This window comes from Wolffia australiana, chromosome 20 (assembly GCF_029677425.1).
Source record: "Wolffia australiana isolate 7733 chromosome 20, ASM2967742v1".
Classification (NCBI taxonomy): Eukaryota; Viridiplantae; Streptophyta; class Magnoliopsida; order Alismatales; family Araceae; genus Wolffia; species Wolffia australiana.
The window spans coordinates 4,619,583-4,690,919 of record NC_135854.1 but is presented as its reverse complement, the minus strand read 5'-3'; the positions used below and the strand labels follow the sequence as shown (position 1 = coordinate 4,690,919).

At 41.4% G+C, this 71,337-nt stretch overlaps 4 protein-coding genes, 1 long non-coding RNA gene and 1 pseudogene across 13 annotated transcripts; 2 read left to right on the top strand and 4 right to left on the bottom strand.

The window, feature by feature from the left end:
• Positions 1–20,034: 20,034 nt before the first annotated feature.
• On the bottom strand, positions 20,035–35,702 carry LOC144716139 (Histidine kinase-, DNA gyrase B-, and HSP90-like ATPase family protein). The gene is made up of 19 exons (XM_078591196.1): positions 35,290–35,702; positions 33,931–34,005; positions 31,102–31,136; positions 30,938–31,016; positions 30,337–30,429; positions 30,168–30,252; positions 27,380–27,455; positions 26,045–26,173; positions 23,703–23,801; positions 23,524–23,625; positions 22,951–23,112; positions 22,745–22,840; positions 22,486–22,537; positions 22,285–22,396; positions 21,477–21,843; positions 20,816–20,904; positions 20,701–20,743; positions 20,490–20,612; positions 20,035–20,397 (listed from the first exon to the last, which is right to left on the bottom strand). The coding sequence occupies exons 1-19, from the start codon at positions 35,666–35,668 to the stop codon at positions 20,341–20,343; spliced, it is 2,253 nt and encodes a 750-aa protein (XP_078447322.1). The 5' UTR covers positions 35,669–35,702; the 3' UTR covers positions 20,035–20,340.
• A 665-nt stretch (positions 35,703–36,367) lies between these two features.
• Positions 36,368–38,950, top strand: LOC144716258 (uncharacterized). Of its 2 annotated transcripts, none has more exons than XR_013584868.1 (3): positions 36,368–36,609; positions 37,932–38,005; positions 38,610–38,950. It is a non-coding gene; the product is annotated as an uncharacterized LOC144716258 (long non-coding RNA). The 2 variants fall into 2 exon arrangements; XR_013584869.1 differs by having other exon boundaries at positions 36,542–36,609; positions 37,917–38,005.
• An 11,515-nt stretch (positions 38,951–50,465) lies between these two features.
• On the top strand, positions 50,466–54,069 carry LOC144716173 (uncharacterized). The gene is made up of 4 exons (XM_078591246.1): positions 50,466–50,624; positions 51,410–51,502; positions 52,552–53,042; positions 53,930–54,069. Exons 3-4 carry the CDS (start codon positions 52,556–52,558, stop codon positions 53,953–53,955), a joined length of 513 nt encoding a protein of 170 aa, XP_078447372.1. The 5' UTR covers positions 50,466–50,624; positions 51,410–51,502; positions 52,552–52,555; the 3' UTR covers positions 53,956–54,069.
• Positions 54,070–59,420: 5,351 nt separating this feature from the next.
• On the bottom strand, positions 59,421–61,650 carry LOC144716185 (ACT domain-containing protein ACR6-like). Its single transcript, XM_078591259.1, has 6 exons — positions 61,320–61,650; positions 61,195–61,249; positions 60,985–61,099; positions 60,835–60,902; positions 60,221–60,766; positions 59,421–59,980 (listed from the first exon to the last, which is right to left on the bottom strand). Exons 1-6 carry the CDS (start codon positions 61,391–61,393, stop codon positions 59,516–59,518), a joined length of 1,323 nt encoding a protein of 440 aa, XP_078447385.1. The 5' UTR covers positions 61,394–61,650; the 3' UTR covers positions 59,421–59,515.
• Positions 60,047–60,168, bottom strand: LOC144716362 (5S ribosomal RNA; annotated as a pseudogene).
• Positions 61,651–65,839: 4,189 nt separating the features above from the next.
• On the bottom strand, positions 65,840–70,053 carry TCP20 (TEOSINTE BRANCHED 1, cycloidea, PCF (TCP)-domain family protein 20). Of its 8 annotated transcripts, none has more exons than XM_078591092.1 (4): positions 67,336–70,053; positions 67,166–67,244; positions 66,148–66,299; positions 65,840–66,027 (listed from the first exon to the last, which is right to left on the bottom strand). In XM_078591092.1, the coding sequence occupies exon 1, from the start codon at positions 68,155–68,157 to the stop codon at positions 67,435–67,437; it is 723 nt and encodes a 240-aa protein (XP_078447218.1). In that variant the 5' UTR covers positions 68,158–70,053; the 3' UTR covers positions 65,840–66,027; positions 66,148–66,299; positions 67,166–67,244; positions 67,336–67,434. The 8 variants fall into 8 exon arrangements, with proteins under 8 accessions (XP_078447218.1, XP_078447219.1, XP_078447220.1 ...); XM_078591093.1 differs by having other exon boundaries at positions 66,148–66,218; XM_078591094.1 differs by having other exon boundaries at positions 67,182–67,244.
• Between the last annotated feature and the right edge of the window lie 1,284 nt (positions 70,054–71,337).

Here is a 71,337-nt window from a genome sequence, read left to right as displayed (position 1 = left end):
AATAACATTCAGGGATTTATATTGATGAATTCAATAAACTATTTCTGCAAAAAGCACCTATAATCTATCTTTAGTCTCTCCACACTAACGGCTATTAGACATTGTCATTTTGTTCTGTTCGTTGAAAACAAACCGAAAATTCGCATAAACGAACCGCACAGGGGTCTGTTCATTTGTGCGAAAATTAGAACAAATGTTCAAAAAAGTCTCACAATTTGCACAAATTCGCACAAATAGAACAATTCACAGAGGAAACAAATTCGCACAAACCAAACAAATTCGCACAAACGAACAAATTCTCACAAAACGAACAAAATTCGCACGAAAATAACATAATTCGCACGTAGAGTACAAAATTGCATACAATTGTTCCTAAATTGCATAAAACTGCACAAAATTGCCAAAAATTGTTATGCATCTACCAAAGTATATTATACTAAAAATATTCTAATTTATTATACATTACACTAATTCACAACACACCATCTTCAGTAGAAATTTTATCAGTACAAATCTGACAGTCATTGAATCTAGTGATAATGTCATTTATAGTTTAATGGTACCTGATATGTCAGGGGTTTATGTCATTGTTGTAACTTAGATTTAAGAAAAAAGTTTGGATTATTTTAATGAATTCATTTGGTAATTTATTCAGCAGAGCGGATTATATTAAATTCGTTTTGGTAATTCATTTGAATTCATTTGGTGACTTAACTGAATTCATTCGGTATTAAAAGAAAGGAATTAATGGATTTAAAAGATTTTTGAGAATTAATTTCATTAAAATGACTTATATGAAGCCAAGTGTACTTCCATATTTTTCTAGAATTTAGTTAGAGTGTGGAATGATTAGATTTCAATAATAATAAATTAAGGTATTTGTTCTTAATTTTTGCAATTTTTAATCTCTATCTCTTCAATTGCTCCACTTTGTGACAGTTTGCCGCCGACAGATTTGCGATCAAAGATGTTTTCAAAAACAAATATCTAAGACCACTGAATCTGAAATCACCAAATATAATCTTGCCAATGCATCCCATAAATATCTAAGACCACTTTAGAGTCTTTTTTCTTGCTTGTTCTTACATAGAGAGAGAGAGAGTGATACCCTTCAAGAATTTGATCTACACATCATCATCATCTTCTCAGATTTTGAATAATGTATCTATCCATCTATCTTCCATGTATCCGGATGCCTTAGAAGCTCTGTTTCTTTGTTGTCTCATGAGAAGGTAAAATGTGACCTGATAAACGCAGAAATAAACTGTGAAAGAAATATCTCCACAGATAACATGGAAAATGAAACCAAAACAAGCCATAGAAAGTACACGATGATTGCACAAAAAACTTGTAGCAAAGTAAGGAAAAAATAAACAACAAACGTGTTAATAAATGAACGCAGTTATTTATCATTTCATGGCCCTCACGTGAAGATAACTTTTTTTAGTTCTCATACATAAAAGACCCTAAGACAGAAGGTATGATGGGTGTATCCAAACCGTAATGAATTCAAGATGCCGTTTTTGAAATTCAAATGTTAGGGTTCCTAGTTTTGTCAGGAGAGTGTTGTGAGTTCAAATCAGTATTTACCTTAGTTTGTGTTGAAAGATGCATCATAGACGAGTACAAAAAAAAGGAAGTGAAATGTCTCAAAAATAAATTAGAGTGCAAAAATTTATTAACAAATTAAGTGTGGGCACAGAACCTACCACGAGTACACAAATTTTATCAAAAATGGAAATCATATAATTGGACAAGCACAAGAAAATCATATATTTGGACAAGCACAAGAAAACCCATTGGGCTTGTACATCTACTGCGGCAGGAAAAATATTCAATTGAACAATCACCGGGGATCCTTTTTTTCCTTATTTTTTATCACCATGGAAGAAACTGATCATAATCTGTAAGTATTTTACAGCAGAACTTCTTCGATTTCCTTGTTTTTCACCCATAGATGATACACTAAAATCATCACCATCCAACGTCAAAGAGAAATACTAAATTCCAGGACTTAGTGTCTCAAGGCTAAACTCGCAAGGTCCAAAGTGCAGATCCCCGTGGCGCAAACCCAACATCCTGCTCATTATTATTCCTCCATTCCATGTTAAAGACCCACTTCACCAAGAACAAAACAGATTCCTGATTAAATTGCAGGCGGATTTGGCGCTGGTTTTCATAGATTAAAGGGAATTTATTTAGCTGAGTTCATGGCGAAAGCAGTTCTAGCAGAGAGGAAGGAAAACCCAATCAGATCAAACAGTGTATGAGGATTCGGAGATAGAGAGAGAAAAAATATTTCTGTCAGTCTCTATTTCCCCTCCCTCTATCCATGTCGAACTAGTAGAGAGAGAAACAGCTAGAGCAAGACACATTGGCCTGCCCCACAACAAGGGATCTTGGAGTTGGAATTTAATAGAGTAATGTAATTAAAGGCATCAACAGTTTCTGAAATAGAATTGGAATTTATTCATCAAATAGACTTAATTATCAAGTCACATTGTATTTATCAAGTCACATGCCATTAAAACAAATTCATCAAGTCATTTAGATTCAGTAGTCATAAAATAGACTTAATTAATAGAAATCTAGTTCTGAAGACAGAATTAGCAGGAAATAAGGCGAATCACGGCGAAAGATAATGCACATATCAAACTTTAAGGAGAAACAAAATAATAATTTTACTCTTACTTTGGCAAGTGTTTTTTCCCGCAAGAGTTGCCTTGTTCAGCTTAACATCAAATTTGTCAAAGAAATAATAGAGTTCTCTAATTTTAAAAAAAATTGATTGTACAATACACTGGTCAAGGAGCAGCGATTGAGTCTAACTGGTGGGTGCGTTCACACAAATGTCAAATGGCCCATCATCTTCATCATCGTCTTAGTCCTCATCTGCTCTCAAGTCATTGTTGTTGTACCATGACTTCAACATCATTAGGACTTCAAAGCTCTTTGCTGTGAGCCCAATCTCCTTTAGCTGATTATACGGAGACCTTCAGAGAATAGACGCTCACATGCCGCACTCGTCGCTTGAACAGCTAGGAATTTCTTTGCAACCAATGCTTACGCGGGGTAATAAAGCTGACTTGTTATGGGGGTAAAATTAATCAGATATGCAATCAGGAAAGCACCAGATTAGGAATATACAAAATGCAAATTATATGATACATGTAGTCTTCCACCAATGCAACACCTTTGTACCGAAAGCTGAGGGGGCCATCGCATATACATCAAGCTTTTCAATTGGATCAACTCTTTGTGGTTGTTCAGACGGATCTAGTAGTTCTTCGAGCTCCATTTGTATGAAATCACTCGTCGTTGATAGAGCAGATGATTCGGTGGGTCAACTCCCAACATTCCTGGATACTGAATGTGACTCCATGATATTGCGGATGGTAGATAGAACATCCTTCTTAGCATGTGGATCAATCAAGCGAAGCTTCATGGATGGTTCAAGTAGAGAGGCAATAGTGAAAGCCTCATTTCGTGTCAGTACCGCACATATTTTTCTAGCTTCACCCGCATAGCAGAATAAACATTGGATAAGGCATTCCTTTGCCTAGCGGACATAGCGTGTCCAACAGGAAGCATGGAAGAGTTTGTTACTCTCACTCTAATTCACTCAAGATGCCTCATCAATCCCTTAATAATGACTATACCCTCATTTGACGTCGGTGACTTGCTCCGAATAGCGACAGAGGTACCGTGCTGAAGTGGTTTGAGTTAGTAGATAATTTTTTCTTCTAGGTCCCATTCTGCGTCAAGTAAAGAACATTTATGAAGAGCGGTTGACATTATCAAATCGATAACAAATTTCTTCTCAAAGCATCCGCGTAGCATTTTGAAAGTTGAGCTCCACCTTGTAGGGTAATCTATCGAGATCCTCCTCGTATTTGACATATTTAAATATTGGCAGTAGGAAAAATATTTCGTCTCTTCCTTCTATGATCCTTGCATGGCAATGACCACCTCTCTTAGGCGCCCAACAATGTCCCCTAAGGAAATTGCCGAAGGATCCGACTCCTCCGTATCGAACACATTGTCAAGGTTTGTGATGTCGGACGTCGTCAAGACGTCGTCCGGTCGACACCGAGGGTAACGGCTCGGTATCGAATCAGGATCTCAATCGGACGACGACAGGCAGCTTCGTCCAAGAATGTTGATGGACAGGTAAATATAAAGACGATGAGGAGTGAAAAATCATACGTGTAGTACGATGCGAGTGCCGAGATGCAGGGTAGCCGTTCCAGAGATTGACGGGGTCGCTATACATGAGGTCAAACGGACCTCCCAAACCTCGCCCGAGAGGGTCGAGGGCGAGTACGTTGCCGAACGGGAATATCCCGCTAGTATGCTCACACTCGTCGGGCTCGACCGACTCATACCAGCCAGGTAAGACTCTCGAGAAGTCGTCGTCGTCATTTTCTCAACATGTCTCGCCCTCACCTATATCTAACCCGAGCGCGGAGGAGGCAATGCAAAAGAGCACTGAAGAAAGTAAGAGACGTAAAGGGACAGGGTAAAGGGGTACCTTCGTCGCGCTAGCGACGGATAGTTCGTATCAACTAGATCCGGAGAGAACATCAGGTCGATGGCGCTGACGTTTGACGGGCGGGCACGACGGGTGGCGTGGGGCACGAGCGTGGCAAGGAACGGGCCTCACGAGCGAGGGTGCTGGCGCGTCGGGCACGGCCGGCGGTTGAGCGTCGCAACTTGCGTGTTGGTCACGGGCGCTGGGCGGAGAACTAGCGTTGCGCAGGTGGCAGCAAGGTGCGGGCGCGGACAGGTAGTGGGCGCGGACTAAGCTTGGGCGCGGTGCGGGTGTAAGACCAACGCAGTGCTGGGCGCGATTCGCAGCCGGAGTCACGGCCGGCGGGGTTGGTGCGGAGCAGGCGCGGCACTGGACGAGGACGGGCGGCGGCGTTTGGCGCAATGCAGCGGGCACTTCCCAGCAGCTGCGCTCAAACAATAGCCTTTGGCGTGGCGCGGCGGGTGCGAGGCGTTGTGGGCGCGAGGCGTCGCGGGCGCTGCATGGCGCAGGCACGACGACACGGCGATAGGCGCCGGGCTGGTGTGGCGCTGGCGCGAGCCGCAGCCGAGTCACGACCGGCGGGGTCGACGTGGAGCATGCACGGCACGAGACGTGGGCGGCAGCGGTGTTCGGTGTGGCACGGCGGAGCGTCCTCAGCGGCAGCACGCGAGCAGCGTCGTCGACGCGGTGCGACGGAGCGTCCTCAGCGGCAGCGCACGAGCAGTGGCATTGGCGCGGCGCGGCGGGGCGTCCTTAGCGGCAGCACGCGAGTAGCAGCGTCGGCGCGACGCGGCGGAGCGTGAGGCATCGCGGACGCTACACAAGCGCGGGCGGCGCGGCGACGGTGGCAGCGGTAGGAGCAGCGGGCTGTGGAGGGTGGACGACAGTGCCTGAGTGCATCGGTAGCGGTCACAGGCAGGTACGGTGGCGGTGGCGTTCGGCCGTGGGTGAAGGCAATCCGGCCGAGCGACGGTCGACGGCGGGGCACGGCGGTGATCAGGCGGGAGGGCGGCAGCCGGCAGTGTCCTCCCCTCTCTCTCTTCTCTTCTCTTCCCTCTTCTCCCCTTCCTTCTTCTTCCTCTTCTTCTCTCTTCTTCTTCTTCTTTCTTCTTCTCTTCTTCCTTCTCCTCTCACGACCTGACTCTTCAACTTCCAACGTTATAATTCAAAGAAACTTCAAGAGTGGTCTTGGGGGGGCGCCCACCCCTCCTTATATAGGAAGGATGAAAATGGGCCCCCTTAAACAACAAGGAGAAAAGGAAAATGAAAGAAAATAAGGGGCTTGTCAGGCCCATCAAGGTATGTGGGAGGGGAAGATGTCCTCATATGGGCTCTTCCCCTCACTACAACGACAAAATGAAAGACGAAGAACGAAGAAGGAAAATAAGAAACGGGTAAGTAGAGTGAGCTGTAGACGAAGGTGGCGCGTCGTCACGGCAAATATCTGAACTCGGGGTCGCGCGTCGCTGCTGCAGCTCGTCGTGTCAGCTGGACACGTGTCGAAGGCGGGCTCGATGACAGTGTTGGCTCCTCGCGTGACGATCCTGCGATGTCGGAATGGCGCCGCGCCATCAGTTTGTGAGGTTTACTTCATCAATGAAACTTGACTCGGGCCCATCGTCGACAACATCGAGTGCTTTCAATCCAGCCTGCATAACTAATTTAATCACATGCGCAATATACAACCCATGTCTCTTTGTTTTAAAACGGGGGTTCACTACGCGCAACTCTCGTTCTAATGTTGCCATCATTGTTGAATTATTCGAAGCATTGTCTATCATAACTGTGCATACCTTTGCACTCAACTTAAAATTGGCCAGAACCTCCAACACAATCTTCCTCAAGCACTCCCCACTATGCGAGCCCCCCAACTGATGTATAGCGAGGACACATTCACACATTTTCCATACGGTAAGTCCTATAAATGAGATTCGATTGGCAGAAGTCCAACAATCTAGAGTAATGACCACTTTATCGACACTCTCTAATCGGTCACGAATACCTATCTTCAACTCAATGTAAAGCTTGAAACATTTTTCCTTCACAGCCCTTGTCGATGGAATCGATATCTCCTCCTGTGTGATGTATCACAATAGTCGTATGAAGTATTTTTTACTTAAAATATTTCGCGGTGAGGCTGACTGAAAAATAAAGCGTACAGCTCTTCTTTTGTCGTCTCTGACGTGCAACCTGTGAAGTACAATTTGTCTGTACTTTGTCGGTCAAAGATGTTAGCCACTAATGGTTGGTTAGAAGAGCTCCCTTATTGACCCTTCAATTCATTATACTCTTTACGGTGCACATTTAGCAAATGTTGCCATAAGACCGTACTGCGACTATACTTGTTCTGCTCTACTGTCACTGCACAACCCCTAGTATGAGTCGCACATAAATTGCATGTGAAAACCTTAGGCGCCACCTCTGTGAAGTGTATCCGTGCAGCGCATTTGTTCTTTCTCTTTCTCTTCTTTTCGTTGTGGCCAACACTCCCCTCTGACAATGCAGAGCTCTCAGAGGAAGCAGAAGTATGCGATCGAGGTGTTCTAGGCATCTTAAATTACAATTTCATCCTAAATTACGAGAAAGATAGATAGATCGATTGGGAGACAAATAGAGAGAAATCAACAGAAACGTTTCCAAATATTAGCTGATCCATTTTTACGCAATACAACATAAATACCATGGTTTATTCAAGAAAACAATGTTTCATGAATCAAACATAAATACCATGGTTTTAAAATTTTAATCAAGGGGATGCCAACCATTCCATTGGAATACGATGAAGAAATCAGGGCAATACTTCTGTTGAAAAAAATACAGTTTGATCTTTAGAATGTCATTGTAGACAAATACACCTTTATGATCCTATCATTCCATGTGCAAAGGACAACAGAAGCTGTTATTTTTTAAATCATGTCAAAGAAAGTATTCAGTACTGAATGACTTCAAAACAATAGTAAAATAGAATCAAGAACAGATAACTTACTTCCTGAATTTTTTTGTGACAGAATATCCTTCTCAAAAGAAGATTTGTTTCTAAGTGATGATCAATACAACCAAAAATTTACGCGGACATAGAGAGAGAGAGTGAAATCAACATAGAGAAAAGGAAGTTATATGAAAAAAGCAAGCCAAATCAACACAAACTGAAATTAAAATGAAAAAAGAAAACTTACCAAAACTAAGCAACCCGAATTCCGAAAAGGCTGTGCTTCCTATGCTCCTTAGCCGAATCCGTGCCAGAACAGAGAGTCTGTCGGGTGCCAACAGAAACTGTACAGAGAGAGTGAGAGTTTGGATAACCTAACGACTATGTGTAGAGACAGAGAATTGGAGAAGAAGAGGGAGAGGGAGAGGGAGAGGGAGAGAGTGCGAGTGAGAGTGAGAGACAGAGATTAAGAGAGAAAGAGAGGGAGAGGGAGAGAGTGAGTGAAAGAGAGAAGAAGAGGGAGAGGGTGAAAGTGAGTGAGAGAGAGGAAGACAGAGAGAATGAGAGTGACACTGAGAGTGAGAGACGGAGAATCGGAGAAGAAGAGGAAGAGGGAGAGAGTGAGTGGAAGAAAGAAGAAGAGGGAGAGGGAGAGCGTGAGGAAGTGTGTGAAGGAAAGAAAAATAGGGAGAGGGGGAGAGAGAGGTAGAGGGATAGGGAGAGGGAGTGGGAGAGAATGATAGTGACAGTGACAGTGAGAGTGAGAGAGAAGGAGATGGAGAGGGAGAGGGAGAGAGTGAGTGAAAGAGAGAAGAAGAGGGAGAGGATGAGAGTGAGTGAGAGAGAGAAGAAGAGGGAGGGGGTGAGGGTGAGTGAAAGAGAGAATAAAAGGGAGAGGTTGAGAGTGAGTGAAGGAGAGGAAGACAGAGAGAATAAGAGTGACAGTGAGAGTGAGAGACAGAGAATTGGAGAAGAAGAGGGAGAGGCAGAGGGAGAGAGTGAGAGTGAGAGTGAGAGACAGAGACTAAGAGAGAAGGATAGGGAGAGGGAGAGAGTGAGTGAAAGAGAGAATAAGAGGGAGAGGGTGAGGGTGAGTGAGAGAGAGGAAGACGGAGAGAATGAGAGTGATAGTGAGAGTGAGAGACAGAGAATTGGAGAAGAAGAGGGAGAGGGAGAGGGAGAGAGTGAGTGGAAGAAAGAAGAATAGGGAGAGGGGAAGGGAGAGGGAGAGAATGAGTGACAGTGAGAGTGAACGACAGAGAAATGGAGACGGAGAGGGAGAGGAAGAGTGAGTGAGAGAGAGGGAGATAGAGAGAATGAGAATGACAGTGAGAGTGAGAGACAGAGAAATGGAGACTGGGAGGGCGATGAGAGCGAGAGGAAGAGATAGTGATAGAGCGGGAGACAGAGAATCAGAGTGATAGTGAGTGTGAGAGATGGAGAAATGGCGAAGAGGGAGAGGGAAAGCGAGAGGAAGAGTGAGTGAAAGAGAGAAGAAGAGGGAGAGGGAGAGGGAGAGAGTGGGCAAGTTTGTATCTCGCTGAGAGATTAGGCAGCTGGTGATCTGAGAAGGTTCAGTGCCGGAAAAAGCTCCAGTGCGCTCCTAATCCAACGGCCGTAGCAATGAGTGAGGAAGGACTGGGAGAGCAACGGCTGACAAGGGATGGAGGTTGCTGGGGGACTGGGGGAGAGATGGCCGACAAGGGACGAAGGGACTGAGAGGGAGTAGGGGGGGGGGGGAGAGAGGGGGGGGGAGACTGGGAGAGCGACAAGCCGATGAGGGATTGAGGAGGGATGTATTTTTTTATGTATTATTTTTAAAATAATACAAAAAAATTGGCACAATTTGCACAAACCGAACCAAACACAGGTCTGTGCAATGTTCTATGCAAATTTGATTTTGTTCTGTTCGGAAATCCAAACAGAACGAACAATTCGCAAAAATTCACACAAAGCAAACAGAACGACCATGTCTAATGGCTATGAGGTCAGTTATATTCATCATATGAGTGAGACTAGATCATGATATTTTATCTAGATATTTTGATGCACATGCTTAAAGACTCTTGATCTCGCACTATGATCTCATCATAATTCACTGAGTCCAATCATGTATTCATAGGCTTCATTATAAGCATCACACATCACTATAATTAATACATTAAATGAATGAACAATGAACAAGATGTGGATTGTGTGAATTGCTTATCGGTCACGAATATTTCCATTATTTGAGGAAAGAGAAAGAATTGTTTTCTCAAAAATATTTCATGGTCATCTTTAATTAAATCATGATTTAAATTGTATTGGAATTATCTCTTTCATTTTATTCCCTCATGTTCCATGTTCGAAATTGCCATTCAAATCACTAAAACTTAGAGCGATAATTGAAAAAAATATAGGTATAGAATATGATACATATATTTAAAATATGGAATTTCATGGACTATAATTCCAATTCCAATGATGTAGATTTACGAACTGTATCTTGTGCAAAAGGCTAGCTGACCTTACACTAGTTCTAATTCAGGACTCAAGTATAGTTCCGTTCACAATCTTACTCCATCAGTCCAATGAGAACATGCAACTTATAGGATTACTTGCACCCAATATATAAATTTTATGCATATAAAAAACTCTATGTGCATGTCAAGAAGCTTAAAATGAATCTATTTTTTTAGTGAAATTCTGATTTTTTATGAATTTAATATTATTTTTATCAATTTTTATAACATAATCCTCTTAAAGAAATTAATTTTCTAATTTGGATTTTTTTTTCATTTCTTTGACAATATTTTCATTGAGATATTATAAAACAGAATCAATATATTTATAATATTTTTGTTATTTATAAAATATAAATATATTTTTTGTCGCGAATGATGTGTATGAATCAAATAAAGAACAGATTCAAATCTCAATATATGTAATGTGAAGATCAAGGGGGAAAGAGTAAAAATTGATTTATTTAGAGCTCAAAAAACAACCATTCCAGGGATGCAAGTGGCACTCACATGTAATGTCGCAATTGGTTAAAGCATAACTGATGCTCACGTGGTGCAGATAAGTGAAGCCAGATCACGCAATCATTGGTCATTTCTTATCTTTCCTGACATAAATGACACTCATCAGTGTGTCAGTTAATGTAAGAAAATAACATAAAAAGAGAGAAGAATGAAATGGAGCACAGTGACACACTGTCATGTCACATAATGCTTTATAAATTAAAATGCTTTTGTATTTGTGAATGACGTTTGTCAGCATGTCATTTAATGGAAAACAAAAAAGAATAGAAGTGGTGACATTGTGTGTCGCTATGCGCTGCCACATATTAATGATTAATAATTAAAGTTTTTTGTGTTCTTTTTCTTCGTAGGGACACGTCATCCATGGAGTTAACATTCCCAGAAGATGATGTGATCACATTGATCATTAAGTAAGTAATTATTAATATTCTTACCATCAACCGAGACTGAGAAAGCCATAGTGAAGATGATGAGGGGAGAAAAAAAAATGGCCAAGATTTATCCAACTTCATCTATACCCTCTCTCTTTTCTTCTCTGTAAAGAAGCATGGATCTTTCTCTAATTCATCCTTCAATTTATTTCCTATAATTGTGGAAATAAAAACAGGGTTTTGAGATCCATTGGTAATCTCAAAATTAGGGTTTTCACTCGTCATTGCTATTCTTTAAGGTTAATAAATAAAAATATAAACATGTACTCACTTAGTAATCATAGCTAGTAATGAGTACATATTGTCTCCACAGGGAAAAGTGATTATGGATTTAGTATTCTTAATATGGTGATTAGTGAGATTAGAAGAGGTACGTACTACATATGAAATCATCTGACAAGAAAATAGGAGAGGAGATACTGACATTAAGTTGAGGAGACTAATTAGTAGATAGTGATAATTCAGGTTTGAGAAGAGTGAGTAAATGCGTCAATAAAATAAATATGGCGTGAAGCGTGACTGGAATGGGGTAGAGACAAGTCAAATCCCATAAATAATGAGTAAGCTATCGATAAGATGATGATGTGATGGTGGTAAGTTGTAATTTGGAGAACGTATGCAGGTGGTGTGACGGCGAGATGTTATAGTGGAAGCGATGTAAGGTAAAGATGGTTATTGTAAATCGTTAGGTTTGGTTAGCATCACGGTAATTTGTGAGTGCAGGAAAGCTCTCTCTCTTCTATGTCGATTCTTCCCACACACCTAGGGCACCAAGAAAACACTTGATGGATCTCAAAAACTAGTTATTTGCCAATAAGCCCACATGAGTGGGGAGAAATTTTAAGGATGATTTTGACAGTGTTCTACACTTATTTATAGATGATAGGATATAGATGGAAAGAGGAGGGAAAGACAAAGCATCCCTGAGAATTTCAGCTCAATCGGACCTCTGGATCGTCAGTTATTGAGCCTTGAATTAGGAGCAACCCTAGAAGTCCTTTTTTTCTCTCCCTTCTTCATCAGTTCTGATGCTTCCTTTCCGTTTTCAGTAAAGTCATCCAATCACCAGAAATTCATCATAGGCGTGATTTCTTCGTCTTCTGCAATCATGTGTTCTGAGAATTCCATGTGTACCTGTAGTCGAAAAAATAAAGGATGCATTTTTCTTTACTCTTATTTCATCATGGCGGGGCGACATGTCACCCCATGCCCTGTCACTTTCTCTCTCTTTATTTCTTTATGAATGACGTGCTGATGCACGTCATTCAGTTTAGAAAGAAAGAGTAATTCCACCATGATCGCCTAACATGGCACGCATTTCTGTATACCACTTCAGGATCTAAATCACTTGTTAATCAATCGTGGCTGTAGGATCAAATGTGTGCGGCTGCACTTTTTGACTTTTTATGATATATTTATTATAAATATTCTCCATCTGTCACATGGCATTTATTGTGATTTAAATCGTCTTCTTTTTTTATTGGTCCACATCACCTCCTGCAATAAAGTGCGTAAGAAGTCAAATAATAATCGGTACATTATGACATTGCTATTAACGATGCCATAGTGGAACATTTTCACAATGAGTAGTGCACCCAATCCTTGAAGACACTTATGTACTCCTCACTAGCTAAATTTACTTGAGTACAGTTTATAATTTTATTGATTAAACTCAAAAAACCAACAAATTAAAACCCTAATTATCGTCAGGGAAAATAATTCAATTTTTGGCCTTTAAATATTCCAAATTAACTCAATTAATTATTGTCAGGGAAAGCTAGAACTAAAAAGTGAAGGAAAAAACTAATTAAAAATTAGTAGTACAAACTGTTGAGCACCTTATCTGTCCTTATGGGAAAAAATCAAATGAAAAAATAAACAAAAGCATATAAAAATAAAATAATAATTATATTGATTATTTTAAAGTCTATTATTTCAAACTGAAATGATATCCCTAATTGGCCAGTTCTTATAATAGCATAAATTCAAATTCCTAAAGATTATCAATTTAAGTACAGAGTTTTAATTTTTTTCCTTTCACTTAAATTTTATAATAAACAGTTAGAAATTTTACCATAGAAAATCCATGATCATATATTTATTAGATGATTAAGTCACATTTCTATCTCTATTTGTATATTTATTTTTATCTCTATCTCTATCTATCTATCTTTCTCTTTCTCTTTCTCTATCTCATATCTATCTCTATATCTATATTGATCTCTATCTCTATATCTATCTCTATTTTTAAGCCTATCTTAATTTTCTCTCTATGTATATCTCTATTTTTTATTTCCACTTCAATATCTATCACTACCTATACCTCTATCTGAATCTATATCTCTATCTTTTTCTAAATCTCTATCTCTAACTCTATCTCTATTTAAATCTGTACCTCTATCCTTCTCTCCCTTTTTATCGTTATCTCTATCTTTTTCTAAATCTCCATCTCCAACTCTATCTCCATATCAATATCTACCTCTATCCTTCTCTCCCTTTTTATCTTTATCTCTATCTCTATCTCTATATTTTTCTCTATTTTATATCTATCTCTATCTCTATATCTTTAAATATCTCTACAAGAAACAGTTTTAATCAACAATCACAAATACACACTGTGCCATCTAGGCAACACTTAAGCAAATATGATATCTTCATGGCATGGTTTAATATATTATAAGTCTTATGAATTAAAATTGATTCATTCAGAAGCTCATGTAGTCACATTCAGATAAAGTAGGTGATGCCCTATTATTCTTTCTTACCTATATTCCATTAAGTCTCCTTTGAAGTTTACACTTGCAAATGATATGTTACAGATATATGGACTAAAACTTTTAAATTAAATTAGTTCATTTCAGGAGGCCATGCTAAATATCTTTACATTTTGATTTCATTTTTCCATTCATAATTGTTTTCTTTGGGTCCTCTGTATTTCTCTATTGCCCAATTTACCCTGACCAATAGTTGGGGTCAATAGGTTTTAGATATACTGCCCATTACTCCATTTCTTATTAAAAATATCTCTTATTTTTATGATGATATCAGTTTTAGCATCACATAGGGTTGAAAATTCAATTTGGAAATGAATATGTTATTTTGAAGCTTGGATTTAAATATTTATAATTGATATGGGATATAAATTTAAATTTAAAATAGAGACCAATTTTTGTCTAGTGATAAAATAACTGAATTATGATTCTTGGGGAAACCTTGGGCAGATTTTTAACTTTTGTGGAGGATAATCCCTTAGAAATTGTCGATAAAAATGGTGGGGAACTGATACTATATGGTTACAAAATTTTCTTTCATTACATGTCTTCCATCATCAAATATCTATATTTATGTAATTATCTAATTAGTATATAATTATATTATATCATGTACCTAATCTGTTCCTTCATATGATTCCATATATATATATATAAACCAACATCAATTTCCAATCCTTTACTCACTCACTCATCCTCCCTTATTTTCTCCTTGTCTCTTCCACTTCCTTTCTCCATAGTGTATCATCTCATTCTCTATAATTTCTCAATAGCCTATTTTTTCTTGTTGTTAATATCCCTATTTAACATTTATATCTTCTCTGTGTTAATATCCCTGTTTAATATTCTATATCTTCTCCCTCGTCCAATCTTTTAATATTGTCTCTATGTTGCCCATATATGCATAAATCTGCACATATATGGCTTGTGTGGACACTTAAATTGGATGCCCTCTATTTATACTTAATTTTGGATCTTTCACAAAATCTCTTACAACAAAACTGTGTCTTGTGTGTGTGATCCTCTTGGCCCATCTATCATTCTTGTTAATAAATTTAATGCTCAGTAATATTTATTGGCCCATCTTATTTCTCATACAGATTAATTCATTAGGGATAGATTGAATCCAATTGTCATGCTAGGTGTCCAAAAAAGGGGGTGCTAAGCTACACTTTTACTCTCACCTGTTGATGAGTAATAATTCATATGTGATATTTTCAAATGATTTAGGATGAGATAGAATGAGAATATGTTGACAAAAACAATGGGAAGGATAACAATGCAAAAATAGCATGACCACCAGCCCTTTCCAAAATCATGAGGGAGTTTATCACTGGTTCTAGTATTTAATGGAGACATTCATTCTTAGACGTGTACTTGGTATTTTTTATGTTTCATACCCAACTTTCAAGGAACACAATGTGAATGAACAGTTCAAGTAAAATTCAATGCCATTGATGAGGGACTAGTAATGAATTAAGTTGTGGGTCTAATAACATGCAAATAATTGAGCTATTTCTGTGACATTTACATATTTTATGCATTAAAACAATTAATAATATGTGTTATCAAGATTTCAATGATTAAATCTATTTTTAAGTAACATTCTCATTTTTTTGGATTTAAGGATTTTCTCGACATCATATTTTAATGAAATTAATTTTATGATTTTCATGATTTTCGACATTAATGAAATTAAAATTTTAACCTTATATTCAAGGATAAATGCATTTTCTAAGTCGGCATATATATTTAATATATTATTAACTTAATTTTTATTTAATAGTGATTTCTTATTGTATTATTACCTTAAATGCACCTTGACACATGTCAACATTCGATTCAATAGTTCTTATTTAAATGTACACTAATCATTGTCCAAATGCTGCAGTTATGGCATCCTGAATTGTGATGCCATAATATGCCAATCATTTGACACTTTATACATTTTATTTGCAGGCCACATGGACGAATAGAAAAAATGAGAGATGTAAAGCACAATAAATGCAATTCGTATATCGAGAAAAAATGTAATAAAAAGGGGAGAAAGAAAAGTTGAGAATTACAGCAGTACATGTGGCACAAAAGCGTACCATCACAATTGACTAAGGAAGAGACATTACCTGATGTAGCACGCAAAAATGCACGCCACGTCAGGCAATCATGGTAGAATATTCTCCATTTTCTGATGTGAATGACACCCATCAGCATGTCATTTGCTAGAAATGGAAGAAAAGATAGGAATATTGACACATGGCGTGCGGCGATGCACCGCAATATTACACAATGTTTGATTTAAAAAATGTTTTTTTTTGGTCTTTTCTTTTGCGTAGTGACACATGGCATTCTTGGGGCGAGAAATTATGTAAAATGAGGTAATCGTGCCCATGATTAATTGCTGATGACTGGACTTTATAACTGCCAACATAAAATGAGGAAGCTTTAGGATTACTCCAACATTTGATATGTGACTATCCGTAATCCGATTGAGCTGAAATTTTGAGGGATGCTTTGTCTTCATCCTCTCGTGTCATTCAGAAAATCTGATTTATTCAAAGAGGCATATATTTTCATCGAATTCATCATTAAACTTGCTTCATATACATGGGGCCGATTGAAAGATAGTAAGTTTCTGAGATCCATCAAGAATGTTCTTGGCGTCCTAGGATTGTGGGAAGAGACAACAGAAACGAGGCAGAGCTTACCAGTACTTTCAAATCATTGCGATCCTAGCGGAACATAAGGATCTACGGTAAATATCCTTGCCTTCCATTGTGCTTTCTCGACATCATCGTTAGCTTAGATTGATTTCACTGTAATGTCCTGCCATCTCATCTCATCTGTACATTCTCTAATCACATCTTACAACCTTCATGTCACCATCTTGTCATTAACAATTTACCTCACTCTTGTCTTTCTTCATGTTATTGTCAGCTTACCCTCGCACTCGCTCAATCTTATCAAATATTATTTATTACTATCTACTAATTACTATACTCTCCTTAATTATAGTACTAATTATCACTATCTAAACTCAGATATTCTTGTCACTTCACTTCATATTTTGTATGTATCGCATCTCATCAGAATAATCACAATTTTAATAATATTAAAACCTTAATCATAGTTCCCTGTGGAGACAATCCATATTCATCAGTAGCAAATATTATTTAATGACTACATGTTAATTTTTTTAACGAATACTCTCAAAAATACCAACGACAAATCAAAACCCCAATTTTCGAGTTTATCATACGCCCTCTTCCATATCCCATCTAACCTGGCCACAGATTGAACACATTTTCTTTCACAACTCAATCTCCTCATATATCAACGAAGAAAAAATACCATCTTATATTTATTTCAATCCCATGATTAGAGAATTCTGCGTTTTAGTTAAAATATAGCCGCTGATCTAGAATATGTTATTAGAATCATAGATCAGCAAACTGCTTCTACAACTGTGACATGAATTATCTTGATTTAAGTTTAGGTATTATTTATGGATTTTATGTTGTGTAAAAGCCAATCACACCATCATGTCTTGCTTATGTTCATCGAATTAAATTTTATTCATTATTATCCTTAAATACATGTAATGAACGAGTGAATCATTATAAGATCATAACACAAAGTTCATTGGTTTCTAAACATGTGTTCTTAATCTGCAAGTTAATTCTTATTTGAATCTCATGATTAGAGAATCTTAATTTTAGTTAAAACATGCCCCCTCATCTAGAAGATCTCATTAGTATTTTAGATCAATGGACTGCTTACAAAACAATGACATGAATCAGCCCGACTCATCTTTAGGTCTAACTTATGATTATTATGTGCCCTAACAGCCAATCTCACTATCATTTCTCCCAATGGGTGAGTGTAGACAAGCTAAATGCACGTTGACCAGACTTGACTTGTGATTTAATAGAAGATGCAACCTAGCTAGATGTTCTAGTAGCAGTTTGGGAGGGCTTGATTCTCCAGGTCAAACTTTGAATTAGGGCAATGGCAGTGAGATCAGAACTAAGTCCAAGTCTGCTTCTCTCCTCTCAAATATATTGAAATGTTTCTTCAAAGTTGTGTTTATGGTCCCAGTAGAATTATTGACCTCTGACAGATTCAAATTCAAGTTGAAGTCCATTGAGGAACAGGTAGACCCTGCCACAGAAGATATACTAGTAATTTAAAGAGTTGTCTGTGAGTGGCCAATAAAAAACAATTTCCATCCATAAAAATTGAAGTTCATTAGCATATTCCGAAGAATTGTGATTTTCCTAAATGAGTATCAAAGAGTGGTCTACGAAATCTTCTGTCATCTGTCATCTCTCGTGAAATATCACTGTTGAATAATGTCCTAGATTTCTTTGACATTGTCACAATCTGCATATCATTCACTAATCTCTGGTATCATGGATTCTAAGATCCATGTGAAGACAACATCCTCATCACAACACCACTTTGAATATTTAGGAATAATGTCTAAAAGTTGATTTCTTGCTTGAAGTGTCTGATATATGTACTTTGCTTGCTTGTACAGATTATGACCAGTGAATCAGTTTCTTCGAGAGCCATCCGTCTCCCACTTAGGAGAACTCAAATCCACGCCCGACACTGATGTCTTCTTCTTTAGCCCATAACCAAGGATGCAAGAAAGACAAAGGAGCAGAGAAACCAGAATGAAGTATAACTTTCAGGGGAATAGAATGACCACACCTGGGTTGCAGAAGGTGAGAAAGGGCTCAAAATTTCAGTGTAGATAAGAAATGTGGAGGGATAGTGCTTCAAAATATTGTACACTAATCATGCCGCAAAATAGGGTATCAGCACAAGGCATCGTGCAGACTAAGCTTCAGCAATTGAAATATCCTTCAGGAAGTTCATTCTTCCAGGTGGGCAGGGAATTGTTCTCATCATGTAGACACAGGTGTGCACAAACAGGTTCTCCAGTCAGTCTGGAGGGTAATTGAGATCTTTCTAATGAGGATTTAAGAGGGTGGAGAAAGAAGAGTGGAAGATGGTACAGTGAAGAAAGTTGATGCTTGACTTGTTTTCCTTAAGGGGTAACACAATATAATACACAACAAGATATTGGGTCAGAGTTTCCTGAGAAGAGAGTGGCTACCCACTGGAGCTTATACAAGCTACCATTGGTGAGTCTATTCTGCTTTGGGGACACACCTTGCATGCACACTGGCAGAAACTACATCAAACTATGCCATCGATCTTGTTGATGATAAGTCGTCATCCGTTTTCATACACTACTAATAATATCGACACTGAATTCTTAATATTAAACAGGGAAGAGTTTCTACAGTTAGTTTAAGTTCATGTGTGATACAATGCAAGTGACATATATTGATTCCACATTGTGAGCTCAATTAAAGATTTGTAATCAGAATGTATTCAATCACCTACTTATTCATAAGTTTCTAAGGTCACGTCACAAATCACTATTGATATTTTTTAAACACAAAATCACTGGTTAATGTCATCATTCAAAAGTAGATTACATCAAGTCAATCAAAGGGATAGCCAAGGATCAGATAACTACACTTCACCTTGACCATCAGTCATAACCCAACTACTTGATCCCAATACAGGTTATGCCATGCACTAACTATAGAAAAAATGTGGTGTCAATCCACTTTATGTGCAATGCAATGAACACAAAGCTATACAAATACACCACAGAGCAATGGTACAACAATGCCTTCACAACCAAATCATGTGCAAGCATTCTTAGATGTCACATGTAACAAAGATGACAACATCACCAATAATAACAAAGTATCCTCTCAAAGTGCTTTGCAGGCTCCAAAAACAGCAAACTTTGACATTATACTAGTTCACCTCAGATGGCCTCGCCTATCGAAACTCCTTTGAATACTCCATGTTGTGTAGACGATGGCTTGTCGAGTTGCTCAAGTGACAGACCAAATGCCACTTATTGAGCACGGCCAAGATCGTAGAGGAGTTTTTATCAGGGTGCCCAATATGCTTGCCTGAAGAGTTTTCCTTGTCCACATGGGATTTAGTGAACAAGAGTAAACAATTACTTTAACTATCACCAAGTCTTCTCTCTAAGTATAAACTTTTTTCACCAAAAATGTACTCCATACAATGGTTTTACGATTTGGTTTATAATAAAAACATCCAAAATAATGTAAAAAAGGGTGGCGAAGGCCATCTCATATGCTTTGTATATATTGAAAAAAAATACAAAAGGGTTGGGATCAATTGGGCCGACACAATAGCAGAATTCCCATGAGCCTCCTAAATACAAAGAACCAATTTAAATTTCAAGGAGATATTCTTGTCCGGAATTGTGAAAATCAACACAACTATGTACTAAAAATCAAAAAAGAAATATAATTTACATCAGTTTAGATGAAAGTCATGCATTCATAAAATGTAGTCATCGCTCTGGATTTCTTTACAAGAATATCAGATCAGTTTTCAAACGGGATGAAGAACAGGCCCATAACAACCCACGCAATAAAAGCCTTAAAAAATCAGCGTGCTTTTTTTCCGACGTACCTTTCCCCTCTCCAAAATCATGTGGTGCATCTTCCCTAAAAATTATCAAAATAAAAAAGAAATATAACACTGAATGGAATATTTACATAGTTTTAGCTCTGGAAGGCCCTTTGTGTCACCGTCCACTCTTGGCCAGCTTCTGTAGTAGATCCTGGATTGTGGTAGAAGCATCCTAGAAAAAAAGAGAAAAGAAAGGCCAATACAATCCATAAAAATAATCAAAGTCTAAAAAATAACTGGATAAAGAGGGGTTAAATCCCTTACTCTAAGCATCTTCCTCAGTTTATCCTCCTCTCTGTCTCTTCGAATCCGCTCCTCGGAAAACAAATCAATCAAAGCCTCCTGCTCTTTATTTGCTTTCTCCAAGTTCTTTTCCGTTTCTCTCAACTGCAATTATTGGTTCATCCATTAAACCGACCCACAGAACAGAATAACAAAATCAAAAAAAATAACAAGAATCGGAAACTGGTCTCACCCGTATGGACAACGATCTCTCTCGATCTTCTGACTGCTTCAGCCTAGAAAGAACATGAAAAAAGAGTCGAAATCATGGTTTTAAAAAAAAATTAGATTGACGATCGAACGCTCACCTATCTTGGAGCCTCAAAACTTCAATGCTCAGCTCAGAGACAGAACATCCAACAATCGCCATACCCCTGCCATTAGATACCCCGCCGTCCTGCCAAGCGAGCCATAAGCAATATAAATCATAGTTCGGTCCAATATTTACACAAAAGAAATGACTCTCAAAAAAGAATCAATATTTCTTATAGTAACCCTTTTATTTGGAAATCAGAGCCCATTTTTAATTGATTTCACATTTTTCCGTTGAATAAAATAAGTAAATTTATTCAAATAAAATAATAAATTATTAATGAAAAAAATAAAATTGTAGGAGAATGAGATCAATTCGTAAGTAAAATTCCTAGAAAAATAAGAATCATAATCATGAAAGGTATTTACACGTTCTACTTAAAAAGATATGGCTTTATCCACTATCATCAAAGTGCTAATCATAAGGTTCTCTTTAGCCAACTACTTCATCTACTTCAAAAAAATTTCTTGGTCCAAATAAACTAAAAATAGAAGGATATCATAAAATCATGAAAGGTATTTTAACACACTACTACATAATACCTTAACTGAAAAAAGATAATTCACTTCATCGACTTCAAAAGATATAGATGTATTTACAATTATCAAAGTACTAATCAAAGAATAATCTAGGACTGAATTGTCTAGGGTCCAAACCTTTTCGCTTGCCCCCGGTTCTGACTTGACAATAGCCATTGGATTGGGGGTCCCTCTTGGAGAGGCAGCAGATGGACTGGAAAAATCCGGGATGGGCTCTCCGCGGCCCATTTCAGAATCCTCTTGCCTTAAGTTAATGAAGCCCATTTGTTCTCTCTCATCGACGTTTCTGGGCGTGCACTGCTCGTTGAGATAAGGATTATGGTTGCCAATAACCGGTTCCATAAGCGGCAGGGGCCTTCTCTTAGCCCACCTTCCACTCTCTCCAGACGATGGGCTACTAACTTCAGGCGCCCCTTTCAGTGCTAATGTCTTCGAAAGGTTGTTCTTCTTGGGATCGTAGCCCACCCTAAAGCTATTCTTCCCCCTGTTATATAACAAGCAAAGGCAGTTAGAGTGAGAGAGAGACGGATAGAGAGAGAGAAGAGATGGGGAGAGTGATGAAACACCAGAAACCACAGGGATTGATAAAACCTGCCCATAAAATATTACTTCCCTCATAAAGGAAGAGAAAGAGACATATGGAGAGAGAAATGAGAAGGGTAGAGGGATTTGAAACTACACGTAGTGATTAAACCTGTCCATATAATATTATTCTCCTAAAGAGAGAGAAAGAGAGATGGTGAGAGAAAAAAGGGGATGGACTAATAAAATATAAGAAAACACAGAATGTGATAAAACTTGTTTATAAAGTATTCCCTCCTTAAAAGGACTACATATTAATAAAGTATCAAAAGACCATATTTCCCAATAATGAGCTGAAGAATCCAAAATAGCTCTGGTGGGGTCAGGATTAGCATCAGATTACCAGTAAGATTTCTGCATCTGAACGAGCCGGGCTTCAAGTCTGGCGAGCACAGTTGTTCTCTCAAAATCTTGTTTATCGTGGGCCGGCTCAACAAAATTAGCTTCCAGAACGCCTGCACATTAGGTATTAACCCCAATAAACAAACTAATCACATGCTAAAACTTGATTATTGTCACAGCCGGATGAGAGTGAGTAATATACCAATGACACCACGGCCCCCACTACCAGACGCATTCCATACCCTCCAGAAAGGCTGTTAAAAGATAAAATAGTAAAGGTTATGAAAGAAAAAACTGAGCTTCTGCAAGGCTATCTTTTTTTGACAAAAAGTGATTCTTCTTTAAAAAATTGTTTCTTCATAGACTTGCTAACATTGAGTCATTAAATTCGTAACCTAAATTCCGGACCTTATTTCAATTGACGAGCCAAGTGGAATACGTGAGAGGACCAAAGTTAATACCTTTATGAGCCGGTTCTTGTGGTAAACGTTGAAGCCCTGGACGTCAACGTGGTCCTTGGCGTCTTTCACAAAGCCTATGGTCACAATAGCTAACAGCTATCGACGATTAAGGCAAAACAATTATCAGAAGATATTACAGGAGAATACAATTCATCTTTTTAAAAAAAGAATAAAATCCAAATTTAGAGAGTAATGGGGGGAAGTACGTGAATATCTCTCGGGATGCCTTCATTTGTACCCTGGGGTTTGTAGGTGACTTCTTCCTTGAACATCATATCATCTACGATGCTGTGATGAACAATTTCTTTTCCACGCAGGAACATTCTGAAGCCCTGTGGAAGCCTGAGGTAGAGGATTGACGCATAGCTCTGCACAGGAAGCGAGAAGATTAGGGTCGATTATTTGAATCATAACACAGTCGAAGTTGAATCATAGAAGACAAGCCATGAGCATGGGTCTAAGGATTGGATCCGTTGGAAAGACACGATCGATCGATTGTGATCAGATTATTCTAACCAATCACTGATCAGAACGGAGTGAATCCAATCAGATTGAAAGATTCGATCAATCTATTGGCCCTGATAGTGATTGGATCTGATTAAATAAACTTGATCAGCAGTATCTTGATCTGTTCAAGTTGTCAAATATTTTCGAAAATGGTGACAGGGAATTGCGTCGGGAAATGTAATTTACTGCATGGCTTCTGATGTTTGATTGTCATTATAGGAAATAGTCGAGCTCAAAAAAGGATCATTCTAATCAAAGCAAGAGAAGCATACCCTTAATGAGTGACGATAAGTAAGAAAATGCCTAGAGTTTGGAAATCTCTTAGCCATTTCAATCTTCTTCTCGTCCCGGTTCACCCCTCTGATTTGGATATCCTGCAAAAAGAATATCTCAATAAATGAGTATAAAATCCATGATAGTCGTGCGAAATAAAGTCTGAGCAGCTACATACATGTGGATCAGTCCCAAAATCGAGTTCGAGAAGGCCTTGTTCATCTTCCCAGAGATTGAATATAATTATGCGTGTACCTCGATCGCCCATTGGATCAAACTACAGGACACCAAGTACAAATTTGAATAAGCGCATATCATTCAACCATAGACATAGAAATCAATACCTAGCAGTTTCTTATTTCGACCAGAATGGGCTTGAAATCTAATATTTTCCTAACCAGATAAGACTTTTTTTGAATAACAAAAAAGGCGGTCACCCAAAAAGGGTCGGTAACCACCCTCAAATTACATGCCTTACGCCATAAGGCTTTATCACAAAGGGGTTTATCCTCTCCCCTCTCTTTTCCCGACTCAGGGGAACCAAGCTGCCAGAAGTCCTTCCACCTCGTGGGCTAGCCCATTCATAGAGGCCGTCCCCCCACGAAAGATCACGTCATTTCTGTGGCGCTATATTCCCCAGAGCACTGCCAACACTTTGACCCGACTTCTCTTTGTCTAGAGCCGAGTCTCTGTATCGAGTCCCATAAGGCTTCCTCTGATGTCGGGTTCACCGTCGTCTGAGCTCAAGTAGCCCAAATCGTGCGAGCAAGAGGGCACTCGAAGAATTAGTGATTACAATCCTCTTCTCCTCCTGTGCACAATACGCATTCCGTCGGTGCGTCGGGATACATCTTCTTTCAGAAGACTCGATTCGTCGCTCTTTTTTGAAACACAAGCCACCCGAAGATCTTCACTTTCAGAGGGACCTTTAGACGCCATATCACTTGGACAGATCATGTGTGTGCCATCTCTATATTGTCTATGTTTGCCTGATTGATTCCCATGTAGGCTTACCACACAGTAAAGGGGCATTGGACCAGTCTCAGTCATCACTCATGGCGACACAACTGTCAACCAACTGACGCCCAGGAATGAATGCCGACTGGGATGGTCCTACAAGTTCCCCTATCACCCCTCTCAATATGTTAGCTAAGACCTTTGCAATGATAAGATATATGGAGTTGGATAGAGAGATTGGGCGAAAATCCTCAATTATTTCAGCGCCTTGCTGCTTAGGTATGAGGACCAGGTAGGCCTTGTTTAGTCTCTCCATGCTGCCCGTCCTTTGGCGGAATTCCTCCAGTGTGGCCATCACGTCTGGCCTCACCAGCTCCCAGAATGTAGAAGAAAACTGGCATACCATCCGAGCCAGGTGCTCCTTTGCCGTTGAGACCTTTGATTACCGCTTTGACATCTTCCTCCTAGAAAGGTCGAATGAGTTCTGTTTTGTGGGAGGGGTCCAGTAGCCGAGCCCCCCTACCACACCACGTCCACGTGTTACGCCTTCCCTTCTTGTAAAATCCTTGGAAATGGTCTGCAATTGCCTTTTCCACCGGTTGCGCGCCGATGTGCTCTTGGCCTCCCACTTTCACTTTTCATATGTTGTTTGACCGTCGTCTCCCGTTTGTGGCCAAGTGGAAAAATTTTGTATTCACATCTCCTTCCTGTAGCCATAATTGTCTGGATCGTTGTCTCCAATCCATCTCAAGCCTCTTGTCCTCTACGGCTACCACCCCCCTCCACTTCCTTCGCTCAAGTGTTTCTTCTTCTACCAGGAATCGTGTGTCCTTGATGTCGTCCAGTGTTTTGATTTTGGTCAGGGCCTCGTTTCTCGCTAACTTTCTTTGTCCGTGAACTCGTTTGCGAAACTCCACCAAATGTTGTTGGAGTGCCTGCAGCTTGGCGTCCAATGATTCCGCTTCAGATCGTAGACAGGGTTGTGATAGCCATTTGTCTTTAACCTCTTCCTTGAAGCCCGCCTCTAGTAGCCACGATTTGTCCATCTTGAGATAAGTGGGTCGCTTGGACGCCTCATTGCCGGTCCATGATATCGGTGTATGATCGGACATGGGACACGAAAGTGACCTCACTTCCGCTAGAGGGCATTGTTCGGCCAGCTCCACAGAGCATAGGAATCTGTCTAGGTGTGACATTTTGTTGCACCCCGTTGTGCTTCTCCATGTGTATATGCAATCAGAGGGCCCCGTTTCTTGTAATGATGTCTCGGCAATGAGAGCCCAAAAGTCTTCTGAATCGACGTCTTGCCCTCCGGCTTCATTCAGCCGGTCCCCTGCCTCTAAAGTCACGTCAAAATCTCCCCCCAATAATATAGGGCAATGTCCTTATCACAAAATATCAGGACAAATTTCTGACCATTATGCAATATGCAAAATATGCACATTACCATGTCGGTTACCAACAAAATTGACATAGAATGAACAAAATGCAGTAACTTAAAAAAATACTAGAAAAATTCATCACAGAAATAGAGCATTGAAATTGTTAGACATCGATACTCACCTGATGCAGAAGATCATCTTCACTCGCATAGGGAGACCACTGGACAATGGTTTCAAGATTTTTTGTCCAATCAGCTTCTGATGACCTCACCATCTTTTTCCACTTTCCTTCTCCTACAGCGTAGTCAAGCTTTCAAAGAAAACCAAGCGTGTCTTAGGGTTTGGAGCAGCGCAGACTGTACAAATGTATTCGTACTAATAGTTATAAAGAAGAAAACTAAGGAGTCTGTAAAAGATATATTTTACACTAGGAATAAAAGCGTAGTAACCTCCCGCATGGACTATACTTCTTGGAATTTTAAGTGCAACTGGTACAATGAAAAAAAGTGGAAAGCTTAATAAGAGGTGTCTGACTGCACCTGATGTTGCTCCTTTTATGTACAGATCCCTTTTCCTAATTATACTTTTTCTTTAAAACTTCATCCTCATGTATTTTTACATGTGTTCTGTTAAGACCCCGATCCAGACTTATCAAAGCCAGCAGGGGCCCAGAAGACCCTTGCCCTTTCGGCCCACAAAAGGGGGGCCGAACAGGCCCAAACCCAAGAAGGGGTCATGACTCACGGAGTCCCGTGAGTCATAAGAGAAGGGGGGGCCGCGATGAATGGAGGCAGACAAACCCTAGTAAGACTCTCCCCTCCTACACCCCCTTTTTCTCTCGATCTCCTTCTCGCTCCCTTAACCCGTCCCCTCCCTTGCACTCTCCAGGAGCTCCAGGCGGACGTATCGACTACGAGACCGCCGCTCCCTCCCTCTCGCTTGGGCGTCCTCCTCCCTAGCCACGCCCTTCCCTATCTTTCCTGTCTTTCAAACTTCATTCCTTTCATACTGTTCACGGAGAACACTTGTTGCAAGTTTGGAATTCTATTGAATATCGGGAGAGTGTACGAGGAGCCCATCATGTTCCTGAAGAGATCTGTTTTTTTGTAGCTTCTCTTGAGGATTACTAATAGGCCAGTGCAATCCTTTTTCTAGGGAAACCCTAAACGAGGGCAAACACATCTGCCTGAGTGAGTGGGAGTCATGACAAGAGGCCTTCTTCCTTCTTTTTTCATATTTTTCCATACCTAATTAGGATTCGATCTACCAGAAAACTCTACAAAAGGGAAATCCGTTCTGATCCATATGAACGATGCAATCACCAGGAATAATACCACATTCTTTGGTAGATGGAAACTAAAATTTCAGATGATTGATTAAGTATAAGATAAGATTAGGCAAAATAAAAGAATGCGTATTTGGATGTAATTTGAAAGTTTATCGAGTAGGCAAACATAGTTTATCGAGTAAATAATGTGAAAGCGAGTGCTATCAGATAGGTGCATCAAAATTTTACCATAGGAACAACAATATCTTCTTGTCCAGTAGTCCTCAGAAACGTGTATGACAACATTCCAATGCTCTGGCTAGGGCTGCAAACCAAAAGTCAAAGGATTAGACGTGAATAATGCGGTAAATAAAGGCTAAAACCAAAATCAACCGTAGGGTGGGGACTGACATACAGCGGCAGAAATAAAAAGATGAATATTATTAATATTCAATCAATCCTGGATTGACACAATTAATGAACCATTACCTAGGCTAGGGATGAAAAAGCTTGAAGCCGCTTTGTAAACACAAGGATCGTTAATATTACACAGGAGGAACGAAAGACGCATAACTACAATTGTCAGAGATCCAGCCCTGCATGTAACTGTTAAACTAAATAGTCCATTAATCTAAGGGTAGGTGTGCCTTTCCCACGAATAGTTCAGTAAGAACATCTATTTTTCCCTTTAGGGTTTGAGGTGGAGAATCGGTAGCAGCTAGCAACTCAAATTTGCAACATGGTATCAGAGCCAACAAGTCACCAGCACTCTGCAGACTTCTGCTCTCCAAACACCTCAGGGGCCGATATGACCTACAGTCTGCCATCACAAATCTTGAGTGGCGGGCAGAAGCTGCTGAACCTCGAATGTGATTTGCCACTGGATAGCTTATGTGCGGAGGATTGATGCCTGTGGCTTGTTATTTGACCTACTGGTCACAAAGTTGGAAGTACCACCCATCAACTTCCATCGGAAAGGCACTGTTGAGCCGACTTAACCTTCCAGTTTGTGGGAAGTCAGAACGACCTATAAAGTCAGAACTGGTAGCAGCATCCTTTCCTTCAAGAGGATGATACGCTAACTCACAAATTGCTGTCCGGGAAAAGACTCACTTGGCCCACTGTTTTTCCAGTCAACCACTTGGAGATGGAACAAGCCATGGAAAAAGCTATTATCCCACATATTGCAGATCTGGCAAACCAGAGCTTGATTGCTGTGGTGGTTCCTGAAGCCATGAAGATCACTGGATTCAAGCTATTAACCTCTTTCGGTTTTTTTATAGTCATTCATCAGTTTTTGAGATTTTAAACCAACTGTCTCCTTCAAACTTGATTGTTTCGTTTTCAGAAATCTGGAATATCACTGCAAGCACTTTCCCGTGTAATGTAAAGCAATTTCACTCGCTATGTGACACATCTTGCAATATGAACAGCACAGGTTGTCCATTGCGTCTATTATTTGAAATCACCCTTGATGGTGTGCAAACTGAGTTGTCCCTTCTCTATAGTCAAGCTGAGCATCTGAAGGTCGCTTAACTTCACTCTTTTTGAGGGAGAACTGTTACATGGCCTTCGTTGTCATTAGAAATCAGGTTGGATAATAGCATTTGCCTTATTAGAGACTTCTGCGCAAAAACTGTAATCTTGTATCAGCCTTGAATGGGCAGATTGAGGTTAGAAATATGTGAGTTTCTCCTTTGTTTTATCTTGCGAATGTCTGAGCTACCATGCCAGCGAGCTGATATGATACAGGGCCGTTGTTACGCCAAACGGGGGCCCTGTATGTCATCCAAGCCATTCTATCGGCCCAACTAGGCCCAAACTGTTGGGCTTCCTCCCGCATATATATACATACGGGGAAGAAAGAAAGGGACATGAAGAATTTCCATCGTAAGCCACTCTCTCTTCCCTAAACTTCTCTTACTTCCCTCTCCCTGCCATCTCTCGCACTTACCCTACCTCTTCTTGTTCCCCATCCTCTCACGTCTCTCCCAGGCATCGCAACTCTGTCCCGCGGAATCGAAGCTGCTGCTCCAAGGGAGGTGATCAGCCATGCCGGAGTTGTGATCTATTTCTCTCTCTCTCGACCTCTCTTTCAATTCTATCATATCGAACAATCTTGGAGACGGCTTCATATTCAAGAATTGTCAAAGAGACGTTCAAGATTATCTTTCAATCGTCAAATTACATAGATGCGTTCAAGAATGTATCCCGAGCTCATCCCGTCGCCCTGTCTCCACCTTTCTCCTCCCATCTCCCAAAGTTTAACAGTTGTGTAAAAGGAGTAAGTTCAATTTTATAGCATCCTCCATTATGATCTGGATACACTTTTCCAGGTCAAGGAATTTCTCTGGATTAAGATCTGATGGCTGAGATCCCATACTCAGGTCTGAAGCCCATTATGAATCTATAGATGTACACAATTGTAGTATACATCCTCTATTTGCAGTGAAGGTTCTTCAAAAAGTGGGTTTCTCTCTTTCTGTTATTTCGTTTCTTCAATCATGTTTTTCTGTATCCTCCTCGCGCATTGAATGGAATTCCATTCATTACTTGAGGGAGAGTGTTAGTAATAGGTCCATTATTGTTATTTCGTTTTCCTATGATTCCAACACTTGTATAAAGGAAAGGACCCCTCTAGTTTAATCGAGTTTGATTTCGTTCCCTTCTCTCCATCTGCCCAACTCCCAGCGCAGCGAGGTTCCCCTTCCATGCTTTATCCTCTCTTCTGTCTTCCGTTTACTTCCTCACAGTAACTCTTTTCTAGGGACTCAATATATCTAAGAATAAAGCATGCGAGGCAATTATTTTTATTTTATGTCATTATATTGTTACAAGTACGAAATTGTGCTACATTTCAGTCGCAATCTCATTGCAAGTCAAGCTAGCCATAAAGGCTGTCATCACAGTTCCTATACTGCCCTCCCACATTAAATTTTTCATCATAAGAAGACATCCACACAAAAACCTACTTTAGTAAAAACTATCTAAATCCAAAAATATACTAGAAGCAACTCAGAGTAAAAAAGAATGAAACCTTTTCCCTTCACCACCACCACAACGAGAGAAAACAATTACATCTGCTCCAAGCCTCATGGTGCTGGTTTTAAATCCATTTCCATCTAGTGAAAGGGAAGAAGAAAAAGATAGTAATTTTTTCATCATCTAGATCAAATTTCTGAAATATTTGAGACCGTGGAGCTTACATTGGCCAATGGTATTTGCTGATTTGCTCTTCACAGAGTAACCCAGTGACATACACTGTCTCATTTTGTCCGGATCCATCCCACCACCATTGTCTAAGAAAGCAAACAGACGCCTTAAGAATACATTTAATGAGTATAAAACTTAATTCACAAGAAACATAAACGATCAAGAAACAGTATTATCCTGTAATAATTTCGTAGACTCCTAGAGTCTAAAAATGTTTATCATCAACTCCTCATCCCATGCAGTAGTGTATTTGTTTATTTTATAAACCGTGAGACGCAATCTAGGAGTGTCCCATTTTTCATCAGGGTATTAGCGCATAACTAACATGTAAGCTACTTTAGAAATAATAAAACAATTTCTCTACTCGCATCCTTATTACAATTGGATGACAAGGAGAAAACTACAGCGTGACATGAAAAACTGTTCTCACAATCCAGATCCAGTATTTTTAGCTGAACTTGTTGGGGAGATTCATAATTTTTGGCACAAGAAAAGGGGATTGTACACCTTTTTCCTCTCGAATAGACTGGCTTAATTTATCATTTTTTTGAAATATAAAACTGGCTTAATTATATTCGTCATTGGCATTCTCACCTTCAACTAACAACATTTTCGTGAAATCCTTTTTATTCTCCAACACATCTATGCTGACAAACGTAGCTCCATTGCACACCTGACGAAACGAATATACTGGCATTATATTGGAGGAAATAACAGAGGTCTTGCAGAAGAATATATGAAAATGGATGTATGTGAACCTCATCAAGGGCATTGTCCAGGAGTTCCGCAATTGCTGAAATGAACAATGGACAAAAACTATTAGCAACAGACTAACGTGAAGACTAAATGCATTTATTTTCTCATTTCAAAAATGACCAAGAATTCAAGGCAATTATGGCTACAGGCAGGGGACGCGAACACGAGGTTCTTCCATCTGGTGGCAAACGGCAGGAGACGCACAAATCAAATATTGAAAATAAAGGTGGAAGAGCGGGAATACACTGGCACACAGGCAGTGGGACAGGCCATAGCAGACCATTTCAGATCCTTCTCCAGGAAGGGGAAACAGAGCAGATGGAAGTGGCGCGGCAAGGGGGCAAAGAGAGTGAGCTTTGCACATCAAGCAGAACTGATCCGACAATTTTCAGAAGACGAGGTCAAGACAGCAATTAAGGGGTTGAATGGGGAGGGAGCCCGGCTCCTGATGGCATCCCGGTATTCTTTTATAGCCAGTGTTGGAATCTGGTCAGATCGGATGTGATGGCCACATTTGAGGATTTTAGAGAGGGACGGGGCAACATGGAGAAGATTAATAGATCACATATTTTCCTCCTGCCGAAAGGTCCAGGGGCGGAAAAAATTGAAGACTTTAGACCCATTTCTTTGTCAAACTCAATCTACTTGATTATAGCCAAGGTGCTAGCAAATAGGCTCAGAGCAAGGATTGGTGAACTAGTCGGCCCCGCTCAGTCAGCTTTTATTCCTGGCAGGCTATTGGTGGACAGCGCGGTAACAGCCGGGGAAATCCTAGTCGCATGGAAGAGGAAGGGAACACGAGGGTTCATGTGGAAGGTTGATTTTGCCAAAGCATACGACTCTTTAGACTGGGATTTCCTATGGGCCTCAATGAAAAGGAGGGGCTTCCCCAAGAAATGGATAATATGGGTGAAGAGATGTATTACAACTCACTCTTGCACGGTGCTGGTAAATGGGCGGCCGGAAGGCGGTCGAATACAGCCTCAACGAGGAGTGAGACAAGGCTGCCGATTAGCACCGCTACTGTTTGTCTTGGCAGTGGACGCACTTGCAGTTTGCACTGAGCAAGCGTGCACAAAGGGCTTACTGCTAGGTTGTCAACTACCCGGGCAATCTGATGGAATTCCACTGCTACAATACGCTGATGACACCACCTTCTTCATTGAAGGTTCAGTGCGAAAAGCCAGAAATTTATCAGTACTGATTGATCTTTTTGCAGATTTCTCGGGACTTCAAATAAATAGGAGCAAATCGGCGTTTAGGTGTAACGGGCTCCCGCCAGAAGAGGAGTCACAGTGTGCGGAGATTCTAAGAACACCAATTGGACGACTCCCAATGAGATATCTTGGACTACCACTGACGACGGGGAGGATGAAGAAGGCTGATTGGCAACCTGTCATTGAGAAGATGGAAAGACGATTAGAGGGATGGCAAGCAAAAGTGCTATCGAAAGGGGGACGGTTGGTGCTGCTGAGGTCAGTTCTACCATCCATTCCGATTTTCTATCTCTCAGTATTCAAGATGCCCACAGGAGTCGGGAAGCGAATAGAAGGCATGATGAGGCGCTTCTTATGGAGAGGATCCGGACCAGCACAAAGGGGGGCCCTTGCGATGGTGGCATGGGATAAGGTATGTTGCCCCGTCAAGAGAGGCTGTCTGGGGGTCCTACACATGCAGAGTATGAACATGGCCCTTCTAACGAAATGGGTGGAGAGAATCATGAATCCACGAGGGGATCTGGTCATCCATTTATTGCGTGACATCTATGGTGGGAGACTGAATTGGGACAGAATGGCAGGCCCACATCATGGAGCATCCCTGCTCTGGCAAGGGCTGAGGCAGGTTTTTCCAAGAGTACAAGGATTTTTCTTGGCCAAGTTAGGCGATGGGACGGCATTCCGATATTGGAGAGACGCATGGTCGCCACGGGGTATTCTTTGTGAGATATTCCCCAGACTGTATGCTCTTGCCCAGGAGCAAGATGCTCATGTGTGTAACTGCTGGGAGGGAGCGTGGAACCCGATCATACATGGGCCCTTATCTGACCAGCGTGTGTCCGAGCTCATCGATATGCAGCAATCCCTATTACAGTTAAGACCAGAGGATGGAGAAAAGGACAGGTGGAAGTGGACAAATGGCCCCTTTTTGATTTGAAAGGTTTATACGATGATCCGACAGGGGCAAGAGGATGACAGGGCACTAGTCCGTGCATGCAGGTTCATATGGCGACAAAGAGTCCCATTGAAGGCAAGATTTTTTGGATGGCTGCTAGCAAGGAAAAAATTAATGACTAGAGTCTTTCGCAAAAGGCTATACCCAGATACTTCGCCACAATGCGTACTATGTATGAACGGGGAGGAAGATTGCAACCATCTCTTCTTTGAATGCTCCTTTGCTCGCACGGTTTGGGCCAGCCAGCCACTTCTAAGGTTGAAGGTGACATCTGAAGGGGCTTTTTGGGACTCGGCACAGAATTGCGCGGGTAGAGGAAACAAGAACAGGAGCCGATCTCGAGAGGTGTTGTGGGCCATTTGGTTACATAGAAACGAGGTGGTGTTCCGAGGAAGAAGGGCTTCTACAGATGGAGCAATACAAGAAGCAGAAGGAATTATGGCTGCATGGTCATCCCATGCGACGGGAGGTGTAGGGAGATATTGAAGATGACTGAAAGGAGTGTATAGGGCCTCTATGGTCCAAATGGGAGGTTCACCAATTCATCGGGTGTTCTTATAGTTCAAAAAAAAAAATGACCAAGAAGTTAAAAAAAAACCAGCAAAATTAACGTCTCAATAATGAGAACAAATCAACCAAGGCAAGACTTGTAAGGTTACCGCCAAGTGCCCACTTATGACTGGTAGCATTTGAATGCAAAAATTTGGGGTGAACCCTCACATGGTCCATGCCACCTGCATGAATGAAAGTAAACGAATATCAAACCAAGGTATAATAAATTAAGCTTGAACAAGCGCATTGTGGATTGATGCTACTTCATGGTCACATGGTTTTCAGACTCCGAAGCTCGACCACGTACACAATACTACCAAAGAAATTAGTTTTTTTTGCCAACTAATGTGATAAACGAGGATTCATCTTCTTTCTAAACTCTAATTTCCATACCAACACAACAGGGCAATCGTCAAAAGAAGAAGTCGGCCTCCGACGACTTCAAATTTATACTCCAGCCAACAAAGTGGATCATTCCTCATTTGCATCATTTGTTCATTACTTCTGCCGCATACTGAAGTCGACTCGACTTTCACTAAATTGATAGTCAGTTTTCAGAGCCATATTTCCCAAAACTTCTGCAGTTCTACGCCTAAAGAAAACTACAATATGAAACAGACGAATCCAATCAATGCAGCACAGCCCGCAAAATATTAAGAAGATTTCACCTTTTACAGTTCCCAGGCTGTAAATAAAAATCTTGGTTGAAATGAAACAAAAGCAATAAAAAACTCATGATAGCTGATTAGCCTGATTTAGACGGGTAAAAAATATCCATTAGCCAGGATACCCGCCCATGAACTTCCACATAGTGTGATAATGTGGGGCAAACGGAGTAAAAACCTATGTCACCGATGAATCATGCCACAAAATCTATCATAGTGTCTTAATTTTCCATCAACACTCTCATAGTCAAACAATGATGCCTTTAAATGAAGTAAGAACCTAGGTCACCGATGAATCATGCCACAAAATGTATCATAGTGTCTTAATTTTCCATCAACGCTCTCATAGTCAAACAATGGTGCCTTTAAACGAAGTAAAAACCTAGGTGGCCGATGAATCACGCAACTAATTCCATCATAGTGGCTTAATTTTCTATCAACACCCTCCTCCTTAATAGACGAAAGATTCCTATGATGTCAATGCCAATAGAATTCATGTCATTAGATAGTCGGACAATGGTGCAGAAAAACGAAGCAAAAACTAAAGCCGCCAACTAAATCATCCCACAAAATCAACCATACAGTCTCAATTCTCCATAAACACCCTCATAATGCGACAATGTGCCGTACAAAAACTAACCCGTCCACAAACACATGCCACAAAATCCACCGTATAAAAACAACACTCCCACAAATCAATCGCCCAAACACCCAAACAAACCTCGATTACCCAACAAAATAACACCAAACACGGCAACCGACCACATGCAAAAAAAAAAAAAACACAAAAAAATGATATACCCGATTGAGAGGACGACTCCACCGAGGAACCCACATAATCCCCGGCCTTCCAGAACTGCTTGCAGATCCTCCTAGGGTTCCCGAGCGATCCTCCGGCCACGGGGAACATCTCCAGCGGCTGGGGAACCGCCGGCAACCTCCTCAAATCCATCGGAATCGGGTCAAGAAACCCCAGAGGCAGCGGATGAACCGTTCCAGCCTCCGATTTCATCCTCTTAACCCTATCCTCGTACTCTCCCCGATCGACAGAGCTCAATCCGCCATCGCTATCGCCGCCTCCTTCGTCTTCGTCGCTGCTCGACAAATCGATCAGCGCCGCGGCCGCCGGAATCTCCCACGGCCGCCGCCCGCAGTCCGCCTCCCTCTTCACCTCCGCCATCGCTCGCTCGCTCGATCGATCGATTCGATCGCCTTCCCCAAACCAGCCCCATTTTATACCCTCTTACCCAGCTTTTATAGGGCAGGATAATTTCTCTTAACCGCTCTTTGGGTTAATTCCTTGCGTTCGTACCCCTACGTTCTTTTTTTTAAAAAGGTCGGTTCCCGCCGTCCAACTTAGATCCAACGGTGTGGGGGTTGATGGGCGGTCGAGATTTTCCCGTATTTTCTCTTCTTTTTATTCTTTTTATTCTTTTTATTATTATTATTGAGTTAATTGATGGGCGGCCGAGATTGATGGGCTGTGCTCGTAGACCGATCCAGATTCACCCAAGACATTACCGTTGATGGGTGGCCCAGATTTCTCCCATATTGTCTCTTCTTTTTATTATAATTGGTGAGAGGCATAGTGCACGGTGTGACCTACCTGAGGTTTGTGCTCGTAGACCGATCCAGCTTCACCCGAGACATTACCAATGAAGATCGTATGTATGTAAGAGTTTAGTGTTTGATAGTTAGCTCGAAACCCCCTTTTTCATTTAATTCCTTGCGTTCATACCCATAATTTCTTTTAAAAAAAAAGGTCAGCTCCTGCCGTCCAATGTAGATCCAACGGCCAGTGGGTTGATGGATGGCCGAGACTTTCCCATATTTTCTCTTCTTTTTATTATTATTGGTGAGAGACATGGTGCCCGGTGTGCCCGACCCGAGGGTTGTGCTCGTAGACCGATCCAGCTTCACCAGAGACGTTACTGATGAAGGTCTTCTGTATGGACGAGTTCAGTATTTGATAATTAGCTCTACCCTGACGACTCCTGTTCCCCGACAACGGACTTCTACAATAATATATGCAGCACATACACGATCTGCAACTCCAAGTCCGCCATAAGAGGCATAATCTCAATCGCCTCAAGGCGTAGAGGAACGATCTCAACTCTTGAGGTTTGTTGGCTTAACCAGAGGGAGACCTATCCCTATCAGTTTTTCTCTGTGGTTTTTGGTATGATGTTCTCTATAAAACCTAGGTTGAAATTGTGTTTTTTTTGTTTGCTCTAATTGTGGTACTTTGAATTCTGCGAAATGTAAAACCTTGATCAATATTTTCCCTGGTCTTGATTCTTTGATCTGAGTTTGTACGGGGGTTTGCTAGGCGAAGGGTTATCGGCACTCGACCTCTTTGTTTTTGTTTTCTTTGTGGATATCTCATTTTTTCCTCAATGTTGTACTTTTCATCAAGTTGTTGCGCAATTGTGCGGCGTGTTATTTAGTGCTTTTATCTTTCTTTGTGTTCATATAAATGTATACAAAACTCTGTCTTTGTCTCCTAATTTTTACCTTGTTCTTGTTTAAAAATAATTTTTTTAACCTTGTTCTGCTACCATTGTACGTCTGATTTAAGGTATGGATTCCAATCCATACCTTGTTATGATACCGTTGTGCATCAGATTTTTTAACCTTGTGCTGCTTCTATTCGGCTCTTGATATCTCTCTCTCTCTCTCTCTCTTCCTATGGCTTCATATGGGTCACGGGCAAAAGTTATTTCTTCTCTTCTTACTTAATAGAACCAATCTGGTTTTTTTGTAAATGAATTATGATATCAATCATTCTAAAAATTCCAACATATTTCATCCCTTGTAGTTTGTATTGGAGTCGAGCCAGATTTGCTTCGTCTCACCCTATGATTTCATTTGGGTCTAGGGGTCAAAGTTATTTCTTCTATGTTGTGTCTGTAGAATCAATTGGGGACTGTTTTTAATGAATTCTGAAATCAATCATTCTATAAAACCCACTATATTGGAACCCCCGTATAACTTGTATTTGGGTCGAGCTAAAGTTGCTTCTCTCTCTCTCTATGATTTCATATGGTTTTGGGGGCCAAAGTAGTTTCTCATCTACTTAATTCATAGAATCAATCTGGGTTTTTTTTGTAAAAGAATTCTGAAATCGATCAATCTATAAAATCCATGATATTGTGTCCCTGTAGTTTGTAATGGTATTGAGCGAAAATTGTTTCTTCTCTCTATAATTATGATTTTTGTTTATCATGTCTCTATTTTATGCTGATCCTTTCAGATTTTTTTAATTTATGTATGAATCGATTTCACTTTAAAAAAATGATAGTATCCCATTGATTTTAATGCTTCTCAGTATAAAATTCTTGACCAGATTTCCTCTTCAATTTTGAGGTAGTGTTCTAAGTTTTCTCCCCAATTTTTTCTCCGATGGTTTCTTCCACGTTGATGCACAGTTTGGTATAGAGTAGGTGCAAAGTTGCTACATCAGAAGGGAAGGGCCACGTTGGTGACATCACAACAAACACTTATCAAAGTCAAGCAGGTAAAAACTTACTTTAAATTTTCTTGGCAAATACACAAACTACAGTCTGAACAAGTGAATAAAGAGTCCAAGGTTAACAGAACATTTGAAATCTTTTTTTTTCCGATATTGGGCGTGCTTTAGTTTATTTATTAGATATTGTTTATGTTGCTTCCCTACGGCTTCTCAATAACACACGGCCTTGTAGGCTGATCTGATATCCTAGAAGACAAATTGAAGAAGAAGACTTAAATATTAAAAAATTTAACCTCGTTTCTACCACTATTACATGATGTTTTTCTTTTGGTAGTGGTAACAAATGAAATTTAGTTTTTTTTCTCTCCGTCCCTCCTAACTCGCCAACAGTTGTCGTCGTTCATATCATATCTTCAGAAGGTTCAGTTTGTTTATTGAATGTTTAAGAATGTTTATTGTCTCTTATTGTTTCTTTCACGTGGACTTATCCAATGTTTACTTTATGTTATGTGTCATATGAACGTTTGAATATAGGTACAAGAGTTTATTTTTGAATTTAACTAAATGAGCATTTTTAGAATGAACCTCAATGCAATGCTCTGAATGTTGCAACGAGCTAAGCAGGTTTTATCTCTTCTCTATGAACTAGTCGTCGATGGAATCTCCACGTGGTGGCGACGACGTCAACACATCATCTTCGGACGCGCCGCCACCGTCATTCGAGACGCCCCGCATCCTGACTCGTCGCCAACATCAATTGAAGAACCGCCTTGATAACGACCAAATCACCGCACCGGCATCAGACGCGTCGGCATCAAACGCGTCTCCACTTACACACGACATGTTCCGCATCATGACACATTGTCAACGCTAGATCCAGAACTGCCGTTTGACGTGATACAATAACACATCGTCTACTTTATTTTATTTCGCATATTCTCTCTTTCCTCCAAGGCCCTATATGTAGGAAAATGTTGCAAGAAACATTTGGTGAATCTATTTTCAAGAATTGAAGTTTTCTTTCTTCTTGGAAGATTTGCCCTATCCTTCCCGTCCCGTTCCGGTCGCCGCCGCCGCTGATCGCCTCCGTGCCTTGCGCCTTCGGCTGCCGCCCCGCGCCCTAGGCCATCACCCTGCCCTCGGCCGTCCGCGTCCCTAGGCCGCTGCCTTGCGCTCATTCTACCCACGGCTCAAGCCCGCTGCCCACGCAAGCCGCCGCTTGCACAAGCAGCCTACCCACACGGGCAACCCTCCTGCGTGTAGGTCGGCGCCCACGCAAGCAGCCTGCCCTCGCGCCGGCCGCCGCCCACGCAGGCCACCGCCCGCACAAGCTCACTTGAGCGCATGCTGCCGCCCACGCAGACCATCCCCGTGCAGGCCCGCTTGTGCACAGGCCGCCGCCCACGTGGACCGTCACCTGCGCAGGCCCGCCCGCACGCAGGCCGCCACCCACGCAGGCAGCCTGCCTGCGTAGGCCTCCACCCCCCCACGCACAGGCCGCTGCCCATGCAAGCAGTCCGCCCGTGTGCAGGCCGTTGCCCACGCAGGCCACCGCCCGCGCAAGCCGCTTGCCCGCACAGCCACCTCGGCCCCACATGATCCCTACAATCAGCATCACGGCTTTAGATCCTTCATTCTACAAGTGCACGCCCCTTTTACCGTTTAGGTTTTGGGGCGCTGCCCGGAACCCCGCAAGGGGGCGACTCCCCCCTTGGCCCCCTGCCAACTGACCGCGCAGTTGGAGTCACGACACTCTGTCGAAGCGCAAGTCAATCGTCCCACCAATGATGCATCGAGAATTTCCCACTACCCCTTCACGCACTATCTAGTACCGAGGTACTTCTACACTCTTTGGTGTCTATGTTCTTCTTTCAGTGTTCTTCGAGTGTTCATCCACCGTTGTCGAATGTGATTGGATTTTGAATCTTCAAGCAACTAGTTGAATAGGTCTTTGAATCTTCTAGCGATCGCCATTCGGATTTATTGAACGTGTTGCTTTGTTTTCACCGTGGTGGTTGTAAGACAGTACTTCCGCCCTTGATGAGGAAACGGGCTGCACCATCATTATTTTCACCGGATTTTAATCTTCGAATTGGATCGTGTGATTTGTGGTATGTTTTATCCCATCCCTGCCCTAGTCATCCTAGTATTCGGTTCCCATTGTTACCTTGCCACCGTCTCCTCTAGCCGCCCTGCATCACCCCATCATCCCCTAATCATCTTGCATCACCACGTGGGGAGGTGTGCTTTGACTTGGCAAGAGAGTCATCAGTAGACGATGTTCGAGAAACCCCTCTACCGTTGGTAAGGACTTCACGTACCAAATGCAAAATGGAGGCAAAAATATTGAGATATTTCACGGAGGTTGGGTCACGCATATGGGTGTGCCTATTATGCCGCGACCAAAAAGTTAACCCACTATGGAATAGGTTGAAGAGGCGACAAGACGGGTTGATTAACATAATCCACATGCATTTACAGTTCAATCATGGTAGAGTACATGGTAAGTTGAAGGGCACCCATTCTGAGGCGTAAGAGCAAGGTGGTGCAGCCACGAAGACACTAGAGAAGATGAAGGAGATCATAGCGCAATTTGTTTGTCTCATGAACTCCCCATGGGCCTCGTGGACAATGTAGATTTCAAGATTATGTGAGAGTAAGCTACTAAAACGACAATTGACCCGCCAAGATCAAAGGTAATAAAGGCTGAAACACACAAGCTATACGGGGTCATGAAGGGGAGGCTCGTAGAGTTATTAACAAATGTCTCCAAGGTCTCATTGACAGTGGATGTGTGGACTGGTGAGAATTAATGTGGTATTTTCGGCATCACGATTCATTGGGTGAACAACGGGTGGGAATTATGAAAACGCACAAGCTAGTGGGAAAACATGATAGTGAGAATATGAGCACAATTGCGCTCCAAGCGTTGGATGACTTTGGATTGAGGACAAAGTTTGGCGACAACCCATCAAGCTTCATTATGCAGTATATTTCTTTATCACAAAACCCAACATTTTTAAATGTAGGTTGGCTCTATCACTACGGACAATGCATCAAGCGACAGGCAGATTATATCATTACTCGTGAAGGAGCTCAAGCCAGTGAATGACTGTTTCACAATGGACAAACATGTTCCATGTGCTGCCCACGTGCTGAACATCATTGTCCAAGCTTGCCTTAAAGTCATTGCTTATAACAATTTATATACCTCCTCCTAGGGTTGTGAAAAGCTGGATAGTTGACAAAGTATATGATACTACGGATGCCATGCACGAGGTCGTGACGAGTCATGCAGACATGGTGTTAGGCCCCTAACTAGGCGGCATTCCCTGCCTAGAGGCCTGCATGCTTATTGGGAGGGCGTGTTCGCGTTAAGACTCACAATATTTAACGACTGAGTCATCTATGGGTAGCGATGCCCAAACTTGATATTTCAGGCCATCGCCCATGTATGTGGTGATACACTATAGACGGTGTGCGTGCCCGTTCACGCCAAGCCGTGACGGATCAGGTGAAGTTTGCGCGTGATGGGCACGCGGGCCGACAGGCATGAGCGTGCGTGCGCCAAGTGCCACGCACGGGTGCCAATGCTACACGCGGGCGCCAAGCATCGCGCGCAAGCGTGGGATGCGCAACCTGGGGGCGTGCAGTAGGTGTAGCGCGCGGAGTTGTGCGGGGTGCCACGCGGGCAGCGCGCGCACTGCGTGTGGGGGGCGCGGGGTAGGGAGACATCCCACCAAGAGAGTCGAGGCGACATAGAGGGCGCGTAGCGCTCTTGCAAGTAGGCTGGGCGCGCAACGCCCAGCTTGAGGTGCCGAATTCGACATCACCGCAGAGACTACGCACGATTGTGTCAGCGCGTGTGCTGGTGGTGTGAGTGATCGCCACACCCGCGGGCGTGCGGGGCCCACCCCAGGGGCACATGGGTAGCAACAGAGCAGGGGCGCGCGTGCGGATCAGAGGCGGGGAGGCGGAGAGGCGACACTACCTTAGCGCGAGGCGCCTCATCTCGTTTGTTTGTATCACCCCTCGTCTTCCCCAATGTAATTGTCCCAACTACGATGTAACCTTTCATGATATGAATGCAATGACCCTATTCCTTGACAGGCTACATCCCCACCATCTCCTATAACCCCTTCTATGCGATCTTAAGCAATTGCAAAGACTTCCGTTGCAAGAGATCAAGGTTGTTTAGTGTTTTGCTCCGAGCACTGAGCCCCGCACATGTCAGATTCGAGCAAGAAACCTAGCTCAAGATTTGACCATGTGACACGCTGACATAGATGATTTGGATGCCATGCACGAGGTCGCGATGAGTCATGCATACATGGTGATTGATGACAATGTCCTTTTCTTGGTGGATGTAGTTGCCCATTTGAGAGTCTTAGTGACAAGCATCCGAGCATAGACTCAACGATGTCAATAGTATGTGAAGAAGTGCAAAGACATGCAAAAGAATCACCTCCAAATCCCATTATACTTCCCAACACAGTGGAACGGTACGCATGACATGCTACATACCGCATTGGGGAAGTGAGATGTCTTCAATTTTATAGTTTTACAAATCTTGCGTGCAACGAATAAGGACATGAGACTCTAATGTGAAGAGTGAATAATATTGGCCGATTTCCAGGGCATCCTAGGGCCATTTTACAGGACAACAAACTATGTTAATGGCTCAAAGATAGTGAGAGTCGTGGAAGTCCTTCGCATATTGAAGACCTTGATGAGACATATCAATACAATGTTGCATTTTGATATTTTTACAATCTTTATGTCGTGAAGAAAGCTGACCACTTGTCGAATTGCATCTATTCGACAAGCTTGTGAGAGCATGAAGGGTAAGATGTTGAAGTATGAGTCATTTATATCGAAGAACCGTGTGACAACAACAAAAACCATTCTTTACCCTTTCAACAAGGGGTCATCACCTGATCCTAGCGTCATTCATGATGCTTTGGCATTTGTTTGCCAAGGTATGCCCTTCAGAGAGACCAAGATATAGTTTCTAATGACCATGAGGATGATGACTGGCTCACTGAACTCATCAATGGTGTATAACCAGCTAGGGAGAAGAAATGACGATTACCCACTCCAACAGAGGAATTGGAAACTTATCTCCAATCAACAGAGAGAAAGGACACAAAGACAGCACTAGGATGGTCGGCACACATGGGCGCACGGACTTACCTTCAACTATCTACCCTTGCCCTAGAGTTTCTTTCAAGATGTGGAACTAGTGCCCTAGTAGAGTGTTATTCTCCGCAGGACGTGCAGTTGTCACTTTCAAGAGGGCATGTCTTACTGCTGAAAGCATTGAGTTCCTTGTCACAATGAAGTGTTGGTTACGTGCCGAGAATGTTAAACTATGTGATGGAGATAATGCGTAGGAATTCTCTGACGACAACGACTAGTATAAGGTATTAATCTTTTGTATTTGTGTCATTATTTATTTGTATCATTTCAATATTCTAATGTTATTGATCTTAATCTCATTACATGTGATTTGACCTTATATCATTCTTGTAATGTTTCTTACTAATTCGTGCCCTAAAGTTGACTATATAAAATTGATCATATTACCCTCTTTCACCGTAGCTAGAGGATAACAACAAGGGGTGTCATGTAAATTTAATACTCTAAGTAAACTAAAATTATGTCATCCTTTTGAACTTCGTATTCCTGTTTGATAATTAGAGTGGACGATACTTGCAGAAAGGGAATTTTGCCTAAATGAAGAAAACATTGTGAAAAGGTTAGAGTGGCAAGTTAACTCGACATGTTTTAGATTCACAGATTCAATGAATGATGATGAAAATTAGTTGGGAATACTTTGTCTACATTTAAACACCAAAGGGGACGTTGTTGTGATGGATTATTGGATAAACACTTCAAAGAAGAAAAATTATCCAAGGGCTTTAAGATGTTTGTTGATTAGCGTCCACTTTGCAATGATGATGATATACTCATTGATTACGTGATTAACTCAAATCTGATAAAAGAACTAAAACTTTATGGCCTTGTATGTCAAGTCAAATTCCAAACCTTGCATTATGAGGTATGGAGATGGAAATAAAGATCATTTCAATGAGTGAAATGGTTTGAGAGGGTTATATAAATTTATTTTTGAGATAAATCTCTATTAGCAAGGGGGGGAAATATTGAGGTGACTCTTTAATTCACCCGTGTTGCACATACATTAATCTTTTATTTCTCTGCTTGAATCTATGATGAAATAATTAATTTTGTTTTAAAGCTTCTATACTTTTTACACTAACAACGATGTTGGTCTCCCAGTTGAAACTCAATTTGGCAATTTTTTCAGGTATGCCAGTGTTCTCCCACAATCACAACTCTTTTTTGCACCATCATCCAAAAATTTGGAAAAAAAAAAATTATCTTATGCTTTGAGTGCATTTGAAGCAGTAAAACAAAAATCAGGGGGACTTAACATGTCTGTTTGATGTACTATAATTGATGTTTGTGGCATTTGTGGTGATTCTATGAGATCACTATATCTTCTGAAGGTAATGGGATTCTAGTCGTTTCACATATTTCTCGTTTTATTCTCGCTTTACATGAAAGTTGTTTGATTCATAATTAAAGTTTGTGGTCTGCTAAAAATGTAGGATGTTGTAGAAAGTAATGGATTGTTGACCCATGGAAATGAACTATTTTCATTCTAAATAAACATCATGTGCTTCCACTCCTCTACATGGCCTTAGAAGCTTCATAATAACAGAAGGGGCAAACTAGTTGCAAAAGTTTCTTGGACAAGTGTCCTTATTTTTTAAACTTAATAACTTATGCTTGAGCTTTTAAGTAGAAAAAATTATGTCTGCATCCATTTCGATAGCGGAAAAATTTGTAGAAAGGATAATTCACATAGTTCCACCCCTAGTCTTATGGTTCGTCATGTATTGTGAATTTGTTAATCTTGATCTAAGCCTTCTCAGATCAAAGTAGGTAAACATGAAGAAAATGACTGTTGGTCCCTTGTTCAAATCGGGGACATGCCTCCTGAATACTTATATTTTTTCATGGAAAATAATGCCCAGAGTTCTCAAAAATTCCGATGCTTTGGGTTGAAGTTAGTTAAGGAAAGTCTTTGGAGAAATGGATAAAACTACTGAAAAAAATTACAAAAATTAGTTAGATTTTAATTATATGGTGCACTTGATGCACGATGACTAGAGGAGGCAGATGAGATGATGCAGGATGACTAGAGGAGATGGGACTGGATGACGACGGATGTAGGATACTGAGACGACAAGGGAACGGGTAGGATAAAATCAGACCACAAATCACACGATCGATTCCAAAGAATTAAATCCGATGAAATAGTGATGGTGCAACTCCTTTGCTCATCGAGGGTGAGAGTACTGTCTTCAACCACCGTGGTGATGCCAAGCACCAAAATCAATAAATTCGAACGATCGCCCGTTGGAAGATTCAAAAACCCTATTCAACTAGTCGCTTGAAATTTCAAAATCCAAATCAAATCCGACGGCAGTGGATAAACTCTCGAGGAACACTAGATGAAGAATACGGGACACCAAAGAGTGTAGGAATACCTCAGCACCTGATAGTGCGTGACGAGGTTGTGGGGAATTCTCGAAGTGTGGCTGATGAGCTCGAAGAAGAGATGATCCGTCAGTGGAGCGAGCACGACTTTGATGGAATGAGACAGATGCAATTGGATGCAGGCGGCTGTGTGCGCGAGCGATAGAGGACGCGGGTGCAAACGACAGTGGGTAGTGAGGCAATCGTGAGGGCGAGGATGGCAGGGTGCGCAGAGTGAACTGCGCGAGCGACCGACGTGGCAGCCTGCTAGGGCGGCCTGCTAGGGCGGCCTGCTAGGGCAGCCTGCTAGGGCGGCCGGCGTGGCGGCCTACGCGGGCAATGTCTGTGCGGGCGGCCAGCGTGGTGGCCTGTGCGGGCGGTGCTCGTGCGGGCGACCGGCGTGGCAGCCTGCGCGGACGGCCTGCGTGGCGGCCTGCGCAGGCGATGTCTGTGCGGGCGGTTGGCGTGGCTGCTGACGTGGTGGCCGGCATGGGAGCCTACGCGGGCGGTGCCTATGCGGGCGGCCGACACGGTGGCCTGGGCAACCAGTGTCTGTGCGGGTGGCTGGTGTAGCAGCCTGCGCGAGCGATGCTTGCACGGGCGGGCGGCGTGGTGGCATGTGTGGGCAGCCTGGGTACAGGGAGCAGCCAATGGCGCGGAGCGACTGCCAAAGGACACGGGACACGGGGCGGCGGCCAAGGGCACAGGGCGCGGCAGTGATCAGCGATGGGGAAGACCGGAACGGAATGGGGAGATTAGGGAAAATCTTCCAAGAAGAAAGACTTCAATTCTTGAAAATAGATTCACCAAGTGTATCGTGCAACATTGGCCTACATATACGCCTTGGAGGAAAGAGAAAATACAAGAAATAAGATAAAATAGACGGCGTGTTATCGTGTCATGTCAAAGGGCAGTTCTAGATCTGGCATTGACGATGTGTCATGATGCGTGACGTGTCATGTGTAGGTGGAGACGCGACTAATGCTGGTGCGTCGACTTGGTCGTTATTAGGGTGGTTCTACAATTGATGTTAGCGACAAGTCATGATGCGAGACATCTTGGATGACGGTGGCGGCGCGTCCGAAGGTGATGCATTGATGTTGTCACCACCAGCACTTCATCATATGTACAATGTGATTTATATTATATTTTCCTGTCTCTAGGGGTAATTTGTTTGAATATGATTCTATGTTTGGTCGTTTATTGCAGGAATTTATTTTTCACAATTTAATCCCAAATACTCATGTTTTAACAACCTTATGAACGTGAATGCCTGATAATCTCAATTTTAGGGTTAAAATTTGTCGTTGGTGTTTGAGATTATTCAATAAAATATATTTAACCGTACTTAAAAATACTTAGTTAGTGATGAGTATGGATCGTCTCCAGAGGGAATGATGATTAAGGAATTACTTTCTTATACTAGTGATGATCAATGAGAGGACTGGTGAAAATAAGATTCGAAGACGTGAGCTTGTGATATCGATTAAAAATACATAAGTTATAAGTTAATTTAACTTAAAGAGAAGAGTAAGTGCACATGATGGACATGATGATGGACGATGGCTTGAACGATGATAACAATTGGATGTGGAGTGGTATGGTGGCGAGGATGGAGAGACGAGAAAAGAGAGTAAAGTGAAAGTGCAAGTACAATTATAAACCCTAATTATGTTAACTATAGTCACAGAAAAGAGACAACGTAAGGTGAAGACACTTACCTTAGATCCTTACGTTCCACCAGGATCACAGCAATTTACGAGTGCCAATAAGCTCCCCTTCTTCTCCAATTCTTCTTCCCACACACTCATGACACCACGAACACTCTTAATGGATCTCAAAACTCACTATCTTTCAATCAGCCCACAAAAGTAGGAAGCAAGTTTAAGATGAATTTTACAATGATCACGTCTCTATTTATAGGTTAAAATGTATGGATAGAAAGAGGATGGGAAGATGAAGCAATGCTGAAAATTTCATCTCAATCGGAGTTGTAGATCAAAAGTTATGGCCGTTTGAAGTTGAGCCAATCCTAGCCCTTGATTTTTTCTCTCTCCGCATCAGTATCCTCGCTTTTCGTGCCTATTAAGAACTCAAAGTGCCTTATATTCTACGCTTTTCATATTCTGTGTGGGCACCCTTCGTATTCTGCACCACGGGTACCTGAAAGGAAGACAAACAGACAAAGGAAGAAAGAAAAAGAAAAAGATAAAAAGGAATATCCTCGCAGTTGACGTGGCGGCATGTTAGTGTGGGCCTTCTTTTCCTCCTCTCAGCAGGAGCCACGTCTGTGCCACGTCGCTGTTTGCGGGCCACGTGTACACGTAGCCTCCCGTGGCGCGGCCACGTTACTTGCCGCTATACCAGGCCAAAAGGAAAAATCAGAATGAAAAGTTGATTTTTGTCTTTTTCTCCCTCGTTCTACGCACGCATTTATTGCAAAAAAATGCCTTCTTTTTTTATTAGGCCATGTCATCCTACGCCAAAGAAACTTGCATCAATCATAAATGCAATCATCACTTCGCGAATAGTGAAGCGATGATGTTTGGCTAATGATTGGTTGACGCCAATCATTAACTTAGCACTTCCCCCCTCATATTTTCATAGGTAGGTCTAATATCTTTCATATACTGCAACTTGATATCGTTACAAATTCGAAAGACACATTATATATCATTCATCATTTCCAAATCCTTTTGTGCATATGGTTAGGTCACAATGATTATAAGACATTTTAAAAAATCATGAAAAGTAGAAACTCACTTTTTTTGAATCTGCAATTTACTCTAGAAGGATGTGTTCCATATTTATTGGACTAGTGATCAGTAATCGTAACATCAATTAATAAGTCAAAAAATAATTAGCCCTATGAGATATAAATTTAATCCATTTCGTACAGATTCTTGTAATCTTTGAAAATTTTCTTGCAATCCAACATATGCTTTGATGTGAACATACTACATCAAATCTTAAAATATATACCTTACAGAATTGGTGAAATAATCAGTTAAAACTCTAATTTAATCTCATATTAATACATGTCTCAATCCTCTTACTTTGGGTTCTCCCAAGTTTAAAAATTAATTTAATGTTAGTTAATGTGGGGATGGGTTACTGAACTTTTTATGATTTCTCTGGAAATTAATTGAATTTGTTTGGATTTTTTTCCTGGAAGAAATGAATTTTTTAATGGAAAATGGATATAGCTATCAGGAATCATGAGATTACAATAATTTCAAAAGTAAGAGGTAGAATTGTTAAATTTTCCAATGGTTTTTATTAGGGAAATTTGGAGGACAGAGAATCAAAGGGTTATATCTCTAATTATTTATAGGTGGCGTCGGTTTGCGCGTGCAAAAAAAGGGACTGCTGCGCAAAGTGCCAAGAAATCTAAATAGTGACGCCACGTGGCAAAATCTTGGCCGTCAGAAAGCTTAAAATTAATGATTTGTATACGTATTTTATGAACGTTTTTAAATTTTTTTTAAAAATCCTTCACTACCGTCATCCATGACAGCCATTTCATCACATCGTACGTCCGCGACACCCTGTCATCATCACGTCCCCATCACGACCAATCCGTCATCCGCCACCGTCATCGTCACGGACCCCTAATTCTGTCATCGTCACCGTCACGTCATCTGTCACATTTTTGTCACGGTGAAGTGTGAGGGGATGGATGGCGCTTGCCGATCCCTAGCTCTAACCCACTTTTTCATTTAATTCCTCGCATTCATATCCCTACTTTCTTTTTAAAAAAGGTTTGTTCCCCTGCTTCCTCTTTAAAAAAAAGTCAGTTCCCACCATTCAACGTAGAACCAACGGCTGTGCAGATTGATGGGCAGCCAAGATTTTCCCATCTTTTCTCCTTGTTTTATTATTATGAGTGAGAAAAATGGTGACCGACCCAAAGGTCGTGCTCGTAGACCAATCCAGTCATGCCCTAGCTGTTGCCAATGAAGATTTTATGTATGTAAGAGTTCAGTGTTTGATAGAGCAGTTGTGCTTGTGATTGTCGTACTCGTTCACGATCACTACAGAAAGGAAATGCATACAACAGTCATACCTCGGCGTGTTGTTTAGTATGCCAAAAAGGGTCCTTGTACCGGTGGGAGTAATTTTCAAAAAAGTTGAAGATTTTTCCGGCCGTGTTATCTGCAGCCCCTATGAAGTTATTAGAGATTTAGAAATTTACTATTTGATAAAGCTTGCATGATTTACACACAGATCATTCTAGCACACATGCATTCAGCAGTCATACCTTGGCAGTTTGCTGAGTATGCCGAAAAGGGTCCTTGTCTCCATGGGCATAATTTTCAAGAATTTTGAAGAGCTTTCCTACCATGGTATCTGCGGCCCCTATGAAGATCTTAAATATGTAAAAGTCTAGTATTTGATAGAGCTGGCATGCTTTACATATGAACCAGTCTTGTCCATGCCCATAATAGAAAGGAAGTGCATATATCAGTCATAAATTGGCAGGTTGTCAGGAGCCGATCCATATCCCTGAGTGTGTGATTCTCTTGAATTTTCCACCATGCATGCCATGGATGCCACCCATGAAGATTTTAAACACGGAAGAGTTTAGTATTCAATAGAGCTTACAAGCATGTAGTAAGCATAGATGTCCCAATTTACACACAGAGAACACTTGTCCACACTAGGGAACGGCACGTCCGGGGACGTGACGCCCGTGACGTGACGGGACGGATGACGACCCGTGACGAATGGGAACGTGACGAAGTATTCTTCACGTCACTGTCTCATCATGCGTCCGGAGAAGTTAAAAATTCGCGTCACGTTCCCATCATGCGTCACGGATTTGTCATCCCGTCACGTCACCGTAACCGTGACGCCGTCCCCCTCACCGGTGACAGAAAGAATGTGATGTTCCTAAAATCATAAGTCTGCATCTTCGGTATAAAGTCCGATTCTTCATTCTGTGACATTTGTTCAATTTCCTAACTGCATCTGCGGGAATCCTAACTGCATCTACTAGAACAAGAAGAAGGGTTGCCTTCCGACGATATAAAGTCCGATTTTGACACCATTGCTGCGGTTCTTGTTCTCTCATCAATACCAAGGATTCATCATTCTGGTACATTTTTTCATTTTCCTAGTGCTCTGTGTTTACTTTACGCTGATGGATTACCCTTTGCCATTTGTTCAACGAATCCGCCTGCTCAGAATGTTTTCTTTCATTTTCATGATGCTCGAATCAGCTCGGGATAACCCTCGACTTGGGAATTAGAGGAAAAAAAGAATTGGACTTGATGGGCACGAAAAACAATGCTCTTTTTTTTTAAGTTATTATTTTCTATGTTTTCTTCTTGTTTCGATCTGTCATGCCTATATGTATTAAATCGAACTTACCAAAATTCCTCGGCTTCTTTTGGAGTCACCAACGGATTCAAACCCCGTTCTCCGCCGAGTTCTTCTCCACTCCTGATCTCTTTCCTTCTTATTTCACTCTCTCGAAGATCTCTCTTTAGTTCACAGTCCTGTCACCACTGCTGACAGGAAGAATAAAGACAGGAATGAAAATAAAAACGTCGGTCCTTCAGCTTCTAGTTTCAATTGTCAGTTTTGAATCTGGTGAGAAAGATAAGAAAAGAAAACAACGCTCTTGTTTCTTCCGAAAAATACTTTATTCTGCTAGGAAAACTGGCAATCGCCAGTGAAAAAAGGATTCCAGTTTACCACTCTATGGAATGCTGATCCCCAGTCCAGTAAATTGAAAATTCTTGGAGAGGATAAAAATTTGACATGAGAGTCTAAGTATCCGAATCACGGTTTTGCTACTTTAGTGCATATGTTGAATTGATGTGGATATTTCTTAGTTGATTATATTATTTTGGCATGATGCTTGTATCTTGCCCACAGGAGTCAAAGCTAGAGGCTTTATATTTGGCCCGCCAATGGCACTTTCCCTGGGAGCATAGTTTGTCCCTCTGAGAAAACCAAAAAAAATTCCTGGTATGTCTTCTATGTGCACAAGTCATATCAGCGCACCATTGTTAAAAAAAAAAGTCATATTGGTGCACCAACAATATTTTTCTAGCGACAAGATTAGTTGATGATTTTATTCCAAGTTGGATTGAATATTTTATTTCATTATCCATGGACTTTATATCTTCTAATGGAAGTGGAATGATACATTGTTTTGGTAAGCGTTTTCTGGTTTATTAGCTTATTCGACCAATTATGTAAAGCGAAACCTAATTCTAAGAGATCATGTTTGAATTTTTTTGGATATTCTACATCATCCTTTCGTGCGAAAAGATTTTCTGACTCTCTCACTCTCTCTCTGGCTCCCTCTCCCTATTTCAGTCTATCTATCTACCTATCACCCTCTCTACTCCTCTCTACCTAAATCTATCTACTCCCTTCTGACACCACTCTCTCGTCCTCCCTTTTTCCATCTTTCTTGACTCTCACTGACCCTCTCACTCTCCTAGTGTATCTTTCTATCACCCTCTCTCAGTCTAACTATTTATGACTCTCTCTTCCTCTCCGTGTCTCCCTCTCCCAGCCTTTCTTTCCACCACTCTCTCTCCCTCTCTCTTTGACTCCCATCTACTCCCTCCTCCTACCTCTCTCACATCATCTACCTTTCCATCTTTTCTAAGTCCCTCTCTCTCTCACTGGCTCTCTCTCCCTCTTTCGGTCTATCTATCTACCTATCACCCTCTCTATTCCCTCTTTCAGTCTACCTATCTTTCTATCACCATCTCGGTCGTTCTCTCTCTCCCTCTCTCAGTCTAATTTTCTAGGGCTCTCTTTTCCTCTTATTTTGAGTTGATATGAAAGTAAGACAACTTTATGTTGAGATTTATATTTAGTTTAATTACGTACACAGATTTTTATGACTGTACAGCTTGTTTTCAAGTTATTATGACTCTACCTTTTTTTTGAGATAGTATAAACCTTCTAGGATTTTAGCCTTGTCAATTTGACACTACCTGCATACTCATGGCGTTGAGTTTCTTCACTCTTTTATTTTTGGCCTTCTTCTCTCTTCATAGTTTCATGGAAACTACATCTCGCGACGAGTGTGTTGACTTGGCTGTACAGTCCTCGGATGAGTACGTACAAGAAACGGCCCTACCGATGGTAGGGCCGTCACGTTCCAAATGTAGAGGGAAGGCTGAAATACTGCGGCACTTCACGGAAGTAGAGTCCAGCGTGTGGGCGTCCCTGCTATGCCGCGACCAAAAAGTTGACCCGTTGCACAATAGGTTGAAGCGGCGATTAGACGGGTCTACAAACATCTTCTGGAGGCATCTGGACTTCAGCCATAGCATCATATACCGCGAGCTGAAGGGGACTAATGTCGATCAACGTGCAATAACTGAGGCATACGGACATGGTGGTCCGGTCAAGAAGACGCTGGAGAAGAGTAAGGAGGTTATAGCGCAATTCGTCTGTCTCACGGACTCCCCATGGGCTATAGTAGACTACGTGGGGTTCAAGATTATGTGGAAGTACACCGCGGAGATGACAGTTGACCCGCCAGGTTCGAAGGTGTCGAGGTTTTTGTGTTTGAATGTACATTAAATTACAATAGTAATCATGACTTTATAATTAATAAGTTCTTCGAAGTTAAAGGTTTTTGAATGCTTTAAAAAAAAAACAAAAAAAATTTGTTTTAAAATATTAAGAGCTATTAATATAATTTTTAATAAAAGTTGTTAAAATCTTCTGTATAATTAAAAATGCTTTTTAAATATTCTGAAAATATTTTTAAATGTTTTTAAAATGTTTTAAATAATATAAAGGGTGTGTTAGGTTCTAAAGTGTCTTTAAAACATTGATTTATATTTTAAAATGTCAAAAAATAAAGAAATTAAAAGAATTTTTATTGAATGAGAAATGGTTTTTTAATCATTTTTATTTATTTATTTTGGGTTATAATGGGCCCAATAAGGCCTAAATGGGCGGAGCCCATTAGCCTTAGTGGCGGACCCGATGGGCGGACTTAACCAGTTAAGTTCGCGATCGAGTCCGCAGTAGAAAGTTTAAATAAATAAAAAAGGAGGGCGGGAGTCAAACCCGCGACCTCCGCCCCAGCAACGTGGCGCTTTACCAGTGCGCCACGTGTGCACTTTAATATAGAAATAAAATTTCTATATTTAACTTACTTTGGACCTGATAAATTGAATTAGGAAATTCGATTTATTCCAAAGGTCGTGTCCGACGGTTGACTTTCCAAAATTCATTTGTTATTTCTAAAAATCATATTTTTTTCGACTTTTGGAATTCCTATATTAAACCTAACTACTTTAATTAGCACTAATTACTATAATTAATTTTTTAATTAAGGAAAATTTCTATAAAACGTTGAAAAATCATAAAAAATTAATTACAGCTCCTTTTGAGCTTGAATTTTTTCAAAATTCTCAGAAAATTACAATTTACCCCGCTTGTGAAGTTCCCCTTCAGAGCAAGGGTTGAGGAATCTTACGGGGAAAACTATCTCTCTTGAGCTCCTCTTTGAAGAAGAAAGTGCTCCCTCTTGTGAAGTTCTTCCCCTGTAATCAGTGTGCTTGTGCTTCTCTACTCTCAAGGGAAGTTTTTCATTTTCATCGCTCATTCATTTACTGAATAGGGTAATAGTTTCCTCCACAACCATTGAGTTAGTGGTGATTTTTATGAGATTTTGTGAAGGATAGTGAAGGGATTGATATTATTTTTGAAAGCGATTAAGAGGAATTGATTTGTTAATCTTGAAAGTACTTCTAAGACAGATTTGCAGAATTGATCTTGATATCACATTTTGAATCTTAGTGCATTTGATCATTCATACATCATTGAGTGCGGAGATTGACCTTTGATCAATCACGGGGAGCGGTATGTCGTTTCTTCCACTAATCTGAACAGGTGTTGAAGATCAAGAAGGCAGGGAGGTGACGTTGGTGGCACCAAGGACGTGACGGTGACGAGGGAAGTGGACGTACGACGAAGAGCTCGTAACGGTCTACCCGAAGGCGAGTTGGGGGTGAAGCTCGTGCACCCAAGGACGTGATGTACCATCAGAAGACTCCTCTGCAGAGGCAACTCGGTGAGTTGGGTTGGGGTGCCTTACAAGGGAGGATCCTTAGTAAGGTTATCATGAGTCCTAATTAGGACTCGAAGGGGGGCCTTGGATTGACTCGATCACTAGCGGATCGAGGAACCAAGTAAATCTTATGTTCGAGAGAAAGAAGGTGAGCGACAATCTAAGGAATTTTAAAAGTAATTTAGGCAAATTAAAAGTAGATAAGCTAATTCACCCCCCATCTTAGCTTCTATCAGAAGGCAATAAAGGATGGGACGCATAAGCTATATGGGACCATGAAGGGAAAGCTCGTACATTTATTGGCAGATGTCTCCAGGGTCTTCCTGACGGTTGATGCATGGACTGCCGAGAATTCCAGTGGTCTTCTCGGCATCACGTTTCACTGGGTGAACAACCAGTGAGAACTATGCGAACATGTACTTGCTGTACGCGAGCTAATCGGCAAACACAACGACAAGAATATGAGCACGATAGTGATCTAAGCGTTTGGAAGACTTCGGATTGAAGACGAAGGTCGGAAGCTCCTACTCTGGCTTCTATTGAGGCTCGTACTGCCGTATTGAAAGACTAATGTTTTATCATGCAGGTTGGTTCGATCACTACCGATAATGCATCTAGCAACAGGTGGATGATAGCACTACTCGCAAAGGAACTCAAGCTGATTAACGACCGTTTGACTGAGGACCGACATGTCCCATGTGCTGCTCACGTGTTGAACATCATCGTCCAGGCGACACTACAATCATTACGTATATCAGTGACCACACATCCTCCTAAGATTGTTGACAGCTCATCAGACTCAACATATGAACCAGATTACGACGCTAATACGGACGACTTGGATGCCACGCGAGGGGCTGCGGCAAGTCATGCAAAAATGGCCAGCCATGATAGTGGCCTCATCTTGGGAGATGCGATTGCCCGTGTTCGGCAATTAGTCACGAGCATCCGAGCATCAACACAACGATGACAACAGTACGTGAAGACATGCAACGACATGGGAAAGAATCACAACCAACTTTTATTAGATTGCTCGGTGCGGTGGAACAGTACGCATGACATGTTGCATGATGCATTGGAGAAGAGAGAAGTCGTAGATTTTATGGTGTTACAGATCATGTCGGTGACCGATAAGGACATCAGAATCTCGCGTGAGGAGTGGGAAATGCTGGCAAACTTCCGCGACATTTTAGGGCCCTTTTATCAGACGACAAAATATGTGAGTGGCTCAAAGACAGTCAGAGCCGTGGAAGTGATCCACATCTTGAAGGCGCTGATGCGACATATCGACACGATCTTGCTAAAGTTTGATATGTCTACAATTTTCGCATCGGGAAGAAGGATGAATGCCGCACAAATTGCGTCCATCCGCAAAGCGTGCGAGAGCATGAAGTTGAAGATGTTCAAATATGAGAAGATGATTTGAAAAAACCGTGCAATGACGACAGCTGCAATTCTTGACCCATTCAATAAGGGAGCGTCACTTGAGTCTAGTGGCCTTCAAGAAGCACTGGCATTTGTCCGCCGACTAATGCCCCAACACGGTGAGCAAGACCTAATCTGTAGCGACCCCGAGGATGAGGACTGGCTCGCAGAACTTATTGATGGTGTAGCGCCAGCTAGAGAGAAGGAATGACGAGTACCAACTCTAGCTGAGGAATTGGTACAATCAACGGAGAGGAAGGACAACGAGACAACATTGGGATGGTGGGCACGTATTGGTGCACGAACCTACCCATGGCTTTCTACACTTGCGCAAGAATTCCTCTCAGTATGTGCAACCAGTGCCCCAGCAGAACGTTTATTCTCGGCGGGACGTGCAGTTGTCACTTTCAAGCGAGCACGTCTTTGTGCTAAAAGCATCGAGCTCGTGGTACAGTAAAGTGTTGGTTACATGCCGAGAACGCTCAACTGTGCAATGGAGATAGGGTGGAAGACTTTCCTCATGATGAAGACTAGTGTAAGTCTTTACTCTCAATTTATTTCAACAATGATAAATTTTTTTGCGATCTAACCAATGGTCAATTTTTTTGCCGCATCGTCAATCTTGGTGGGGAAAATTGACATCGTAAGTTTCTTCTAGCTGATTACTTATTCTCGTCGAAATTGATATCAAGGATTTATGTTAAATTTATAATAATGTAGTGAACTTAGAAGTGAAATTGTTAACTACTCGTAGAGTGACGCATGATCCAAGCATTCCTCTCTGAAATTAGATTTGATATTCGATTTGAAATTCAATCAGTCTGATTGGAAATTCGATTTGAAATTCAATCAGTCTGATTGGAAATTCGATTTGAAATTCAATCAGTCTGATCGGAAGGAAATTTGATTTGAAATTCAATCAGTATGATCGGAAATTTGATTTGAAATTCAATCAGTCTGATCATAAATTTGATTTGAAATTCAATCGTTCTTATCGGAAATTCAATTTGAAATTCAATCAGTCTGATTGGAAATTCGATTTGAAATTCAATCAGTCTGATTGGAAATTCGATTTGAAATTCAATCAGTCTGATCAAAAATTCGATTTGCAATTCAATCAGTCTGATCAAAAATTCGATTTGAAATTCAATCAGTCTCATTGGAAATTCGATTTGAAATTCAATCAGTCTGATCGGAAATTCGATTTGCAATTCAATCAGTCTGATTGGAAATTCAATCAGCCCGTCGAGAAGGATAAATCTATATCAATAAAGATTTTTTTGTTGATTTTATCCATCTCTATTTCTGTCAGTTTGCATGTGTCTCTTTAGGTATCAATTCACATACCACTTAATGCATCCATCACTTTGATAATCTGCTCAAACATCGATACACCAAAACCACCGATCTTGCACTGAATCCATCCTTTCGAGGAAATACTTATCCATCGAAACGTAAATTCACCATCATTCGAACCTACCATTTCATCCGTCTTCCATTGGAGGTTTTCTATCTGTATTTTAAATAATTTTCTGGGTTCATTTCATTTATATACTACTCACATTTCATCTTAGGTAGACTGGCTATTCCATCTGGACTTTTCAAAGAGGCCACTACTCTTTCCTGAAACTGCTCCCACCGTAACATGCATAATTGTGGAGTTTTCTTCTCCTCATATCCACTCTGGCAAGTCCGGCGGATATTCGTACACCCATATATATGTATGGATTGATGTATGAAGTTTCTTTCTCCTGACATCTACTCTAGCAAGCCCAACGGTTGTTCATTCATACACCCATTTATCTTGTATGAATTGATACATGTAAGTCCATTTTTTTGTTTTCTATTTACCGTTTGTCTCTATTTTAAGGTTTGAAAATTCTATAAAAAACTCACCATGTTAACTTTGACATATGAGAAAAATGGAGATTGTTTTTTTCTCTCTTTCTTTTTAATCTCTCTGTATAACTCCGTCTATCATTAAAAACTCAAAGTCAACGTACTGCGTGCGTTTTCAGGTGGGTCGACGTCAAATGGACATGTCTTTCTTTTCAGCACCGTGCCCCTCGGAAATGACCTGATCGCTGCGGTCTATGCACCGTCTTCGTTCAAAAATGATATTTTTTGTCTTTCAAGACCCTCAACCGCGCTTCTTTGAGAGCCCCGCCAATTCCCCATAAGAACAAGAAAACTGTGCTCACTCGGTCGAATTTACTGACTTGAATTTCTGAATCAGTTTCAATCAGTTTCAATCAGTTTGTAAGAACAAGAAAACTTCAAAACAGATTCCTTATTCATAATCAGTTTCTAAATTTTGGCATTTTCTCTATCGTTATATTAATTTATGATATCTTCTCTCTATCAATGGTGAGTCACTAAATTGTTCAATAAATTAATAAATTAATATATTAATATGACTTCTTGACGACTGCGTCAACAGGTTAATTATTACATTAATTATTTCACATTCTTAAAAAAATTCAGATTTAATCAAACTATTTTAGCTAAGTATTTAAATTCCCAACCAAGCACTTAAATCTTAAGTTACTTAGCTGATGTCAACAATTTTGGTATCCTAACATATTAAACCATAAGACAGTAAATACTAAATTCTTCCAACAGGATATAAATTTATTAAATTCTTCTAGTAGGATAATTCTTTATTTATTTTTCAAATGTAACTAAAATTTTAAAGACTGTAAAAAGAAAGTATCCAATTTTACTGGACTTTGCGTTTATAAGTCCTTAATTTCTCGGCCAATAAATTAATTGGTACAAAAAATTTCTGACATCCCCTGACAAGTGTCAACAAATTAGTTGTTAACCTGCATATAAAAAATATATAAATGTCTCACTTTTCTGTGAATAAATTATTCATTATATTCTTTAATTTCTCAATCAATACCTTAAATTATAAATTATCTACACTCAAAATTTTAGGTCCATAATTTGATTATCATAACATAATAAACCACAAATCTCATTTTAAACAATTTGATCATTACTACCTATTTAATAATAAATTATAATTGTATTAAAATTCCATCACGGACATCATCCGTGACGGACTATTCGTCACGTCATGCGTCCGGACCACCCCGTCACCGTCACGTCACCGTCACGGGCAATCCGTCACGCATCACCGTCACCGTCACGGCCCCTCTGATTCATCGCCGTCACCGTCACGTCATCGATCATGTGACCGTCACGATGACGCGTGACGTGACGGATGACGATTGCCGATCCCTTGTCCACGCTCACTACAGAAAGGATCTCTTAATTTACAATAGCAGTCATATCTCGAAATGTTGCTGAGTATGCCAGGAAATGGTCATTGTCACTGTGGGCTTAATTTCCAAGAATTTTGTAAATCAATATGATCTATTAATTTACAATGGTATTTTCAAGGAGAGAAAAAGAATAGATGTTTGTATTTGTATTTTCACAGAGAAGAGAGAGAGTATGAGAGAGAAGGATCTACAAAAGTCAAAGGTCAATGAATTAGGTCAACTCAGGTAAGTCAAGACGTGCAGGCCAATCATCTTCAACTTCTGGGGAAAGCAAACCTTGAGGAGGTTGACCAGCAGGAATGCTGTCCTCAGACGTGGTGGCGCCGCCTTTGCCTTCATCTTTGAAGTCACAACAGCCACTTCGCCGACTTCTGCCACCACCCTCCTCACTATCTGCGACATCTTCTCCCCACCGACCTCCTCTCCGGCGACGTCTGAGACGAGAAACCTCTGCTCAGCTTCCCCTCCCATAGTCAAAACCTCGGCTCGTCGCACAGACAATCCATTCTCCCTCAATACCCTGGTCACCACCGAGAGAAGCCCAGCTCGGTCGTGGCCCCGGAGCTTGACCTCAACACCACCGGCCCGCCTTTCCACTGCCGCCGCCACCGCCCTCGCCACCCTCCTCTGCTCCTCTCCGGCGCCAATTGTCCTGCCACTGATGTCCCTGACAAAGTACTCCTGCAGGAAACAACACCCAGAGTTTTTTTTTTTTTGAAATTTTGAACTGTGAACGCATGCCCATGCTGTGGTCACCAACGAGGACTTCCCAGGCGGTCACCCATCCTGGTACTGCTCTCGCCCAAGCACGCTTAACTTCAGAGTTCTAATGGGATCTGGTACACTAGTGTGCTGATACTAGTGTACACCACCCACAGTTAAAATCAATTATGAATTGAGTCACCGGAGACGGCGGCAGACCTGGAGGGAGTTCTGACCAAGGGTGAGGATGGTGGCGTGGAAGACGACCAAGCCGAGATCGGTAATTGCGCAGAGGGCATCGAAGAAGAGCTTGGGCCGGTCAGGGGACCTGATAGTGATGGCAGTGTAGCCCTTCTCCGGCAAGTCCCAGAGGCTGACCTCGGCGGCACTGCCCGGCGGCGGCGTAGATGAGGCCATTATCTGGTGGAGACGGCGCTCTGGGTGTGGGGAGCCGACGGAGACGGCGGCCATGATGGCGGTTCCGCCGCCACTTTCCTGGAGTAGGCGGTGGAGGAGCCGCTGAATTGAGAGAATTCTCCATGGTTGGTCAATGGCGAGGCCGGTGGCGACGTCAGAGACACGGACAACGGCGGCGGCGGTGTTGCCATGGGTCCAGACCTTAGCCTGAATTATGTTGCAGCCGGCATCTGTAAGCACAGCAGAGATCTCAGAGAGGAGGCCGGGTCTGTCAACGCAGATCAACTCAATGGTTGTCGTCTTCTCCGGCGGCACCGCAATCCTCGCCGACGTCGCCGCAGCCAATGACTGCAGAAATTCTGTCAAACTCTGCAAATTCCTCAGATAATTCTCTTAATTCAGTGAAGAAAAGTAACCTGTTCAAGCTTAGAGATGGAAGAACACTCGCTGAGCTTTGACCCATCTCCTGTGGTGACATGGAAAACTGGCAAGATCCAAGAAACAACACCAGATCAAAACCAACAGCCGAAGATAATCTTAGAAATTCGATCAAACCCATCACTCACCGTCCATTGCCCATTCTCCATCAGACGTGACGTTCGCTTTAATGATCACAAGATTGAGATCGGCGAGAGCTTGGACGACCTTCAGAAGAACCCCTTGATTGTTCCTGGCCTCAACCTAACAACAAACAGAGAAAAAAAAACCAGTCCAGATTAGAGAAAAACCAAAACGAATAACATTTGATGGTGATAAGAAGAATCCCGCTTCCTCACCCGGACGACTTTCACGATCGTGCAATCAGATGAAGAATCGTTGTCCACGGAGAAGCTGCAAAAGGGTTTCAGAAAGGGCCAAAATTTCACAAAACCCACCATGGAAAACCTCGGAAGAAACTCACCTAGGGGAGTACATACGCTCAACGAGCTCGGCATACCAGTCTTGAAGTACCTCGCCGGGCCTGCTCCAGGCCATAATTTCCGAAGATTCAACCAAAAATAAACCAATTTCTAAAGGTGGGGAAGATCAATCGACAGCCGGGAGAGCTTCTTCTTCGAGTTCTTCTGCTTCTTTGGAGCAGCGCGCAGAAACCCATCAATATATATTCGATTATCTCGACGAAGGCCGCGAAAAACGCGGAATTTCAGAAGAAGAAAGAGAGGGAAATGGCGAAGATCTCGCTCCGCTTCTCTTGCGCCCTTTCCTCTTCTGCTCCGAGTCGTCGGGAGATGCTGAAAACTCTCTTCGGAGTTCTTCCTCGGTTGAATATTTATGTCAGCGCTAATGGGTTTGTGCCACGTGAAGGAATTTTTACATGTGGCGGCTTCTGATTGCCTGTTGCTGTCTGGAGAGATATTTTGTTGGGAAATTTGTACGGGCGGACCTTAATCTTGACTCTAATTGCCCGTTTTAATGGGTAGCATTTAATAACTTTTCTAATTGTGGGAGGGAAAGAGCAGTTGGGGATTGGTTTTGCGTTGGATTATTTAAAGTATTAGCATTAAATTGGCCAATGTTACCATTTTTCATACATGTTTCTATATAGAATATCATGGGGCTTTGTTCATGGTGAGTAAAGTAATTAGTGAGAGGAATTCATATGGGTGGACCTTAATTTTGACTCTTATTGATCATTTTAATGGTTAGAATTTGATAAGTTCTCTAATTGTGGGAAGGAAAGAACTGTTGGGGATTGGTTTTGCGGTGGGTTTAGTATTATTTAAGTATTAGCAACATTAAATTGTGTTGTATTTATTATTATTTGAAGTATTAGTATCAGTATTAATCAAAGTATTGGCAACAGTTACAATTTTTCAAACATTTTTCTAGATAAAAGTATCATGGGGCTTAGGCTTTGTCCATGGTGAGTAAAGTAATTAGTGAGAGGAGTTCATATGGGTGGACCTTAATTTTGACTCTTCTTGTCCATTCTAATTGTTAGCATTATATAAGTTCTATAATTGTGAGAGACAGAGCTTTTGGGGATTGGTATTGTGTTAGATTTAGTCTTGTTTTAAATGTTAGCATTAGTGAGAGGAAATTGGCTTCTGTTAAAATTTTCCAAACAAGTTTCTGGATAAAATTATCTTGGAGCTTTGTTCATGGAAAATAAAAAAATAGTGAGAGGAAATTCATGTGGTGGACCTTAAACTTGGTTCTTATTGCCCATTATGATGGTTAGCATTTGATGTATTCACTAATTGTTAGAGATAGAACTGTTGGAGATTACTTTTGCGTGGCATCTCATCTTATTTAGACTCATAGTTTTTAACTTTCTTAGTATATGTTTAAATAAAATTATCCCAGTTCCTTGTACACTGTGAATATAGGAATGTTGTCTCACCAAATATTATAAAATAATGATTATTGAGAGGAAATTCATATGGGTATACCTTAGTTTTGACTTCAATCGCCCGCTTGAATTGGTATAATTTAATAACTTCTCTAATTGCGAGAGAAATAGCTATTGGAGATTGGTTTTGCATGGGATTTGATCTCGTTTAAAATATTCACATTAAATTTGTCTCTCTTACAATTTGTTTCTATATAAAAATTACGCCAGTGTCTTGCTCATGATTAGTATAAGAAGGTCGCATCGCTAAAGACTAGAAGAATAGTAATTAGAGAGAATAAATCAATATGGCTGGACCTTTATCTTGACTCTTATTGCCCATTTCAATTATTAATTATTTCTCTCACAGTATTTTTTTTAATTTTTCCCGATAAAATTATCATAGTACCTTGACTGTGGTGAATATAAGAATGGGTCTAACTAAATCTTAGAAAAGTGGTAATTATCTAGAGGATATTCATATGGCTGGACCTTAATCTTGACTCTTATTGTCAATTTTAATGGTTAGCACTTATTATTTTTTTCTAAGTGTTAGAGACAAAGAGCTATTGGGGATTGGTCTTGCATGGGATTTTGTTATTGTTTAAAATAGTCATACTAAATTGGGTCCTCTTGCAAATTTTTAAATATGACTTATCCTAAAAATCAGAAGAACAGCAATTAGTAAAAGGAAATCCATAAATCTAAACCTTTATCTCGACTCTTATCACCCATTTCCTTTATTAGCATTTAATAAACTATTTAATTGTGAGAGAGAAAAAAATGATTGTGATTACTTTTGCGTGGGATCTAAAATTTTCTTAAATGCTGGAATCAAGCTGGCCACATTACAAAATTTAAACACACGTCTTGATAAAAATATTCCACAATCCTTTACATGGCGACTAGAGGATGTGGTGTAGCATAAGATTAGAAAAATAGTAACTCGTAAGAGTAAATCATATCTGAATAATCATTATATAATTTTACCTACCAATGTAAGGGAACATTCTTAAGTATTTCTAGATAAAATTATCCCAGTGCTTTGTTCACGGCGAATAAAGTAATTAGTGATGGGAAATTCATGCAGTGGACCTTAAACTTGATTCTTATTGCCTATTTTAGAGGTTAGCATTTGGTAACTTCTCTAATTGTGAGAGACAGCTCTATGGGATTGCTTTTGTGTGGTATTTATCTTATTTATAGTACTGGCACAAACTTTCTAAATATGTGTCTAGATAAAAGTATCTCAGTGCCTTGTTCATGTTAAATATAGAAATTTTGTCTCACCAAATATTTAAAAGTAATGATTATTCAGAGGAAATTCCTATGGTGTAGAGCTTAATTTTGACTCTAAGTGCCCCTTTTAATGGCCAACATCTAATAACTACTCTAATTGTGTGAGAAAGAGCTGTTGGGCATTAGGTTTGCATGGGATTTGATCTTATTTAATGTACTCGCATTAAATTTGCCTCTCTTACAATTTTGTTTCACGGCAAAAGTTACCCTAGTATAAGAATGTTATCTCGGTAAATATTAGAGGAATATAAATTAGTACGAATATATTCATAGGATGGACCTTTATCTCAACTCTTGTTGCCCATTTCAATTATTAAATTGGTTTCTGTCACAATTTTTTTAAATGGCTGCAGATTGAATTATCGTAGTGCCTTGATTGCGGTGAATATAAGAATAGCGTCTCACCAAATATTAGAAAAAATGGGAATTATTGAGAGGAAATCTTATGTCTGGAGTTTAACCTTTCCTCTTATTACCAATTTTAATGGCTAGCGCTAATAATTTTTTTAAAAAGTGAGAGAGAAAGAGCTATTGGGGATTGGTTTTGCATGGTACATTTTTCGCATTAAAAATAATCACATTAAATTTGCCGCTCTTGCAAAATATTAAATATGCTTCTAGATAAGAACTACTCCAATGCCTTGTTCATGGCGACTGTAGGAATGTCATCTCACGAAAGATTAGAATAATATCAATTAGTAAGGGGAAATTCGTATGTCTGAACCTTTATATTGACTCATAATCACCCATTTAAGTTATTAGCATTGAATAATTTATCCAATTGTGAGAGAGAAACACCCATTGGGGGATTAGTTTTGCGTGAGGCCTAAACTTATCCAAACCTCTAGCACCAAATTGCTACAGTTAAAAATTTTAAATATGTTTCTTGATAAAAATTATCCTCGATCATTTTCATGGCACATATAGGACGTAGTCTCACCAATTATTTGAAAATTACTAATGCATAAGAGTAAATCGGATTTGAATAATTTATATATTTTTTGTCTTAGCAATGAAAGGGACCATTCTCACATTTTCTGGTGGTAGAAAAATAATATAATAACGATTGTACAACCCACCACAGTGCATGGAAAAAACCTTCATTGAGTTACTCTCCAATATGTAGCACTATCTTCACTTAAAATTATAATACAATAGTTCTCCAGTTCCAAAGTTGCAGAAAAATCCCGCAAAAAAGGGCATTTAAAACACTATTGTAGCACATGGGATGTCAATGTTCTTTGCTCTTCAATTCTCATCCAATGATGCTGACATATTTGTCCTAGTATATGTTAATCGAATAAAAACAATATAGTCAATTCAATGTATTTTTCTAATCACTAGATATTTGTTGCGACTGGAAACAATGGTATCATCATCGTACAATGAGGATAATTGATGACAAAAAAGATCTTCACTAAACGAATGGAAATCCCATGTCCACAGTTGATCTGTTCTAAATGATATTGTTGTTAAAAATAAATAAATTATTACGTTTAGAAGAAAATAACGCCTACAGTCTGTGAAGATTTGGAGTGTTTCAAATTTTGTGTGACCTATTTATCGGGCATTCACTTCAATTAATATAGCTCTTACTTTTGTGATAGCAAAGATAAAATAAGATATTTATTGCATTCGGAAAAAAATGACAGTATGACAAAGAAAAAATATATACGCCAATATTTAGTGTGGAATAAAATTATTTTCTAGTTATTTTTCTTTGCAGTCTCACATTTAATAAGTTTAAATGCTGAAATTTAAATTTTCTCAGGGAAAAGGAAAACCACGTGTGCAGCGGTGGAGAAGATATGGGGTATTTGAGTCATTTCGCAGGCCTATTGGAATTTGGAAACAGAAAAAAGATAAGAAACAACATTCCAGAAACGTGCCACGTGGAATTGCCACTCAGTCAAAGTTGTCCACGTCACGCTGCCGTCCAAAGGGGGGCGCCGCTATTGATTGGTCCACGTGGGACCCCCTTGAATAGATATTTTGTCAAAAGAAGTTAATTACAGAGAGTGAAATAAATTAGCAATATTCACTATATTAAGAAAGAAATTCAGAAAGAAATTCCCATCATCCTGGAGATAGAGATTGCCTGTTTATGAAGACGTTGACGGTGATGATGACTTTCAGTGGTCAACGACGACGGAAGGTCAGAGTCGAGCACTGGTCAACGAAGACAATGGTCAACGCATCGTTGTCAGTTACGACATCGCCTGTTTATGAAGAAGTTGATGGTGATGACGACTGTCAATGGTCAACGACGACAGAAGGTCAGAGTCGAGCAATGGTCAACGACGACAATGGTCAACGCATTGTCGTCGCCATCTAGATCTTATTCGAGGGTTGACTGTAGGGGCCCGCCTGTCTGACTTTGACTAGTCAAACAAGCGGCAAGGGTCTGAATGAGAATTGGCAGAAAAAGGGGGCATGATAGGGCCAGGTCAACCCGGATTTTCACACCGACAAATAGATAATTATCTATATGACTAAAAATAATCAGGCGTCGCCTAATTTACATATATGCTTTAAAAAGTCAACGATTCCGTCTCATAAACGGAGGTCAACGTCCGAAATTCCACTTGAAGTAATGATATCTTCTTGCGCAATCCGCCTCAAAACAACTGCGGGATGTTTATTTCGATCTCCAACCATCAACATTCAACATAGTTTATTTTTTCCTGACCACGAGTGCCGTATAAATGCAAGAATATCCGACGATACTTTGCATAAACTAAGCCAAAATAATAAATCGATCGTTGAGAGAAAGCAATCGAACTGAAAACCCGTACAATTATTTAAAACCCTCGTTCTTATCAATGATCGCATATTTTATTCTCATGCAAGATTCAGTCATCAATCCTAGACATGGTCGTACCGTTCTTTTTGTGCGAATTGTTTGTACTGTTCGGTTTTTCGAACAGAACATCGCACAGACCCCTGTGAGGTTCTTTTGTTCGCTTTGTGTGAATTTCGTTCTAGTTTTGTGTGAATGTGCGAATTTGTGCGAACAGAACAGAACAACCAATCGTCAAGCCCAAAGAGAAAATCAAAGTTTATTCATCCGGATCAACCAATCACCAATCTCAACCATGCATCAGAAAATGGCTTACAATGGTATCTACAAACCTCGAACCAGAGATCAAAAAACAGAGCTCTGTTCCAGCCTCCAATCACCTCAACCGTTCTTTCCTGCGCCAAAAAAAAAAACCCAAAAAACACAATCAGGACCCTCCAAAAACCCCCGAACCAGAAATCAAAAAAAAAAAAAAAAAAATCTCACAGGCAGGCAGCACTGCAGACTCCGCCAATCAAGGAAGAAAAAAAAGAGAAGAAAAACAAAACCCAAAAAAAAAAAATTTTTTTTTTTGGGGCTAGCTTGCTAGTGTTTGGACCCCTGGGATTCATCCTTCCTCTGGGCAGGCTGCCGCTGAATCTGCCCACCCTGCTCGCTCTCTCCACCTCTGCCATGGCTGAGATGCTGATAATACTGGCTGAGAGAGAGAGGATTGAGAATTCCAATCTGCCCATCTTGGGATAACCCAAGCTCCAGCCCAGGAAGCTGCTGAATTGAAGCGAAGCTCATCGGCCCGGGTAGCTCGAGCCCGCCCTGAACGCCGACTCGAGCCATCGTCGGCGCCTCCGGCAGTGCCGAGGCCGGCATGAACGCCGGCGCAAAGCCGGCAACCTGCGGCCAGAGGCCGGCGGAGAGCGGGGACCGGCCCAATTGCGCCCAATTGGGCCGGCCCGAGGCGGCCCCGCCGTCGTCGAGCTTGCCGTGGAGCGGCGCCGGGGCCGACGACGAGGCATGGGCGGCGGCGGGGCCCGCGGCGGCGACGGCGGAGGCGGGCATGGTGCCGGTGCCGGTGGCGGCGACGATGGACGGCTCGGCCTGCTGCAGGAGCCACTGGATGGTCTCGCCGTCGGTCTTGTGGCCGAGCTCGCGGGTCAATTGGAAAATTCTGGCAGCGCAGAGCGCAGGCATGCGGATTCTCCTCCCTCTGCCGTCCACTTTGGTGTGCCTGTCCTTGTTTGAGCTTCGTTTTGGGGCCAGCCTCTTGTCCTCCTCTCTCTCCTGCAGGGGCAGCTGCTCTCTCTCTGCCATCTCTCTCTTCCTGCAAAAACGGTAGAGAGAGAAACGGGGGTGGTGGGTTCTTTCTCCTGCTTCGAGGGCTGCCTGGGTAGAGAGAGAAAGATGGGTTCTTTCTTTCTTTCTCCTGCTTCAAGGGCCGGCTGGGTAGAGAGAGAAAGAGGGGCGCTGGATTCCTCCTCCTGCTTCAAGGGCCGGCTGGGTAGAGAGAGAAAGATGGGTTCTTTCTCCTGCTGCAAGGGCCGGATGGGTAGAGAGAGAAAGGGGGTGAATTCTTCCTCCTGCTGCAAGGGCCGGCTGGGTAGAGAGAGAAGGGTTCTTTCTCCTGCTTCGAGGGCCGGCTGGGTAGAGAGAGAAAGAGGGGTTCTTTCTCCTGCTTCAAGGGCTGGCTGGACGGAGAGAGAAAGATGGGTTCTTTCTCCTGCTGCGAGGGCCGGCTGGATAGAGAGAGAAAGTGGGGTGGATTCTTCCTCTTGCTGCAAGGGCGAGCAGGATAGAGAGAGAAAGGGGGGTGGGTTCTTCCTCTTGCTGCAAGGGCGAGCAGGATAGAGAGAGAAAGGGGGGTGGGTTCTTCCTCTTGCTGCAAGGGCGAGTAGGATAGAGAGAGAAAGAGGGGTGGATTCTTTCTCCTGCTGCACGGGGGGGCAGGATAGAGAGAGAGAGAGCGAGAGAGAGAGAGAGAGAGAGAGAGAGAGAGAGAGAGAGAGAGAGAGAGAGAGAGAGAGAGAGAGAGAGAGAGATTCTGGGAGGAGGGGAAGGGATGGTGCTTGCCTGCTTGGAGGGTTGGGTCCCTGGGGTAGAGAGAGAAAGTTTTGGACTGGTTGAGGGCTAGATTTTGTGGGTTTGCAGGGGAGCTGAGAATTGGAGGGGGATATAGAGAGAGAGAGAGAGAGAGAGAGAGCTGGATTGGGGGGTAGCTGGTTCTTGATGGTTGCTTGGGTAGAGAGAGAAATCGAGAGAGGGGGATTTGAAGGAGGGGTGAAATTTATCAGTTTGCTGCGACCCGAGTGCCAGAAAGCTGAGAGTTGGAAGGATGAGAGAGGGAGAGAGAGGAGGAGAAAGACCTCGGTTGAGAGCGGGGGAGATAGCTGGGTTTGATTGCTAGAGAGAGAAAAGGGGAGATAGGGACCTGGGGGGTGAAAATTTTCAACTTGTTGTAGCCCGGGTTACCCGAAATTTTGTGGGTTTCCTGCAGAGCTGAGAATTGGAAGGTTAGAGAGAGAGAGCAAGGGAGGGAGGGATAGCTGGGCTTGATTGCTAGAGAGAGAACGCAAGAGATGGAGACTCGAGGGGTGAAATCTCTCAACTTGCTGCAGCCCGAGTGCCGGAAAGTTTGTGGGTTTCTTGCAAACTTGAGAACTGGAAGGTTAGAGCGAGAAAGCAGCAGATCGAGGACACCTGGGTTCGATTGCTACTAGCTAGAGAGAGAAAGCAAGAATGGGAACTTGGGAGGTGAAATTTCTCAGCTTGTTTCGACCCCGAGTGCCTCAAAATTTGTGGGTTTCCTGCGAAGCTGAGAACTGGCAGGATAGAGAGAGAAACCCGGATGGGAAGATACCTGAGTTTGATCGCTAGAGAGAGAATGGGATAATAAGGAACACGGAGGGTAAAATTTCTCAACTTTGTGAAATTTCGACCCCGGGTGTCCCAAAATTTGTGGGTTTCCTGCAAAGCTGAGAACTGGCAAGATAGAGAGAGAAACCCAGATGGGGAGATGCCTGGGTTTGATTGCTAGAGAGAGAGAAAGCGAGAGATTGGAACTTGGGGGGTGAAATTTCTCAGCTTGTTTCGACCCCGAGTGCCCCAGAATTTGTGGGTTTCCTGCGAAGCTGAGAACTGGTAAGATAGAGAGAGAAACCCAGATGGGGGGATACCTGTGTTTGATTTCTAGAGAGAGAAAGCAAGAGATTGGAACATGGGGGGGGGGTGAAATTTCTCAACTTTGTGAAATTTCGACCCGGGGTGTCCCAAAATTTGTGGGTTTCCTGCAAAGCTGGCAAGATAGAGAGAGAAACCCAGATGGGGGAATACCTGGGTTTGATTTCTAGAGAGAGAAAGCAAGAAATTGAAACCTGGGGGGGTTGAAAAATTTCAACTTGTTTCCACCCGACTGCTCCAATTATCTCCATCACGTGTGAATTCGTGGCTAATCCGCGACCACCTCTCGCAGTAGCAGCTACCCACCACGGTGAAAGCCTGGCTCATCCCCGCAAATCATCACCCCAATCTTCTCTTTCACGATTCCCAATAATCGAATATTCCCTGAAATAATATTAAGAACCCTAATCGTGCCAGATGAAGTTCAATCCAATCCGAAAACTCGATCCAGGAATCTCCTGTTTAGAATTAAGAGCCCTTGATCGACTTAGATCAAAGATCAATCCAATCATGAAGCTCGATTAAGATTTATCCTGTAAAAAATTAAGCTGTAAAAAAAACTTAAGAACCCTAATGATACTAGACCAAGATTAATCCAACCTGTAAGCTCGATCGAGGATACCCAGTTCAAAAATCTTAAGACCCCTAATCATACTAGACCTAGATTAATCCAATCGGTACGTTCGATCGGGAAGTCTCTGTAAAAAAAACTTGAGGAGTCTAATCATACTTGACCAAGATTAATCCAATCGGTTATCTCGATGGGAATTCCCGGTAAAAAAAATTAAGTGCCCTAATCATTATAGAACAAGATTAATCTAATCGGTAATCTCCGGTCCCCAAGCTCGATCGAAGATACCGTGTCAAAAAATAAAGAACCCAAATCATGTTAGACGAAGATTAATCAACTCCGTTAGCACGATCGACGATTACCAGTAAAAATTTTAAGAACCCTTATCCCATCGCTAAGCCAGCTCGAGGATTCCGTGGAAAAAAATTAAGAACCCTAATCGTATTAAAAGACTAATCACATCGGTAAGCTCGGTCCAGGATTCCCTGTAAATGAAAATTAAGAACCCTAATCACATTAATCCAAAATTAATCCAGTCGGTAAACTCGGTCGAGGGGACTCGCTGTAAAAAAGATTAAGAACCCTTATCGCACTAAACCAATTTTAACCCAACCGGTACGCCCGATCGGGGACTCCCCGTAAAAAGAAAAAATTAAGAACCCTAATCACACTAGACCAACATTAATCCGACCGGTAAGCTCGATCGAGCACTCCCCGTAAAAAAAAAGTGCCCTAATCACTCTTAA

Excerpts from the sequence above, each read along its gene's own strand:
- LOC144716139 (XM_078591196.1), bottom strand. The coding sequence starts at position 35,668 with ATGGCGGAGGTGAAGAGGGAGGCGGACTGCGGGCGGCGGCCGTGGGAG. Across the intron at positions 22,397-22,485 it reads TGGGGGCCGTGGTGTCATTG|GCGTTCTGGAAGCTAATTTT; the intron begins GTATATTACTCA and ends CCTAATGTGCAG. Across the intron at positions 21,844-22,284 it reads CAGATGCAGAAATCTTACTG|GGGGAAGAATAGCTTTAGGG; the intron begins GTAATCTGATGC and ends GTTATATAACAG.
- LOC144716173 (XM_078591246.1), top strand. The coding sequence starts at position 52,556 with ATGGAAACTACATCTCGCGACGAGTGTGTTGACTTGGCTGTACAGTCC. Across the intron at positions 53,043-53,929 it reads GATGACAGTTGACCCGCCAG|AAAATTACAATTTACCCCGC; the intron begins GTTCGAAGGTGT and ends CAAAATTCTCAG.
- LOC144716185 (XM_078591259.1), bottom strand. The coding sequence starts at position 61,393 with ATGGCCTGGAGCAGGCCCGGCGAGGTACTTCAAGACTGGTATGCCGAG. Across the intron at positions 61,250-61,319 it reads GAGCGTATGTACTCCCCTAG|CTTCTCCGTGGACAACGATT; the intron begins GTGAGTTTCTTC and ends ACCCTTTTGCAG. Across the intron at positions 59,981-60,220 it reads TTGGTCAGAACTCCCTCCAG|GAGTACTTTGTCAGGGACAT; the intron begins GTCTGCCGCCGT and ends TGTTTCCTGCAG.
- TCP20 (XM_078591092.1), bottom strand. The coding sequence starts at position 68,157 with ATGGCAGAGAGAGAGCAGCTGCCCCTGCAGGAGAGAGAGGAGGACAAG.